The sequence below is a fragment of the Solanum lycopersicum genome, chromosome 8, assembly GCF_036512215.1.
Source record: "Solanum lycopersicum chromosome 8, SLM_r2.1".
Taxonomy (NCBI): Eukaryota; Viridiplantae; Streptophyta; class Magnoliopsida; order Solanales; family Solanaceae; genus Solanum; species Solanum lycopersicum.
Genome location: NC_090807.1, coordinates 55,108,469 through 55,180,557, shown reverse-complemented (window position 1 = coordinate 55,180,557; position 72,089 = coordinate 55,108,469). Strand labels below are relative to the sequence as shown.

At 33.4% G+C, this 72,089-nt stretch overlaps 5 protein-coding genes and 1 pseudogene across 5 annotated transcripts in view; 2 read left to right on the top strand and 4 right to left on the bottom strand.

Annotated features, from left to right (window-relative positions):
- The first annotated feature begins 9,297 nt into the window (after positions 1–9,297).
- LOC109120904 (uncharacterized mitochondrial protein AtMg00810-like) lies at positions 9,298–10,433 on the top strand. Its single transcript, XM_019215159.1, has 3 exons — positions 9,298–9,395; positions 9,444–9,570; positions 10,347–10,433. Exons 1-3 carry the CDS (start codon positions 9,298–9,300, stop codon positions 10,431–10,433), a joined length of 312 nt encoding a protein of 103 aa, XP_019070704.1.
- An 11,733-nt stretch (positions 10,434–22,166) lies between these two features.
- Positions 22,167–27,743, top strand: VPE3 (vacuolar processing enzyme VPE3). Its single transcript, NM_001353769.1, has 9 exons — positions 22,167–22,418; positions 23,886–24,050; positions 24,201–24,357; positions 25,140–25,225; positions 25,324–25,523; positions 26,078–26,126; positions 26,415–26,621; positions 26,925–27,131; positions 27,311–27,743. The coding sequence occupies exons 1-9, from the start codon at positions 22,224–22,226 to the stop codon at positions 27,491–27,493; spliced, it is 1,449 nt and encodes a 482-aa protein (NP_001340698.1). The 5' UTR covers positions 22,167–22,223; the 3' UTR covers positions 27,494–27,743.
- A 161-nt stretch (positions 27,744–27,904) lies between these two features.
- Positions 27,905–33,866, bottom strand: LOC101265849 (vacuolar-processing enzyme-like; annotated as a pseudogene).
- Positions 33,867–39,508: 5,642 nt separating this feature from the next.
- VPE8 (vacuolar processing enzyme VPE8) lies at positions 39,509–43,216 on the bottom strand. The gene is made up of 9 exons (XM_069287885.1): positions 43,034–43,216; positions 41,924–42,088; positions 41,671–41,827; positions 41,046–41,131; positions 40,722–40,945; positions 40,531–40,579; positions 40,187–40,405; positions 39,902–40,108; positions 39,509–39,793 (listed from the first exon to the last, which is right to left on the bottom strand). Exons 1-9 carry the CDS (start codon positions 43,196–43,198, stop codon positions 39,656–39,658), a joined length of 1,410 nt encoding a protein of 469 aa, XP_069143986.1. The 5' UTR covers positions 43,199–43,216; the 3' UTR covers positions 39,509–39,655.
- Positions 43,217–60,263: 17,047 nt separating this feature from the next.
- LOC101265263 (vacuolar-processing enzyme-like) lies at positions 60,264–63,711 on the bottom strand. The gene is made up of 7 exons (XM_069288513.1): positions 63,530–63,711; positions 62,858–62,915; positions 61,635–61,799; positions 61,384–61,540; positions 60,755–60,840; positions 60,600–60,658; positions 60,264–60,282 (listed from the first exon to the last, which is right to left on the bottom strand). The coding sequence occupies exons 1-7, from the start codon at positions 63,709–63,711 to the stop codon at positions 60,264–60,266; spliced, it is 726 nt and encodes a 241-aa protein (XP_069144614.1).
- A 6,200-nt stretch (positions 63,712–69,911) lies between these two features.
- The window catches only part of VPE7 (vacuolar processing enzyme VPE7), a 3,463-nt gene continuing 1,285 nt past the window's right edge, over positions 69,912–72,089 (bottom strand). The window contains exons 3-9 of the mRNA XM_010326743.4: positions 71,901–72,057; positions 71,511–71,596; positions 71,186–71,409; positions 70,987–71,035; positions 70,622–70,840; positions 70,338–70,544; positions 69,912–70,228 (exon numbers count right to left, since the gene is read on the bottom strand). Of these exons, the coding sequence (XP_010325045.1) occupies positions 70,091–70,228; positions 70,338–70,544; positions 70,622–70,840; positions 70,987–71,035; positions 71,186–71,409; positions 71,511–71,596; positions 71,901–72,057 (1,080 nt within the window). The 3' untranslated portion in view covers positions 69,912–70,090. The remainder of the gene's footprint in view (positions 70,229–70,337; positions 70,545–70,621; positions 70,841–70,986; positions 71,036–71,185; positions 71,410–71,510; positions 71,597–71,900; positions 72,058–72,089) is intronic.

Sequence of the window (72,089 nt, the reverse complement as noted above, 5' to 3'; positions counted from 1 at the left end):
CCACAACATTAGCTTTTCCCGGATGATACAATATAGTGATATCGTAGTCCTTCAGTAGTTTCATCCATTACCTCTGTCTCAAATTCAAATCTTTCTGAGTGAAGACATACTGTAGGCTACGATGATCCGTATAGACTTCACACTTAACCCCATACAAATAGTGCCTCCATTGCTTTAAGGCAAATACTACCGCGGCCAATTCCAAATCATGGGTCGGATAGTTACGTTCATGCACCTTTAATTGCCTTGAAGCATAAGCAATCACATTCTTCTCTTGCGTTAGCACTGCACCCAAACCAGAATAGGATGCATCACAATAAACAATGAATTTCTTACCTTCTACTGGCAAGGTAAGAATTGGTGCAGTAGTCAACAAGGTCTTGAGCTTCTGAAAGCTTTCTTCGCACTCATCCGACCAAACAAATGGGACATTCTGCTTAGTCAAGCTTTTCAATTGGGAAGCAATAGAAGAGAACCCCTTGACAAATCGGCGGTAGTAGCTAGCTAAACCAACAAAGCTCCTTATTTCTGACACATTAGTAGGTCTTACCCAATTCTTCACTGCTTCAATCTTAGATGGATCCACCATCACTCCATCCTTAGAAACCACGTGCACCAAGAAGGACACTGCATCTAGCCAAAACTCACACTTAGAGAACTTGGCATAAAGCTTTTTCTCCCTCAACATTTCCAATACAATTCTCAAGTGCTCCTCATGTTCTTCCTTACTCTTTGAGTATACCAATATGTCATCAATGAATACGATGACAAAGAGATCCAAATATGGCTTAAAAATCCCATTCATCAAGCTCATGAAAGCAACAGGGGCATTCGTAAGCCCAAAAGACATTACTAAAAACTCATAATGCCCATATCTGGTCCGAAAAGCAGTCTTTGGCACATCCGTTGCCCGTATTTTCAATTGATGATAACCGGATATCAAGTCAATCTTAGAGAAGACACAAGCACCTTGTAACTGATCGAACAAATCATCAATGCGAGGAAGAGGATACTTGTTCTTAATAGTTACCTTATTCAGTTGTCTATAGTCTATGCACATCTGTAGACCCCCATCCTTCTTCTTTACAAATAACACCGGAGCACCCCAAGGAGATGCACTTGGTCTAATGAAGCCTTTGCTCAACAACTCTTGAAGTTGGGCCTTTAACTCTCTTAACTCCGCGGGAGCCATTCTATAAGGGGGTATAGAAATGGGGCGAGTACCCGGTTTCAAATCAATGCCAAAGTCAATATCCCTATCCGGTGGCATACCAGGAAGATCTGCGGGGAACACATCCAGAAACTCACGGACTACCGGAACCTACTCAATTGAAGGTACTTGGGTAGTGTCATCCCTGAGATGTGCCAAGAAAGTTAAACACCCTTTACTAACCATTCTCTTAGCACAAAGAAAGGAGATGATACGAACCGGAGTGGAAGTGTAGTCGCCCTCCCACACTAACGGATCTGTCCCAGGCTTGGCTAACGTCACAATTTTAGCATTACAATCCAAAATTGCAAAATTCGGAGAAAGCCAAGTCATACCCAGAATTACATCAAAGTCAACCATTTCTAAGATAACCAAATCTACATAAGTGTTGCTCCCCACAAAATTCACCAAACAAGACCTATATACCTTTTCAACTATCACAGACTCACCCACCGGAGTAGAAACACGAATAGGCATGTCAAGTAATTCACAAGGTAAATTAAGACCAGTAGCAAATGAAGAAGATACATAAGAAAATGTGGATCCAGGATCAAACAATACAGAAGTCATGCAATCACAAACCGAAAGATTACCTGTGATGACAGCATCGGATGTCTCCGCTTCAGATATCCCTGGGAAAGCATAACAATGGACCCTATCATCTGTCTGTCCGTTGACCCTACCATGTTGTGATGTAGTGGCTCCAGTTTGCCCATCACCCCGGCCGTTTTGGTGACCACCATTACCTCGACTACCGCGTCCTCCAGAGTGACGGCCTCTTCCATAACCACCTCTACCTCTAACCATTAAAGGTCTGTAACTCTGTTTTGGACAATACCTCTTAATGTGCCCAGTCTCCCCACATCCATAACACTTTCGGGATTCAAGCATAGGTCTCTCAGAGAAGTGTTGGTCGGTCTGAGGTGGACCCCCAACTACAGTTTGTAGTGAAGACTGAATTGGTCGGACTGAGTAACCTCCGGAACCCTGTCCTCAAGAATAAGAACCATTAAACTCACCTCCTTTTCGAAACCTTTTTGATGTCGACGCCATGGTGAGGTCATCTGGCTTTACTCCTTCCACCTCTATCACGAAGTCTACCACTTCTTGAAAGGATTTTGCCGTAGCCGCTACCTGTAAGGCTGAAATCTGCAATTCTGACCTCAACCCCTTCACAAAACGGCGAATCCGCTCTTGTGGACTGAAACAAAGCTGGGTGGCGTATCTGGATAGTGCACGAAACCTAGCCTCATAAGCAGTAACCGACATCCTACCTTGCTCTAGGCTCAAGAACTCATCTCTTTTCCTATCCCTCAAAGTCCGGGGAATATACTTTTCCATAAACAAGTTAGAGAATGATACCCAAGTCATAGGTGGTGCCTCTGTTGGTTGACACTCAACATGTGACCGCCACCACATTTTGGCGTGCCCTTGAAACTGATAAGTCACGAACTCAACACCAAACCGTTCTACTATACCCATCTTGTGTAGTAGCTCATGACAGTCAACTAGAAAATCGTAGGCATCCTCCGATTTAGCACCCTTGAAGACTGGAGGTTTCAATTTCAAAAACTTACTGAAAAGTTCATGCTGATCATTTGTCATTATAGGCCTTGTAGTCAGACGAGGAAACGTGCTTATTTCCAATGAGGCATCTATACGGGGAGCCATAGTGGCTGCATGTTGTACCTCTGAAACCGGAGGTATTGGTGCAGAAAACACTGGAGGTGCCTGACCCTGATCAGATAACCCGCTAAGATAAGCAAGAACCTGATTGATCATCTCTGGGGTAGGTTAGGGGTTGCAATTCCTCATTTTGCACTTGTTCATTCTCCTCTTCCTCACCCTCTCTTACTACTTCCTTAGTCGGTGGAGGAGTCACCGCCCTAGTACCAGATGGGCTAGGTACTTGTCCTCTTCCTCTAGAGGACATCCTCCCACGACCTCTACCACGGCCTCTTGCCGCTACTCCTCTTCGAGCTACAGCCCTAGTGGCTGGCTCAGATGCTTCTTGTCTTGCCAGTGTTGGTGTTGGTGCAGTCGTTACTCTAGTTCTAACCATCTGCAAAATAGAGTGAAGATGGTCAGATACCAACTTGTATCACCTAGATACCAATTTGATTCAAGTAGTAGCACGAAAGAAAGAAAGAAAGAATGGAATTTTCCTAAAGTCTTATAGCCTCTCAAAGAAAAGTAAAGGCGTCCCCCTACCGTTCCTTAAGACTCTACTAGACTAGTTCTTGTGTGATGAGACCAACGAACCTAATGCTCTGATACCAAGTTTGTCACGACCCAAAACCGAGCCGCGACTGGCACCCACACTTACCCTCCTATGTGAGAGAACCAACCAATCTAAACCCTAACATTTCAATATAATATCAACAGAAAGTAATGCGGAAGACTTAAACTCATTGATAAAAACCAATTCAATAACTTCTAAAATTCAACATCTATTATTCCCCAAAATCTGGAAGTCATCATCACAAGAACATCTATGATCAAATTACTAAACTAAGAGTATTCTAAGAAGCTAAAACAAGTAAAAGCTAGTCCATGCCGGAACTTCAAGGCATCAAGACATGAGGAAGAAGATCCAGTCCAAGCTAGAAATATTAGCTCACCCTGAAGATCCGGTGTGACGAAAACTGGCTAGAATTGCGGTTGAGTTGAAGACGACGGTGCGTTTGCTGCACTCCACAAATAACAAAGAAAGAAACATACAAGTAGGGGTCAGTACAAAACACAAGTACTAAGTAGGTATCATCGGTCAACTCAAAATAGAGAACAGTATATATCAAGTAATATTGTAAATCTACTACAATACTCAACATGTAGCAACAACAAGTACCATAATCATGAATAAGTACCGTCAAGTTCACACATGAGGACTCAAGCCTCAATACCATACTCATTTGGGAATTAGGTTCATTAGATTGAGTATATTAACATATTTCAAGATTCATTATCTTTATTCCCCTCGTGTCGGTACGTGACACTCCGCTCCATATACTATCCTGGTGTCGGAACATGACACTCCGATCCTCATATACTATCTTGGTACCGGAACGTGGCACCCGATCCATATACTATCTTAGTGTTGGAACGTGACACTCCGATCCTTATTCTATCCTGGTACTGGAACGTGGCACCCGATCCATATACTATCCTGGTGTCGGAACGTGACACTCCGATCCTCATTCTATCCTGGTACCGGAAAGTGGCACCCGATCCTCTATTTCTATCCTGGTACCGGAACGTGGCACCCGATACCCTAATCTCACTACTTTCGTTCATCAAGCCTTCTTTCATACCAAGACATCATCATTAACAAAGTAGATTAGGGTTATCTTTCAAGATTTAGGATTCAATAGCTTCATCATGCTTATTTTATCACAATTATATAATCACATTCATGCAAACATACAATTAAGCATATAGAAGGGTTTACAATACTACCAATACATATCATTCGCTATTAAGAGTTTACTACGAATAGCATAAAAACCATAACCTACCTCCACTGAAGATTCGTGATCAAGCAAGCAATTTCCCAAAGCTTTGTGTTTTTCCTCTTCGTTTCTCCTCTCTCGATCGTTTCTCTCTCCCTCTCTTTGTTCTTTCTATTTTTTCTTATTCAAACCCTCTTTCTTTTACCCTAATTAACATATAATTAAGTATAAAAGATGGCAATAATACCCCACTAGTTAAATCAAGGTTACCTCTTTTAACCCCCAAGTAATTAGAATTATTAACATTAACCCACTAACTTTATAATTAAAGCAGGAATGGTCCAAAACGCCCCTTAAATTACTTAACAGAAATCCGACCCAACCTGGGATTACGCAGCCTGTGACGGCCCGTCGTGCCTGCGACGGTCCGTCCTGCAGGTCCGTCACAAAGTTCAGAAACTCAATTTCCTTGAAGAGTCTGTGACGGTCCGTCGTGCCCACGACGGTCCGTCCTGCCATTTCGTTACGAATTTCAGAGAGTCGATTTCAGTACCCAAATTTCAGAATTCTAAGTGTTTTGGAACGAGACCCCCTCGACGGTCCGTCGTGCCCATGACGGTCCGTCGCGGGGTCCGTCGTCTCAGCCAGTTTTTCCAGAAATAAAATCTGCTGCTCAAAACGACTAAACAGGTCGTTACATAAATACCTACCAATTCAGTGCAATGAGGATCACTAATGATTGATGCAAATCATCCTCTGTATCTTCAAGTATGTGATACTCCAGGTAGGACGCTAGTTTCTATTCAACTTACTGGTTCTGAAAATTATTCAATGTGGAGTAGATCTATGAAAATAGGTTTATTAGGAAAAGGAAAATTAAAATTTGTTGATGGAAGATATCCTAAAAGTTTGTTTCCAACTCCACTGCATGATCTCTGGGAGAATTGTAATGCCATAGTTCTCTCTTGGATTATGATCTTTATTATTAGTAGGGAGTTACTTAGTGGTATAGTTTATGCCAGTAGTGCTCATCAAGTGTGGAATGATCTTAAAGAGAGATTTGATAAGTTGATGGATCTAGAATTTTTTTTTCTTCATAAGGAAATTGCCAGATTCACTCAAGGAGTTTCATCAGTAGCTCACTATTTTTTTAAGCTGAAGGAACCATGCACGGAATTTGATTCTCTTATGTCATGTCCTAGTTGTGCTTGTGAAGTTTCTGAAACTTATTCTATCATTTTGAGTATCAAAGGTTAATGTCGTTTCTGCTTGGGTTAAATGAAACCTATAATCAATGTAGAAGTCAGTTAATGATGATGGATCCTTGTCCAAGTGTGAATAAGGCGTATTCCTTGGTAATGGCTGAAGAGTGTTAAAAAGCTCTTGGAAAGGCCAATATTGTTAGTACTGAGACTGCAAATTCTGGACAACTATCAGATTCGATGGCATTTTTTTTAGCTCTGTGAGAAAATCCTGCTTATTCTGGTTTAAGTTCTTCTTCTAATTCAGGATCTAACTTCAGAACTCAGAGAAAATCTAATAGCAATTTGTTTTGTGATTATTACAATTGGAAATGTCATACGAGAGCTAATTGTTTTCGACTACATGGTTATCCAGCTAATTGGAAATGTAAGAGAAGAACTAGTCCAGGACCTGTCACTGCTGCTAATTTTGTGACAGGATCTTCTCCTCATAATATAAATGGTCATTTAGATGGTTCACAGGGATCAATGGATGACGGTTCAAGTTCTTCATCTCGATCAATGTTTGAGGGTTAGAGAGTTTCTTCAAGCTATCCAATAGGAAGATCTCAACTAGTCTAGTTCTCTATTATCAGGTGGTGGTAACTCTTATCCTAATCATGCACTTATGTCTAATGTGCAGCCATATTACTATCCATCTTCACAGTGGTTTCCTCATTCTCATTATATGCAATAGTATCAATTCTCTGATCAGGAGCATGGCAGTTCTAAAAATGTCAATATGCATGTCACACGTATTCCCTAAATGGATTATAGATTTCGGAGCTTTTAGGCATTTGGTTAATGATTCCAAATTGCTTACCACATACAAGTCACTACCTAGTGGTCAAGTAGGGAATGCTTATTTTCCAACTGGAAAACTAGCTATTTGTTACCAATATTGGCTCGTCTCAGGTTCTTAAGGGGACTGACATTCATAATGTTCTACATATCCCAGAGTTTAAGTACAATTTTTTATCTGTCCCTAAGCTCATTAGGGAGTTGAATTGTGGTGTCTTCTTTTATCATGATTTTTACTTATTCCAGGACCTCTCCAGTGGGAAGGTGAGAGGGATTGGCAAGTTGGAGAATAACATGTATGTTCTTCTAGTTGATCATCAGTTGAAGTCACAAGGAACCTTACTATACTCTTCTATTGCAAATGTAGTGTGTTTCTAAGTCTGCTTCTTTCATAAATACAGATAGTGTGTTTCTAAGTCTGCTTTTTTCATAAATACAGATAGTAACAACCTATCTCTATGGCATAGAAGGCTTGGCCATGTATCGTTTCATACTCTTAGAAAACTTGGTTGTTTCAACAATGCATCTACTACTTTTGCAGTTCCTTGTATTATGTGTCCATTGGCTAAACAATCAAGACTTCCTTTTCCATTAAGTACTACTACACTTCTACTTGTTTTCATACTCTGCATGCTGATGTATGGGGTCCCTATAGAGTTCCTACTCATGATGGGAAGAGATATTTTTTAAGCATTGTTGATGATTTCTCTGAATATACCTGGCTGATATTAATTACTTCCAAGTCTGATGTTATTGTGGCTCTTAGAAATTTCTTTACTATGATAAAGAATGTGTTCTCTGCAACTGTGAAGATATTGCGAACAGGCAATGGTTGTGAGTTTTTTAATTCACAAATGACTAAACTGCTTCAATCCTTAGGGATTCTTCAGCAGAGTTCCTGTGTTTATAGTCCACAGCAAAATGGAGTAGTTGAAAGAAAGCACAGACATATATTGGATAGAGTTAGAGCATTAAGGTTTCAAGACAACCTTCCACTTAAGTTCAGGGGTGAATGTGTGCTTACTAGTGTGTATCTTATTAACAAACTTCCATCTACTATACTCAAGGGCAAAACTCCTTTTGGTATCTTATTTCATACTAGTCCATCTCTTGATCATTTGAAGGTATTTGGTTGTTTGGCTTTTGCAAAGGAAGATAAAAAAAAGTGGATAAATTTGCTGTCAGAGTTATTCCATCTATCTTTATTGGTTATGCTTCTCTTCAGAAGGGGTACAAGTTGTTTTCTATGCACACTAAGGAGTTTATGATTAGTAGGGACGTTGCGTTTCATGATCATATTTTTCCTTTTCAGCATATGGATCATAATGTGTCATCTATTTTTTCAGTTCTTCATTTATTAGAGGTGTGTGATACTTCTCCCCCTCTTGTAGTGTCTGTGGATTCATTTGCTAGTGATTTTGATCATGTTTTGCCTCACATGCCCATTATGGAGTCTGCTTCTTCTAATACTACTTCTCAGACTCCAACTCTTAGGAGATCCTCCAGGACCAGCAGACCATCCATATGGTTGCAAGATTTCCATACTACCAGTCTAAGTTTGGTTGTTTGTATCCTATGTCTAATCATGTCTCTTATGACAAGCTTTCCAAGTCTTATGGTCAAGCATTTGCTACTTATTCCAGCATTGTTGAGCCTGTTTCTTTTGATGAGGCTGCTAGTAATCCACTATGGGTGGAGGCCATGAAGTTTGAAATATCAGCACTTAGAGTATAATTAGACTTGGAGCATTGTTGATCTTCCTCAGGGTAAACATCCCATTGGCTGCAAATGGGTGTTTAAAGTCAACTATTTAGCTTCTCGAGCTGTTGAGAGATATAAATCTAGGCTAGTGGTCAAGGGTTTCAGTCAAAAAGAAGGTTTAGATTACTCTGAGACATTCTCTCCTGTGGCTAAAATGGTTATAGTAAGATCAGTTGTGGCAATTGATGTTGGTATGGATTGGCCTACTTTTTTCAAATGGATGTTCATAATGCATTTTTGCAGTGGGGATTTGCCTGAGGAAGTGTATATGGTTATTCCTCCTGGTTTTGGCAGGCAGGAGGGGTCTAGTAAAGTCTGCAAGCTTCATAAATCATTATATGGATTGAAGCAAGCACCTAGACAGTGGAATCGTAAATTGATAGCAGCTTTGGTTCAGTTAGGCTTTGTTCAATGTCATTATGATCACTCCATTTTCATCAGGTATATAGATAAGGAATTGATAGTGGTTCTACTATATGTTAATGATCTTTTGATAACTAGTAATTGCAAGAATTTAATAGATCAGACCAGAAATGTTTTGAAACTCAAATTCAAGATGAAGGATTTGGGAGAATTAAAGTTCTTTCTTGGGATTGAATTTGCTAGGTCTGAGGAGGGGTATGGAATGAGTCAATGCAAGTATGCCTTAGAACTAATTTATGAAATGGGGTTAAGTGGAGCCAAGCCACTCAACACACCACTGGATCCTAATGTGAAACTAATATCTATTGAGTTTGACTCACATATGCAGAAATCAAAAACTACAATATAAGACAAACCTTTAGAAAATGTGGGGAGATATCAAAGATTAGTGGGGAGACTGTTATATTTAACTATGACTAGAGTGAATATTTCGGTTGCTGTACAAACATTTAGTCAGTTTATGCATGCTCCTAAGCAATCTCACATGGAGGCTGCTCTAAGAGTAGTCAGGTACATCAAGTCAGCTCTAGGCTTATGATTGTTTATGCCTGCTCAAAGCACGGGAACTTTAACTACTTACTGTGATTCTGATTGGGGAACTTGTGTACAAACAAGAAGGTCTATCACAGGCTATTTGGAGAAGTTTGAGAGGAACTCATCACCTAGAAATAGGGGTGGGCGTTCGGTTCTTCGGTTTGGTTTAATCAAATTTCGGTTCGATTCTTCGATATTCGGTTTTAGAAAAGTGTGCACCATAGTTTATACCAAAGTAGATCATTTGGTTCGATTTTTTCTAATTCGATTCGATTTAGTTCGATGTTTTTAGATCATTTTTTTGGTGTGTAAAAATAAAAAGGGAATATGATAAAGTGTTAAGAAGTTCATCATGTATTTAATAAATATAAAGAGGGGATAGATGATGTTTTAGCAAATATACCAAAGGATTTGTTTCTATTTCTTAGCATATATAGTTGTCATTTTGCTAAAGCTAGGCTTTCTCCCATACCGACATGCTGAATGAATAAAGAAGAGAGCAAGCTGCCTACAAGCACGATGCCACGATGAACTTTCAAACAACCAAGCTATAAGGACTCAAAATGTACAATTGTACATAAACAAGAATAGTTCAACACTTTATTGACATTATTATTTGTGTCATTTAAAAATTGAAAATTTAAATGGGTCATATAAATATTTTGATTCAAAATTCAAAAGTGTATAAGTATTATTAATTAAACAATATAATTTAAATATTTTTAAATTTAGTAAATAAAACTTCGGTTTTTTGGTGCACCGTAATTTCGGGACCCTTGCACCGAACTCCGAACCGAAGAATCGAAGTTTCGAAAAAAGAAAACCGACACCGAACCAAAACACCGAAGAACCGAAATTGAAGAGCTGAAATTTTTCGGTTCGGTTCAATTTTTTGATATTTCGGTATTTATACTCACCCCTACCTAGAAATCTGAAAAACAAGACACAGTTGCTAGAAGTTCAGCTCAAGCTGAGTTCAAGAGTATGGCTTCTACTGTGGCAGGAATAACTTGACTTATTGGCATTTACAAGAAGTTGGGAATCAATATTAAGCAACCAGTGGATTTGTTCTGTGATAGCAAGGCTGCTATACACATTGCAGCCAATTCTATTTTTCATGAAAGAACTAAGAACTTTGATATTAACTGCTATTTTGATCAAGACTCATCATGTGTCTACCAAAGATCAACTAGCAGACTTATTTACAAAAGGCTTATGGAAAGCTTCGCATGAATATTTAATGTCCAAGCTAGGCTTAAAAAACATATTTCAGCCTTTAGCTTGAGGAGGGGTGTTGAATATAGTAGCGGTTATTAAAAATTAGTTACAAGATAAATAATAATGTCACAAAGTTAGTTAGAAAGTTGTTATGAATCAACTATAGTTAAGTTAGAATTAACTAGAGTAGTTAGTGAGAGTCACACTATAAATATGTTTGTATGTACAATCTGTAAAGCTAATCATTCATTTTAGTATACTGAAATTTCTTCTTCTTCTCTCCATTGAATAGCTTTCAGTTTACTCTTCACTTTCGTCTTCTAAAAATTTAAGCCCAATATTGATAAAAAAAAATATCACCGATTAGCTCAAAGTTTCTTCAGAAGTTTCCAAATGTTGCCAACAAATTCCAAATGAAACTCCAACAATTAATTTATCCAAAAAAAAAATAATCAATAAATCACAAAATTCACTTGTGACTTTTCAAGCTTTTGGAAAACCCCAATAATAGAGCTTTTAGATTTTTCACTTTCACCTAATAATGTTTAAATTTTTTATGATGAATACGATGAGCATCACTCTGAATTAGATTTCAAGCATTAAAAAAAAGGAAATCATAAACACATATTAAGATGTAGTCTTTTTCCCAAGTGTTTCTAATTATATATAAAATAGATTAAGTAGGATAAGATCCAAGAATATGATCAACTAATTTTAGTTACAAGCTTGCATTAAATGATATCTTACGTTAGAGCCTTAGAGGTGATCAACTTATGACTTATAAATGTCGTAAATAAGTTTAAATTTGCTTATAATATAGTTTGATTAGTTTACAAGTTTACTCAAACACACAATCAACCCTCCCATCACCCCATGGCATGTACTCAAGAGTGACAATTAAAATAAGATAATTTTTACTCTTAATCAAGTTATGACCCACATCTGGCCACAAATAATGTGGTTTAATAAATGAATGAATAATATAAAGTATTAAAACAAGTTCCTTCGTATTCCTAAATCATCCAGCTATGCTTCTTATAAAATCAAAATTTGATCTTACATATAAAATATAATTTTTTGATAAAAAAGATTTAAGTGAATTATCTGATCCGCACGTAGCTTTGTCCCTTACACGTATCAGAGTAATTGATTAATAAAATTTCATGTTAGATTATTTATGCATATATACAATCTATTATTGTAAAATAAATGCTGATATTTATAGTTACACATATTATAATATATATGTTTATAAATACAAATTATATAATTCTTTTTAATATTTTTACCTGATTAACCTAAATTACTTAAATTAAAAGGGAGTAGCTCTTTTGCTTGATTAGTAAAGCAACCACACTTGATTCCTTGTGTTTGAGTGTAACTTTTGAAAAAGATGGTTTGAGATTGGCTAAACGTATGGGATTTTACTTTATAATTACATTTTTTGTTCATATATATACATACAGACAATTATTCTAAGCACAGATAAAAACATGTCATACTCTCTTTGGACCATCTCTAGTCCATCTCTATTTTATTTTCTAATTCTCTGTATTTGAATAGTAAAATAGAGAATGCCCTCTTCAATTCTTTTTCATATTGCTCTCTATGCTCTATTTATATAGAGGTGAATAGTAGTGGAGAACTACTATTCAAACTTTCTATTTTACTTTTTTAATATTTTTTATTATTATTTTTGTTACTTTTCAATTAACATATTATTTTACATATAATTTTATTAATTAAATATATAATATATATTCATGGTTCTTTTTAAATGTAATATACTATTTGAAAAAATATATTATCTAATATATATTAATTTAATTTCAGTTAATATATTTTTAATAATTTTCAGTAATAATAAAATTTTATTTTATTAGTAATTTTCCTTATAAAGAATACACAAAATTAAAATGGTAAGATGAAAATTTTAATTTAAATTCAAATGACAATATAATACATAACATAATAATTTAAATACAAGATAAAATACAATACATAACATAATAATTAATACGGGATGAAACAAGAATCATGTCGAAAAGATGTGGAACGTGTATTCGGAGTTTTGCAATTATTGCAAGACCTCGCATTTTTGGAGAAAAATGTGCAACATGTATTATACTACACAACGTGATAATTGAGGACGTGATCTTAATGCACCGATTCAAGATGTCGTAGAGGCTCCAACTGCAACGACAAAAATGGTGATAGATGAAAATATCCGATTTGAACAATTTTTAGCTATACATAATAAAATCAAGGACAAAAATGCTCATTTTGAACTCCGTAATGCATTAATAGAGCATTTATAGGAGCAACGTAATAATTTCAAAAATTGAGTGTTTATGTAATGTTTATGTAATCATATTCTACATTTATTCGAATTTGTTCATTAATTGATGTATTTTATAATATTTTTGTGCAACTTATGATATTTAAAAATTTAGAATAAAATATAATTCATATTAAATAAAGTTTGAAAAATAAATTTTTTATCACATATGAGAATTATATAAAGTAATCACTGGGGAAAAGAAATAAATGATCTATATGAAATAAGAAAATAAGAATGAAATAGAAATAATAATATAATATTAAAGAGAGAAAAATTCTTTTTAGAGAGTAGAATAGAGAATTGGGTGTTAGGTATTATCTTTTGTAAAAATTTAAGGAATCCCATAGTGTAATTTAATAATTACACTCTGTACCGACAAATTTAGTATTTACTAAAAATCCCTTAAAATTTTTGTGCCGTGATACTTTAGACTCTAGTGATACATGGTAAATGATACATGGTAAATTTAAACTGTTAAGAAAAAAATGGGGGGAAAACAGTACATTTAAACTTGTTAACTAAAATAGCTTAATTTACGGTAACGGATCATTAATCAACATTAAATTAGCACGTAATTGAATATTAATTTCAAATTTTGAAAATCAAAGATTATATCATCTATTTTGAATACAATTTTCAAAACCGCATGATACATAGAAAACATTATGATACACAACAAATTCATGTATCAATGCATCGTCTAAAACACTATACACACTGATTCAAAACGTATCAGCAAGCACACTTGATGGATTCAAAATGTATCAATGCATCATCTAAAACACTATACACACTTGATGGATTCAAAATATATCAGCAAGCACACTGATTCAAAATGTATCAGCAAACACTTCATGTATCAATGCATCGTCTAAAACACTATACACACGATTCAAAATGTATCAACAAGCACACTTGATGGCGCAATTATTGAAATTAATCACTGATACATGATAAAAAAAATTCAAAAACCCTTGATACACATCTAATTCATGTATCAAATCATAGACTAAACATTATAATCCACTTAGTACTTATGTATTAAACCTATTATCTGATACATGATAATAATTTTCATAATTTTTTGATACATATTGGATTCCTTAATTTTTTTTTTCTTATTTCAACAACAATTTTAAAATAAGTATAAAAATACAAACCCAAAACAATGTAAGCCTGACAACAATGTTTGCTGCTTCTTTTTTCTTTTTTTTTTTGTTGTATTTTGACAACCTTTGATTTTGATGTTTCGCCAGAGTCTTTGTTTGAATCCTTCTGAAGATTCATATGATCATGCAAAGACTTTTTTCTATTTTCTTTCCAATTTTCATCGTCGGAATCATATATCCTTCTATTAATTAACGGATCCATTACTATGATGTAATAGAACAATTAACCAAAACAAAAAAAGGAAGAAAAGAAGAACTGATGATGGAATAATAAGAAAAAAAAGAAATCAATAACAGATGCTGGGTTAAGAAGAAGAAAGACGATGATGCAGTAAGAAGAATTGAAGACGTGATGGAGTAAGAAGAACAATAAGAACGGGAGAGAAACCAAACTTTTATGATTTTTATTTTAAAAAATAAAAATAATATATATGGAATACTATAGAAAGAGAAAAATATAATATCCGTATATTGAGAAACCAAACTTTTATGATTTTTATTTTAAAAAATAAAAATAATATATATGGAATACTATAGAAAGAGAAAAATATAGTAGAATCATCTTAATTTCATAAGATGGACAAGTAAATTGAAGCAACTACTTTAGTTGAGCAACTCTCATATATAACAAACACAAAAATTTTATTTGTATTATATAACTATAATTTGAATAATTGTACTTAATCAAACATAAATACGTATATTTCGATATACATATACAAAAAAAATAGTTGTATATATATTATTTTTGTTTCGATATACATATAAAAAAGATCAATCGTATAATTTGTGTTTGTTTAAAACAAGAAAGAGAGAAAACACAAAAGAAAATTGAGTAGGAGAATATTTATATTGTATAATTATAAATGTATATGACAAAGATATATGTATTTGCATGTGTTTCTATAATTTTCTCCCTTTTTATACAAACAGAAATGCGATTCTACATTTCTTTTATGTTTCTATAAGCGAGAGAGACGAGCAAAATCTGGGAGAGTGGCGAGTTAAATCTGGGAGAGAAGAACGAAAATATTGTATATATACAGTTTTCTCTCGTTTTATACAAATACAAACACATTTTATACATTTGCATTGTATAAAAGTTGAGAGAGATGAGGGAAAAATAAAAGTGGCGAGCTAGGAGAGAGGTGAAACAGTAACAGTAACAGTTTGTTATGGGGTACAATTAAATCAAATTATGGTTATAACTTATAACATTTAATTTGAATTAATAGTTTGCTATTATATACAATTTTCTCATTTTAGTATGAATCAGCCCAAGAAATATGAAATAAAGAGAGTGAAATTTTTTGATGTAAATTTAAATTTAATCAAAAAATTAATAAGATATTATTATTAAGGGAAAGATAGAAATGAAAGATAAAAATAATAAAGTGACTTTACTTTAAATAACTCTTGTAAATAGTTGTCCCTCAAAATTACAGCTTAAGCCCCACGATATTTTTAATTTTTACACCAATCTTTTTCTCTATCTCCATAAATAAAATAAAAGTGGAGAATTACAAAATTTAATTTGCATAAATTGAAACAAGCTTTTGCAAAACACCATACGTATATGAGAGGTGTTTTAATGATGAATAGTTGAATATAAATACAGACAGAGAGCCACATATTCTCTGTGTAACCTTATCCCATGGGATCATTTAATATATTATTTTTAGTAAAAAAACTGAAGTCCATCTAAGCAATAATTCCTTGGCAAACTAATACCCGTGTAACGTATAAGATATAATAATTTTAAGATAAAATATAGAATTATTTTATTTTATATTTGATTGAAATAAATTAATTTTACATATCTAATAGAATAATTTTTAAAATAAAATAATTTATTTATAATCAAACGAACTATCAGGATGGTATTTGTCATCACTTGAAGATTCCAATGGACATACTATATAATAATGCTCACGAAGTTGATTCTAACACGAAAACACATAGTGTAGACATGACATTTTTAGATTCTTTTCATTTGGTATCAATGGAGCAGTTTTCAGTCATTATCTTACCAAAGGAAAATCAAGTTGCAACCCAATAACCTTCTTCAAATATATGACAAGTACAACAATATTATATTTAATATCTTGTTGCAATTATATGCCACTTAATTTTGACAATCTTATCTCCTCTTGAATATTTATCCACTTGTAAGTATGTTACAAGACTAGTCTTTTTCTCAAAAACAAGCTAAGCAACCATCAACCGTTACATGAATTTAGGTCATCAATTAAGAAAATATATATGTTATATAGTGAACTAAAATTATTTATAATGAGAGAAATTAAAATTTATTTACTATTATTGACCTCAAAATATTGATTTGAAATGGAAAATTTATATTGAGAAAAATTAAAATTGTGTGTACCGATGCTGTATAATTTATTTTGTGTCAATATGAAATTCTATCTTGTAGTGCTAGTATACTAACTAGTTTATCAAATTTATAATAAATTTAATTGTTTTTCAACCAAACAAGATATATATGTGTTACGTTTATTTTTTCAAATTAAACATGTCAACTTTAAACCAATAATATTTACTCTGAGCTAGTTAATCTTGCTACAACATTAATCATCGAGTTAGTTTTACATAACAAAGTCATATAAAAAGAAACTGCAAATGAAATATTATTTTTATCCAAATCACTATGTTTCAAATTTAATTTGAAATCAAAAAACGAGAAACAAGAAAAAATCAAACTAACTTTTTTTTTAATTCATACCACTTAGTAATGTTGTTGTCAGTAATGTTTTAGCATTAAAACATATTTCTAACTATTAAAACATATTTCTAACTATTTGAATCAATATCACGTACTTAACAGTAACATTTTAAGTATGTGTTTATGCCATAGATTTTCTTTGAATAAAAAAATAGATAATTTACTAGTCTCAAATATGTTTACTCTAAAACTATTACTTTAGTAAATTAATTTAAATAATGACTGATATTGATAAATTTTCTTACATAAATAACATTCAAAGTTTATTCTCTCTTTCCCATTGTCCAACACTCCAACCCCAGTCCATAATATTTTGCTAGATTAGGAATAAATACTTTTGAATTAACTATTTTTGCTTTGCTTGATTATCAAAAACTAAAAAAAAAAAAAAAAACTCATTATTTTCTATGAAAAATATTTTTTATAACCGAATACATCTTTAATGAATATGAGTAACTCAGAACATGTATTTTCACTCAAAAATAGTCTAATTACTTTTATAGTTATAATTTGATAATTACAATTCGTCGCTACATGTTATAGGGAGGAGAGAGGCGAACGATATTGGAGGAGAGAGAGGGAGCAAAAAGTGGGAGAAAAGTGAATTGTATATGTATATCGGTTAGATAATTGTATGTTCTACATATGTATCTGTATATATGACAAGTGAGATTGGGAGAAGGAGGAGAGAGGCGGGCGAGAGAGAGCAGAGTGTGACAGAGATGTGAATTTTATATGTATATCGGATAGATAAATTATATATAATACATATGCATTTGTATATATGGAAAGCGAGATTGGGAGAGAGAGGAGACAGACGTCGAGATTGGGAGAGGGAGGAGAGGCGAGCGAGAGAGGGCAAAGAGTGGGAGAGAGGCGAATTGTATATGCATATCGATTAGATAATTGTATATTATACATATGTATTTGTATATTTTGGCGAATTATACTATATAAATGTGACTAATTATACAAATTCGAAGTGAGCTCATGTAATTAATGTATAATGTTAATCGTGAATGATAATTATAGCAAATTATAACTATGATGAATAATTAAATAGTATAAATTTGCTTAACCGCTTAATTTGCTGTTTTAAAACTCCCATTTGCTTTGAAACGCTATTTACGCCGTGAAATGGTATCTTTACCCTCAAACATCTTACGCTATGTGATAATTGTTTCACGTGAATAAGGTAAAAGAAATGAAGAAAATGACATAAATTCATAATAAAGGCGAAATCAAATTTTGTATTATATGCTTTTCGAATTTAAAAATGTCATTAAACTTAATATTTATACCTATTTAATGAATTTTTTAATATAAATACACTGTTTAAATTAACTGAATTCATATATGTATTTCTAGTTTCGCTCTTATTCACGACAAAGTGAATATATTAGCTTGTCTTTGCTTTGATCCTTCACTTTAATTGTTTTTATCTTTCTACTATTATACCTACTTATTATATTTATTTTCAATTTATAATCATCTTAGGTATCTTTTTCTTTGGGGTAGAAAAAGGGAAAGAATAAAAACTTGGTTTGGAAGGAAGGTATGAAAGAGGTAAAAAGGAAAAAATGAATATTTATTCAGTTACAGTATAATATCACCTTTTTTTTAATTCCTCTTTTTGACTTGTTACATAACTTTAAAATTTATGATATCAACAGAAATGAAGCATATATAATAAATATAATATAAACATAATTTTATTGGTTATTGTTGCTTAATCCTTGATGACTTTGTTTTTCACTAGAATAAAGAAGATACTTAACTAAAACGTTAAAGGAAAAAATGCATAAATTAATGTTTTTTTAAAAAATAATTATTGATTTTAGCGATATCTTTTATTTATTATCATTTATATTAATGTTTTATTAAATCTGTAATATGTATTTAAAGTGAATTATATATGCAATATATATGAATTATAATTGTTTTTGAAATATATTATGTTTGTTTGATAAAAAAATTGTCACATTGTATTATAAGTATATTAAAATATGTGATAAATGTATTATTTATCATTAAAATTTGTATTATATGTAAATAATAAATTATTCTTTAATAATATGTATTAAACTTGTATTATAAATGAATTAAAAGTGATTAAATAAAAAAATATTATTATTATTATAAATAGTAAATATTTTTTTATTATAGTATATTTATGTAACTTTTCCAGGTTAAATTTAGGCATCTGGCCCAAGAGTACACTAACTGCTAAATATAAAAAGGAGAATATGTTAATTTTATAATAATTACTTTTAACGTTTTTTAAAAAAGTCCTTGTTTCATTGTGTTTCAAGAAAATGACTCTTATCTTTTTTTTTTTTTTTGTAATACTTCAATTTTTTAATTTTTATTTGATATACGGTAAAATTTTTATAAATTAATATAGATGGGATTATGAAATTTTATTATTTTATTGAGATATTATTTAATTTATAAATTAATATTTATTAATTTAAAGAATAGTTTGAGATTTGATGAAGGTTAATTTTGATTATCTCAAAATTATTATATCTTACTAATTTATATATCATATTTGTAGATTTCACATAAAAGTATATCATACATAAAGTACAAGAATACACAAATCATTGTATCATATTAACTTCAACTAAATTGCGATTTTGTGATAATAAAGATCTTTTAATATGTATTATCGAACATAATTTATCGTAGGATATTAGAAGACTATGGAGTGAGACAAAATGATCCAACAAAGATCAATGTTTTGGATGCTACCAACGATGTAATTCCTGTTTGAACAACAAATGATCAGCAAGAGACAATAGCAAATTGTTTTTAATACTAAAAATCGTTCGGGAGATGTAATCTCAGAAAATTTGAATGAACCTATTTGTGAAAACGTCATTCATGAACTTGAGTCATGATTAATGATCTCGGTTATTATAGTAAAATGGATATCAATAACCTGTTCAGAGGTCTAAAGTTTAGAAGAAATTGTGAATACTATAGAAAAAAGCAATGTTGATAATGAATTTGAAGATGATAATGTACCTTTTGAATCAAATACTCGTACGAAAACATCTAGAACTCTTCACAATTTTATGGTGCGGTTCAAAAAGACAACAAAACTCTTGGATGCAATAAGAAAAGTTAGAGACGAGCTTCAACTATATTTAAATTTTAAGAAGAACCAAAACACAATATAATCATATTTCACTAAATTGTCTTAGATATATTTGTTACTTTAAAGAATTGTTAATTTATGATATTAATGGGACCATATATTTATATATGGGTCTTATGAAAATATATTATCTTATTATCTTATCGAAATTGGTGATTTTTTCCATTGGCCCAAGTTGGGATCGGAGGAAAATATTATTTTAGAGAAATTATTAATTTATTGAGTATTAACTTATAGAGATTTTCATGTTCCAGACCACAAAATTAAAAGACATTTTGACATATTTAACATAATTTTAATTTAAAATCACAAAATTTAAAAATTTTTTAAGCGGAAGAAGTATTGCTTTATACTATTGTAGATCTTACATACCGACAAAATTGATTGTACACGTCACTTTTTTACTATCATTAATTTTTTAAAAAAATATTTCTAGGAATAGAAAAAGGAAAATTGTATGAGAGAATTAAAAAAAAAAAAACGAATCTTACCAACAAAATAAAAATGATAGACCACACAATCAATTAATTAAGTTGCTAAGGATTTTTTTTTATACTCTGTTTTTATGACATATCAGTTTTATTTTAACTAAACATAAAAAGTTTTCTTTTTTTGTTTTAGATTCTTTTCCAAATTATTATTGTTATTTTTTGCAATTTTAGCTCAATCTGTTATTAGCTTGTAAAGTAATGTTTTAGATTAATTTATGTGACGAAAGATATCAGAATATATAAGATTAAAATAAAAGTGCGATTAGGCAAATTTCTCTTTTTCATACAAAAGCAAAAATATAACCAAAATAACATAGATATTCTTTTAAAATTTCTTAATTTTTAATCTAACAATTTCGTATTGGAAACCAATGCAATATTAAATATTAAGTCTCTTCCTTTTCTCCATCGAGGAAGGAGGTAAGATTGGATGATGATTGCACAAAAGACAAATTTATACTATTTGTAAAGATTCTTGATATTTTTATTATGATTATTATTATTGATACCCTACTGCAATAATAATGATGAAATGTATGAAAATGATGTATACGTCTCTTTGCAGAAGTTTCTTATATTTTATCAGCTTCTACGAGTTGGGTGACTATATTTAACCGCAACATAAATAATAAATAAATAAAGGAAGCTAAAATCCAGGAATTTCATCTCGTAAAAATTATGAGATAAAATTTATTTTTTCTTTTTCGAAAATAAACTTAATTTGTAGATTTCATATGACGATTTATAGATTTTAAATATACTACTTCACTAATAAATTTATATTTTATAAAATAACTCATTATTTATATCTAAATATTTTTGTGATACTTCAAAAAAATGACGAAATATTCACGAAATATAAATAAATAGTATAGTTATTAATAATATTAACTATGTTCAATATTTAAAAGTACAGTAGTATGCTACTATCCATGTTCAATTTTATTTTTTTTATTGAACTTAAGTTGGATCAACAATTATAGTATTTTTTTTTTTAAGAATAACTTTGTGATAATATATTATGTTTTGCTATTAACTTTTGCATCTCTATTAAGACTGTTAAAAAAATATTGAGACACTTTTAGTAACTTTCAATAATTTTTCAACTTTATCCAATACGGCTTAACTGCTATTGTGCAAAAAAGGGGAACCAATTATAATCAGATATACTAAATAATTTTAATCTCATGATTGTAAATTCAAATCACCAAAAAAGAAAAATTTATATCCCCCGAAACCGTCCAGATTCTATCAATGAAAAAGACTTTAGGTAATTAAGGACTATTCCATTTTATAGGAGTTAATTTAATTTGATATAAAAAATTTTTAAATAAAAATTTATATAATTATAAATTATTTAATTAAAAATAAAATAATTATTATAAAATTTAATATATATAAAAATAAGCCACACAAATTAAGACGGAATATTAATGAAAAGAGAAATAGCAAAGGAGAGGCTATATCAGCAGCTACGTAAGAAGCTTCAAAAATTAAAAAAATCATGTATTGGTCCACTTAGTGGGAATCATCATCTCAGTTAACTATTGAATCTTAGCCGTCCACGTATATCACATGAATATTCTTTCATCTCTATAAATGTTTACATATTCATTACAGAACCTTTTCTATAATAACAACACTCTTGTTTTTTTAATTGTATTATCGGAGCTCGGATAATGAATCGTTCCGTCGCCGGAGTTTTGTTCCTGATTGCGCTCTCGTTAAACGTCTCCGTTTCCGAGAGCCGTAATTTTTTGAAACTTCCGTCTGAAGGTTCTAGATTCTTCGATGCCGATGAGATCGACTCCGTCGGTACTAGATGGGCTATTTTGCTTGCCGGATCAAACGGTTATTGGAATTACCGTCACCAGGTGATTATACGATTTATTTGCTATTGTTTTTTTTTTACTTTAAATATTTTACTTTTGAAGCGTTTTTTTTGTTTGTTTGTGATGGTTGATGGAGGTTAATATAAGTTGATTGAATATATGTTTAATGTTTTTTCACCCTTATGATGAGTGGTTCAAGTGTCAAATTAGTGGGAACGGAGCTACTGTATAGTTTATTACAGCTTCCATTGACTTTAGTATATGCTTTTGTGAGCTAATAAGAAACTATATAATATATACTTAAATATGTCACCATTTCTTGTCATTTGATATGGATTTTTTTTTTGAAATAAAATTGAAATTTGACTAGTCTGAATTTCCACCAACCTCTGTTTAAGGAAGAACAACACTTTTGATATGGATTTGTCAAACCTATGGAGAAAAATTTATCACTTACTCCGTTTCACGAAGAATAGTAGTTTAACTGATTTGGAATTTAAAAAATAAAAAATGACTTTTGATCCTGTAGTGTTAAATTAAAATTATGTCAAATGTACAAAATTATTTTTTAATCTTGTGGCCTTAAACATAGTACATAGAAAGTTGTTACAAAAAAAAAAAAGCCTTCAACATGACATATGAAAAGTTATTACAAAAAAAAAGGTCATTCTTTTAGAACCGGACTAAAAAAAGAGCTCATTCTTTTTGAAACCGAAGAAGTATAAAGCTAGAGGGACTTAACTATCTTTTGTGAAGGATTTTAATGAATCCCTTTTGAAAAATTACGCTAGAGTAAACATTTGTTGTTTCTGGACTTTGGAGGGTATAAAGATTGTGACTTAACTGTACGGTGCTTGATAGAGCTTAAACGTGTGTCATCCAAATATTAGTTTGGATATGGTAAGAGCTAGGTTACTATTGATGACAGGCATAAGAGTCAAACTTGCTAATTCTTAATTTATAATCAATGAATCACTTTGCTGTTGTGTAACCTTTTCCTTATTTGGGTTAATTATAACATGTTAGTGGGGGATGTTAATTGTGGGGCTAACCACGACAGTGCATATTATCCATTAGTATATTTGTCTCGATATGATATACTCATTTTAGTAAGGACCAGTTTCAAGAAAGCTGGTGTGGGGTATCCTGCCACTGGTGTTAGTTGATGTAATACTATTCTGTGGTGTAACTTAGGGGTTCTTTTCTTGTTTCTGAGTTGCAAGGTCTTTTACTTGTGTGACCTTGCCAATATATATGTTAGATGTGCGCGGACATAATAATATCTAACCGTATTAAAGTACTACTGCAAATACTGGACATAATGTTTAACATATCAAGAAAGGCTAGGTGTTGATTCTAACTAGTTGGTTACATATGTATGGATCATTCCTTTTCGTTGTTTTAATAAATTGAATTCGAGATTGGCTAGAAAAAAAAAACTTCTCTTGATTATGGGAATCCACATGGTTATTTATAGATTGTTAATATGTCCTGCTATCCTTGACTCAGGCTGATATATGTCATGCATATCAACTGTTGAAGAAGGGTGGTCTCAAAGATGAGAACATTGTTGTGTTCATGTATGATGACATTGCAAACAATGAAGAGAACCCAAGGCAAGGAGTTATCATTAATAGCCCTCATGGTGAGGATGTTTACAACGGAGTACCTAAGGTAAGTTTGTTTCCGTAAATTTTACATTTACCTAGTAATAAGTAAAACTGTTTCTGATATTGTCTCTTGAGGCAGGATTACATGGGGGATGATGTTACTGTTTTACATTTACCTAGTAATAACAGTTTCTGATATTGTCTCTTGAGGCAGGATTACACGGGGGATGATGTTACTGTTGACAACTTTCTTGCTGCTCTCCTTGGGAACAAAACTGCACTTACCGGAGGCAGTGGAAAGGTTGTAGATAGTGGTCCAAATGATCATATCTTCATCTTTTATAGTGATCATGGAGGTGCTGGAGTGCTTGGTGAGTAGCTTCATTATACTTGATCCTTTTCTGTTCATGTATCCTCTATGCCCATATTTAGTAATGATGTTTTTATAGTGCTAGAAAATGATGTTTACTGGTTCTTGTTCTTTTAGACAAACAGGACGTAAATTGGTTATGCATCTAACTGTTATCTGTTGAATATCAACAGTTCTTCAAAATTCTGTTTGCACGGAAAAAGTTTGGGAAAATCCTATTGGTATTGAAAAAAAGGGCACTCGACTTACTAATTGTGTCAATAGGGCAATTAGTAGTTTCTTGATTTTATCATAGACATTATTTTTCTAGGATTCACAATTACTATCTACAAGCATATACCTTCCTCGAGCGGAACCTATTCATTTTAATTGTTAAACAGTATTCCCAAGGTTAATATGCCATCCTAATTAACAATAACATGTTTGAATTTTTTGATTATGATATAGGCTGCTATACTCCACAAGAAATCACTAGCTAAGTTAATTCAGAATCTGTCTCATTTTAATGGTTTTATTATGTCTCTTATGAACAATCTTCTCTTTTGATCTTTCAAGTTTTGAGCAATCACTGTTGTATGTGAAGTTCTATCATTTGTTTGGATCATGGGTGAGTTGGTTATTCTGGGGATGAATATAATGAGACAGGACATGTTTTGTTGGATCAAAGTGTTGAAGGCTTGCTGTGTCAATTATATTTTGCATTTGATGGGCTTTTTAAATTGCATGAAGAATAATTTATAGTTCCTTCACTTCATATACTAATAATAGTGTCATGTCTTCTAGGAATGCCTACCAATCCTTACCTCTATGCAAATGATCTGATTGATGCTCTGAAAATGAAGCATGCTTCGGGAACATACAAAAGCTTGGTGAGCTGAGCTTTAATATTTCCTGCAGACTTGTGCTGCTATAGGTTGTTTGAGTCCCTTTTCCATTCTATGAGTTATTTATTGTTCTCTATTTACAGGTATTTTACCTTGAAGCTTGTGAGTCTGGAAGTATGTTTGAGGGTCTTCTTCCTGAAGGTTTAAACATCTATGCCACAACAGCATCAAATGCTGATGAGAGCAGCTGGGGAACCTATTGCCCAGGGGAGTACCCTAGTCCTCCTATCGAATATGACACCTGCCTGGGTGACTTGTATAGTATTTCCTGGATGGAGGACAGGTACATGCGGTTTTTCTGCGTTATATAAATTCCATGTGAAAAACTGTAGGAAATATGAGTTCACGATGAATTTTGACTATGATGTTTGTCTAATGTGTTGGCTTCTTGGTTGTCTATGTTTGGAATCATAAGTTTGCCAGTCTTATAAATATCATGGCAATCGAAATTAAAGATATTCTCAATGTTTAAACAACGTCTGTATCAGCAGACAACTATGAAAAACATTAGTTTATTGAGTCCTATAAGTATTTTTTGCCATAGAAATTGAATACATTCTGTGATTCTACACCAGAGATCATATAACTCACAAGTTAATACTTGAGAGTTTGTGAGTTGCCAATGCGAGCTTGGGCTTGTTATATGAGGATTTCCTTCCATTTGTTATTCCTTTACGTTCAACTTTTTTCATAATGCAATTATTAAATATGCCACTTAGCTACCTTTACCAGTTGAGATTCAGGCATAGTTATCATTACTGTAAATCTGCTTGTGAAATTATTTAATGGATTTCAACAGCTTAATTTTTGTTGACTCTGTTATTTGTATCTGAGCAGTGAAAGACACAACCTGCGGACTGAAAGTTTGAAGCAGCAATATCACCTGGTAAGAGCTTATGGACATGAAGAATTGGGATAATCTATAATAGAATTGATGACTCGTTAGAAAAGTAAAATGTAATAGTAATAAAAAGAACTTAGAAAGCGACGCCAATATCTTTCAGTTGTGCATAGTGGGAGAAGGGGTAAAGGGAGGAAGTAAAAATGCCATTTTATATTTATGTAGCTATTACTGCAAATAGTCGATGTGCATTATTTCTGCAATGCACTTCTTTTTTATGATGCCGTTTGAGAATTGTGTACAAGGCATCAGCTCTAATTCCTGGTTATGCAGGTCAAAGAGAGAACTGCCAGTGGGAATCCTGCCTATGGTTCGCATGTCATGCAATATGGTGATGTACATCTCAGCAAGGATGCTGTATTCCTATATATGGGTACCGATCCTGCAAATGATAATTCTACTTTTATGGATGACAATTCCTTGCGAGTATCAAAGGCTGTAAACCAGCGTGATGCAGATCTTGTGCATTTCTGGTACAAGGTATGCTCCAAGTTTATATGTGTTTTTATGATACAAGTTAGTATCCAAGGATGAAAGAAGTAGTTTACCTAAACATATGAAACGGCAGGAAATAAAAGTTTTGATTTATGAAGCACATTTGGGATACAAGTTAGTAAGTATCCCAAGGACGAAAGAAGTAATATACGTTTGCACCATTAGGTGCCAATGAGTAATTTAGTTGATACCTGAATTTGAGGGATGTGTATTGAGTGATATTTTGTATCTGATGTTCTTCACCATGTGATATCTTCTGATTTATGTTCTGTTTGTCTAAACTGGCAGTTCCACAAGGCTCCTGAAGGCTCTGTTAGCAAAACTGAGGCTCAGAAACGCTTAAATGAAGCAATATCACATAGAATGCACTTAGATAACAGCATAGCCCTTGTCGGTAAGCTTTTGTTTGGAATTAAAAAAGGTCCAGAGGTGCTGACTAGTGTCCGCCCTGCTGGTCAGCCGCTTGTTGACAATTGGGACTGTCTTAAATCTTATGTAAGTACACCAATCCCATTTTCATCAAAATCTTTTGAATTTTCTGGTGGGTAGGAAAAAAGTTTATTCTCGTATAAGCTTGTATGGGGTATTAGGCACAGAACATTGGTATTGGATCTATTGTTAGTTTGAATGATTTCATGGCATTTATATTCATCGGCAATTCCTGTGTTGTACAGGTAAGAACATTTGAAACACATTGTGGATCGTTATCTCAGTATGGAATGAAACATATGCGCTCTGTTGCTAACATATGCAACGCTGGAATTAAAATGGAGCAGATGGTGGAGGCATCGGCACAAGCTTGTCCCAGTGTTCCATCCTATACCTGGAGTTCCCTCCACAGGGGTTTTAGTGCATGATTGGCATGTAATGCGAAATATGCACGCCTAGATGCTACCAAAATTATCCGTAATTATCAGTATGAAGATTGATATGGTTGTTTGCTAGTGTAATTGCTTCCTTGTAAATACAGTTTAGAAGCACATCAATATTGAGTGGAAATGTACTAGATGAACATTTCTTATTGTAAATATTGTTATAGTTGGTGATCATTGTAAATAACTCATTACTATGCAAAAAGTTCTACCTGAACAAACTTTCTTTCATCTATATGTTTGTCCAATTCTCCCCACACTTCTTTTTGCATCTATATGTTCTACATGCTTAATGAGTTGGTGGGATCTACTTATGCATGTGGTAAATGCTAAAAGCTTCATCATTTTCCAATTGTCAGACAAAATCGAGCTTGGAAGAAACTGAACAAGACTTGGTAAATGCATAAAAAAGTTAAGAAGACATTATTATTGAGAAATTAAAGCTTTAGTACATGAATACTGGGGAAAGATCTACTTCTAAACAGAATGTAGCTGTCAACTAAAAGAGGAAACATTGCAGCTATAACACAAACTGGCAAATAATGCCAACTGACAACTGCCAAGAGTATTCTCTACTAAGTTGAAAATGCTTGTGCAGACATAGCAGCCATCTTCTCACTCGTAATCCCAGCATTGCAGATGCTGGCGATGCCACGTACGTGTTTCCTTCCATAAGCTGTTAATCTTCCACAATGTGCCTCAAATATCTTCACCTATTATAGTAGTCATATTCTCATCAAAAGAACAAAAACACCAAAAAAAGATGAACTGAAATACCACAAAAAATACCCTTTTTGCCAAGTTAAATACTTACATAAGACTTGAGGCAGTCCCAGTTGTCAACAAGTGGTTGTTCAGCAGATCGAACGGTATGTAGTACCTCATTACCTTTTTCAACACCTAAAAGAAGCTCCCCTAGATGTTTTACATTGCTGTCCACTTGACTTTTCTGTTACATAACTTCATTTAGTTTCACAAGAGCGTCATATTTCTCATCGGAGCCTTCAGGAGCATTTTTGTACTGCAAACATTAAGGAAGAATAATACTGAAATCATGTGTAGGAAAATGAAATCTCCATCAAAAAGTGGCAGGAACTTACTTTGGTGAACAAATAGAAAAGTTCAGTACTGCACTGATCCACATTCCTTGATGATGATGTCGAGAATGGCTTTGCATCCAGAGAGTTATGACTGTGATTTTTGGAAGTTTCACCCATATACGCGGCAAGAGGATCAAAAACCACCACTTTATCACCATATTTATGGACATGGGAGCCATAGTTACGATATGTTAAGTTGGCTGCTGTTCTTTTTGCAACCTAAGTGACAAAATGAAATCATAACTCTTCCATTAAAATTGAAGAAAAGAAAGCATAGTATTGCCCAAACAAATTGCTTAAAGCTTAACAATATAAACTCTAACTCGACTATACTGCCCATGCAAGGTGTTAGTTTTTCGATCTTGTACATCACTGTTCATAGGTGCAGACAATAATTATTAGTTTGACGTAATACGTCATTTCCAAGTGTAAATTATAGAAACAAAATACAAGAATCTATACTCCTTTCTAACAATGTGGACTACGAGAATGGAGGTTATAAAAATTGTTTATATCTATCTTCCATCCAGGCAACACTGTACAAGTCTCCCAAGCAAATACCCTTAAACTCGGGAGGTGAACACTGACCAAAGCACGGATTATGAGGAGTACCATTGCCACACTATGTGCCAAAACTGTCTTCATCAGGTTTAGATGCAGTCATGGCATAGATATTAAGTCCTTTGGGGGGAATACCATCAAACATGCTTCCAGACTCACAGACTTCTAGGTCAATCACCTGAATATCATCCAACATAAAATACAGACTTTAAATTTCACTGATCAAACATTCGCGCAAAGGGAAAGAAAGCAAGCAAGTTACTAGTCTGTCATACGTCCCTGAAGCATGCTTCTTTTTCAACACGTCAAATAGTTCATCTGCGTAAATCAGTTCTCCACTTGGCATTGTTGATAATAATAAAAACAAGAAAATAGTTATGCATATCCTAATCAGTTTTAGAGTATCACAAATTGCAAGCTTCAATTTAAGTGTCACGAAATTTAAAACTTTTTGATCTTGTGGTGTTAAAATTGCGTATGGAATATCAAAATTGAAAAACTTATTAAATATAAAAAGAAACTCGATAGACCAAAAAGTAAAGTAAGATACTTAAATTGGGATAGAAGGTTTGTATTGGTTGAGTAAACAAAATTAATGCAAGGAAGATACTTACAAATAAATCTAGGGGCACCATGATCAGCATAGTATATGAAGATATGGTCATTTGACCACTCTTCAAAACTTTACCACTTCTCCCAACAACACCACTTCTGTTGGCAAGGATGACACTGAATAAGTTTTTAGCGTTAACATCATCACCTACATAGTCCTGCCTCAACAAAAACAAAACCCCTCATAAGCTAACAAAAACTCGAATAATCTTGAAAAATTTCCAAGAAAATGAACAAAAAAGAACAAACCTTAGGGACACCTTTGTAAACATCATGGCCATGTGGGTTATTGATGATGACACCAGGTCTATGAATACAATGATGTTCTCATCCTTAAGACCATCAATCTTCGGTATTTGATAAGTGTGACACACATTAGCCTGAAATAATATATTACACTCAATTTTTTTTATATGCCGCCTGCAATTTATATTAACACAAAGTTTAAAACAGAAAACAACATTATTAAAATTTGTAGAATATGGCTATAAATCATTATTAACAATAAATTCAAAGAGTATTTTTTTAAATTAAATTATTTTCGTTTGTAGAAAGGTAACTTTTTTTCAACGGATTAAAAAAAATTGTTAAATTGAAAGGTACATAGTTCTTATTTCTCCATTTTTACTTTGATTAACGCATTTCTTGTTTTTTTTTGTTTGGGGGTGGGGGGATGAGAATTTCTAGGTACTTAGCACATGCTTGGACTTTATTAGTTTCTCTGACTTCCTTCAATATATATCTAGTAAATACAAAATGTTGGAAAATAACAGAATTTACGACTTTAAGTTGGTAGTAGTTTGATACTCCCTCTGTCCTTATTTAATTATCCACTTTAGATGTGACACACATATTAAGACACCAATTATTATCATAGGTTAGCTACAATTTCACCTTTAACTTAAAAAATTATGCAACTTCCCAAGTATAATAAATGTATTTTCTGATTTCAAAAAGCATACATTACAACTTAGTGGTATTGGAAATTTTCTAGAATTAAATAAGGGCATTTTAGGAAAAGAATTGTTGTTCTTTCTTGATTTGTTAAAATGGACAAGTAAACAGGGACAAATATAAAAGAAAATATGGACAAGTAAATAGGGATAGAGGGAATATCTTTCTAATGCCAAAAAGATTTAAAATTTCAAGTCAAATCAAAATGTCAGATTTTTATATTTATAAATCAAATCAAATCACTTATAGTCGGATTTTTGAACTTCAAATTTTTGTGGAATTCTTGATTTTGTTTTTTTTTTTCTGTTTCAATGTGACTCATCTTTAAGCAGTAGTTGTAGGACAATCTAATTCAATCATCTCAAGACCTGTCTAACCCTTAAACAATCAATAATAGCTACATGATCCACAAAATACAACAAGTTGACAGATGTTGATGAAGATATTATTAAACCACTCCAGTCACCACAAATAAATCGTCAAACATTCACATTGTCGTATGACAATCAAACCAATAATGTCATTTATCCATCGTCAAGACTATGAATTAACGTTTACAAGGAATTGAATCATAATTTTTTTACGCGATATAAATTATATAAAAAAGGAACAATTTAGGATAATAACCTGATGCCTATAATTAGTCCAGCCAGCGGAGCCAACAATTATGACAGCCCATTCGGTTACTTTTGTTTTTTGGGTTAAGAATTTAGAGATACTACGACCTTCAATATTAACAAATATTGAGATCAAAACAAGGAAAAATACACCAACAATATTATACCTAGATATCATTGTTTTTTAAATTAACAAAGGAGCCAATCAACTAGAATGGAGAATATTGAGTTTGGTGTATGACAAATTTCTAGCTAATATGTCAAGAGCTCAATTATTTATTGCACTAGCTTTTGCTTAAAGATTATGAGAATAACAATTTTTCTATAAATGTTTATTTGACCATATCTTATAAGAAATTATATTTAAACTTTTATTTGACCAATTTTATGATAATTTTTCTATAAATGTTTGTTTGATAATATCTTATTATGAATTATATTTAAACTTGTATTTGACCAATTAGGGATGTCAATATGGGCTGACCCACTCCATCTGTCCATCCAGGCTTTGATATTTTATGGGTCAGGCCGAGCTAGCCCATTTTTTATGTGAACCAGAAAATGATCGACCCAACTCATAAGTACGTGAGCTATAGGCTTGCCGGGTAAGCTCACTTGTTTGGTAAGAAGTTGACACATTGTATTATAAGTGTATTAAGTTGTGTGTTAAATGTATTATCCATCAATAAAACTTGTATTATATGTGAATAATAAATTATTTTTTGTAATATAAATTAATAGTGTATTAATGTACTAAAAGTGATAAAGTGAAAAAATTGTTATTGCTATAAATATTAAATATTTTTTATTTGTAGTATATTTATGTAAGTTCCACTTATTGTTACTACTCATTAATCAAATTCACAAATAAAATTATCTTTATAATATGTATTAAAAATTTTTTTCCAAGTAAAAGTATAAATATCTAAATATAAATATTAACCTGATTGTTTTGAGTTTGGACGATTTAATATTAAATTTAGTATTATATTATATTTTTTTATTAATTTTAATTGGTCCACGTGCCGGTCTTGCCGATATTTCTCAGCCCCCACAAATCAGCAGGTTTATTCAACATCATATGAGACCAACATCATATAGAATCAACATTTATGCATTTCATTCATAACATATATGTATAAAGAAAACCATCCTAAGAATCCCTTCAAGGTCCACATGTGCAATATATAGGTAAAGTCCCATCCCTTTACTTACACTAGTGCGCCTCTCAAGTCATCCTAGTCGTTAGGTATCTTTTTACTTTATTCATTCATTTTACTTTCGGAAAAGTTTGTCATAACCAACAATAGACCATGTGAGCTAAACATGGAATTCGGTTTCAACCCTCACACTGAAAAGAGGGCATCCTACTTGCCAAGGTAGGACATATACGTCATAATAGCGTCTAGTGGATCCACTAGCTAGTTTTCCTATGGGGGCACATAGTTAAGAAACTAGGAAATTGTTTGTAGAAACTCTCTTTATGCTAATTTGCATTGTAGTTTCCATCTCATGAGACACTTGGTGAACCTACCTTCCTCATTGGAAGGAACACCTCTCACTGTCAAGTTCACTCGGTGCTAAGCTACATATTCCCTTTTTAAAATATCTTAGAGTCTTTCTTAACATCAGTTTATATCATAGGTCTTAGGAGACTAACCTCTTGTATAACATGATCATAGCTCCTAGGTTATAAGATGAGAAATTGCTTTCATCACAACCTAACATTAAGTGAGTATATTACATCATAATCATGGTAATAAATGCATATAGGAATCACCTTCAATCCCTCATCATAACATACCTATAATCTTCTCACAATTCATCACATTCATAACATGCTATCATATTCATAATCTCATCATATTCCTATCATACTCACATATTCATACTTCAATTGAACAACAACATCAAGAATAGACCAACATGATTGAAGTAAAGTATTCATAATCTTGAAAGTCTTACCATTGGTTTTCAAGAATCTCATCCAAGATCTTACCCTTTAACCAACAATTCACTCATCATCACCATATAATAGTAAGCTATCCAAGAATACTTCAATTATATCTCCGTCGATCATAAACCAACTTATATCACAAGTCAGAGTTAGGAGAAGAAGAGGATTCTGGGTATTTGCAAAGATTTAGATAAATGCTTTAGGGGATACATAAATCCACATATAAACACACATAAATCATCAATAATAATCTAATTAAGACTACATAATTCTACCTAGAAAGTAGACCCACGAAATTGAATGAAAACAAGTTTTTTGATGAATATTAAAATCAAAAATTTGAAGAACCTCGTGAGAAAAGGGGTCCCAAGAGTGAATAGCCTCCATACCTTGAGAATACTTCAAGAGTGGTCAATGAAAGTCTTGATTTTGAAGCCCTAGAGAAAGCTTGGTCTTGTTCTTCAATGGGGATCTATGGAGTAGTGAGAGAAACTAGAGAAGTAAATGATTTTAATTTCATTTAGGGATTTGATTTGGGTGGGTAGTAATGAATTAAAAATGACCTAAAATCAATATATATATATCCATCCCCTAAATTACCCGAAGTACCCCTCACTTTATTGGGTCTTTTTGTGAAGTCAACTTGACTTAAAAATGACGCAATCAAATCTGGGACATGGCTGCGCATCGCGGGGGCACCTCCAAATCTTTTTTCTGGAATCTGATTTGAGGCAGAGAGGTTTGTGACAACCCTGCATCGCGAGGGATTTTTTTTCCATTTAATTCTGTCCTTGCGACGCGCAGACAGCCTCAAATCGGGGCTATTTTAGTAGGCTGTTTTGGCAGCCTCCTTGCCAATGCTTGGGCCCTCTTCAAGGACCCCTAGGGTGGTCCTTAGGGGGTTGTTACTGGAAGCTTTGCCCATGTAAAAATTATTTTACCTATTTAAAGTATTTTTACAAGTTTTAGACTTCATACGACACTCCTAAACCTTCACAAGACATGAGGACGTCTACTAGTTCAATTTCGCTAGTTTTCGGATGTCATGGTCGTCCCTTGACGTTTAGGCTCTAATACATCTAAATCAAGTTTATTACCTTCATTTAGGTCTGAGAAAACTGTTTTAAAGCCTTAGACACTAGGTGAGCGTGTAGCCTAGGTCCTTGGATTTACGAGGTGTAATAACTTTACTTGCTCTTAGCTTCTAGACTTGACTCTTAACTTCTCTTGACTTTGATCTTAACTTTATTTGAATTTAATTATGGATTCACGGTTCGTGATCTAATGTTTATGGATGATTTTATGATGTTCAACTTAGAGGGTTCATGAGGCATCATGAGCATGAACTACTCAACTCAAGGACTCAAAGAAGACACTTCTTGTCTAAAGATTGTTCAACTTATAGGGTTCATGCAAAATTATGAGCATGAAATACTGAACTCCAGGACTTCATGGGTAACATGTAATAGTCCCATTATAAGGAATATAATCTCAATAGTAATAAGAACTCAATACTTAGAACTTAGAGATACTACTCGTTTCAATGATACTCAATTTATAAAATTCATGCGAAAGTTATGGACATGAACAATTAGACTCAAGGGTCAAAATATTAATAAAGGAACTCATGTATACGACTCTTCTCATTCTCATACTTACTAACTTAAACCTTAGTTCAAATCGATAGTTTACCTCAAACGATTCACTATTGATGAACTCAAAAGCTTTCTTGAACTCTACTCTTAACTCTCTCTTGAATGTGAATTATCAATTCAAGAGTTATGGTTCATGATATGAAAGATCTATTTGATAGTGTAAAATCATGAATACATTATCCTCACTCTCATGCTCACTTGCTCGAGTTTTGAAACAAGTTATTAAAAGTTGTAGAATACTCCATAAAATGATCCAAATTTTTTTTAGAATGTTCAAAAGAATTCTCCAAAGTTAATTCTCAACTCTACCTTGAATTTGAATTATTAATTCAAGGTTATGATCATGTTAGGAATGATGTTAGGTGCTTAGAAATAGCTTAGAGTAGTTAGAATCGAAAGGGAGTTAAGGTGCACTTTAAACGAACTCAAACAGAGCAACGAAAGAAAAACTTGATAGGGCAGGCGACCTTGGCACTATGGGTGGCGTGGGGCGCCAACTCTTAAAGTTTAGAGGAGGGTTTGGGGTGCTCTGGCAGGCGCATCGCGCCATGCCCCAACCCAGAAAATCCAGCAATTTTGTAACTTGTTTTCTCACCCTATTTTGCCTAGAATCGAACTGTTTCTTCCCCAATCACTTGAATACGATTACTTAACTTAATAACAGTCCAATCTACCGAAAACAACACTCAAATTAATCAATTTCATCTCAAGAAATCATCAAAACCCCAACACAACAAGATTTAGAATGAACTACAAGAACACCTATCAAGAACTCAAATCTTTCAACTTCAAGAATGAAATTTTGCTGAAAATAATATAATTGGTGTGTGGGTGAACTAAATCAACACTATGGAAGCTTACATACCTTTTAGGTATTAAACCAATAGCGAAAATCCGCTACTAAACTCATGAACGTTGACGCACGCCTTCATCCTTTCCTCTTTTCTCTTTTTTTTTTCTCTTATTGAACTCTCAAGTAAAACTCTAGGCGTATATTAGGATTATAAAACTGAACCAAATAGGATTAGCCCCTAAAAATATTATTAAAAACGAATTAAATCTGATTGGATAAGAAAAAGACTAAAATGCCTCTCACTATTTCCGGCTAACTTTCCCTAACTAGACAACCTAATTTCAAAAGGCCATATCTTGCTCATCCGAACTCGAAACTTAACAAACTTGGTGTCGTTGGAAAGATAAGTCAAACTTGGTAGCACACCTAACTCATCATGTAGTAGGAGTTATGGTCGTTTGAAGTTGACCTAAAAATCATATTTAATTTTACTCTCCAAATTTCAGATTTTCCTATTTCCAATTTAGCTCTTTTTGGAACTCAAGGTGCTACATCTATTGATCTTAATACTTAAGAAATTTTAAATTCCTTGGCAAAGGCTTACTCACTACGAAGTATGGTTCAAGTCTTAGCTCAATTTTTTTTTGGGGTGTTACATACTCCTTACATCCCAACTGAACTTCCACAACTACAACCTACATACGACCAACCCAATTTAACAATTCACAATTTACACAACACACAATTCAACAACAGTAATTTAACAATTATATATTCCTCTACAACAAACTCAATATTCATCAATCACATCTTCCACAGAAAGACACTCACAAGATCAACAAAACGCAATATCAAGTTCACTAATGATAAAGATGTTCAGTGCAATTGAATGCAATTTCAAGTATAATGATGCATATCTGACCTAGTGATACACACCCGGTGTCTCTCAATCATGGACTCATGAGAGACATATCTGTCCATGCATCCGTCGCGGCGCACGGCACGTTCCTCGATAATAGTATCCATCACGGCGAGCGATACGTCCATCAATATACGGTATCAATCACGGCGTACGATATATCCCTCGAAATATAGTATCCGTCGCAGCGCGCGATACGTCCCTAGAAATGGTACATCCTTTTTAATTTCTTACTCTTTCTCAATTCACATTATACTCGTCACAATCATGTCTTAGAACAATGCAAATGACACGTTCACACAAATAATTTGGAGATGATCATTTTCATATTAATGCACAATTCACAACAACACAATCGTGACAAAACATCAACAATGAGTCAATAAGCCTTTCAAACCATTCTTAACACCATCACACGCCAACAATTAATTACATTGCCTTTTATCACCCATTTTTCATCATTATAATTAATCGATATGGACAAGTCAACCCATCACCAAATCTCATTACCCCCAAACACATATTATAAGGAAGCACAAGAATTCCATATACTTAACAAGGGTTTAGAAATCCACCTGCCTCAAATAGTCGAACAATCACTCAGGGTCTTGAGTCTTATCCTTTCATTGGACTTTCAGATAAATGAAATCTATTCCAATAAGTAACCACACTAATATTTTAAAACTGACAACATACGTATTATATGTGTCTAATGTAGACCCAAAAAGTTACCCAAATCTATAATAAAGTTCCCAAGTTTCAAGCCTAAATTTAAATCTTAATTCCTCTGAATAACATAATTCCAATGACATCAAAAAGAAATATCAAGAAAATTATAAGTAACTTCCCAGCAAACTGGCGTTGTAGCAACAAGAGGAATCCAATTTGATTCCTTTGTTTTTATTTTCAAACCAAAGTCCCTTAATATTAATCATTGGATAATCATTATCCAAAATAGTAGCTAAACAATCATTGGCAACACCCTATTGCTTCAACCTTGCACCCGTCAACCGTCCCACAATTTACACTGAAATTACCCGATATAACTTTATAATAATTTCTCCAATATCTTACACATGTGACCTTCTACAAGAAAAAGTGATTTGGATAATCAAGAATAAAGAATTTTTAATGGATACCTGCTCATTCTTAAAGTGGTGATACCACATCACTGCTTTTTGCCGCATTGGTGAGCTTCTACCTCTCTTTTTCCTTTTTCACAAATTGTGGATTAAAATGTTAAGCTCCGCTAACTTATTTTAATATAGGTCAAATAGTATAGGATATCGAATAAATTATGACACTGACCCATTAACACCAACTTAAATTAACTATTTAAAATCATCCGTCAACTAAACAATCATACTAATAAATAATTCAAAAATTTTCAAATCAACTTCTTGAATTGATCTAAAGTGACCGGAATAACTATTAAGATGAGTAAAGCGGTAATTTTATAAAAAATTCAAAACTTATTTTCTGGGTCATTACAAATCCACTTGTTTTTCAAGAAAACATTTTCCTCCGTACGAAACACGCCCATAATGAAATTGTATATAATATTTATATGAAGAACAAAAGAACACACTGTAGATCTTTTTCTTCATCTGGACATGATATGTTTTTCCAGTTCTTTTGGCAAATATTCTTCGTCAAACCTAGGAGTTGCAAACGAGCCAGTTGAGTCGACTATGAGTCGATCAAAAAACGAGTTAAACAAAAATGAATAAGTTACTCGATTCGACTCATATATATATATATATTTTAAATGGGTAGAGTTACCCAATGAATAATATGGGTAACTATTTTCCCATGTTATATTAGAGATCCTGTTAAAACTTTAAAAAAAGAAAAGAAAATTAGCACTTCACTCCACCCCTATCAGCCCCTCCCCCTCCAAAAAAGAAAAAGAAAATGTAAAAAAAAATAATAATTCCACCCAACCCCCTATCAGCCTCCCCCCCCATCCCAAAAAATATTTACAAAATTTTAAATTTTTTTATTAATTTTTTTTTAAAAAAATTACCACCCTCGTACCAACCCTCCCCCCCCCCCCACTCCACACCCCCGTCCAAAAAAAAATCTTAATTTTTAAAAAAAATTTAGAAAATATTACCACACCCCAGCCCCCAACCACTAGCCCCCCCCTCCCCCTCAACAACCCATCCCTAAAAACAATTAACCAAATTATTAATTTTTTCATTACTATTTTTAATTTTTTTTTGAAAAAAAATTACTACCCGCTCCCTAGACCCCCTCCACCCCCACTGCCTACTAGCCCCTAGCCCTTACCACCTACCAGCCCCCCACCCCACCCTACCCCACCCCTATCCCCTACCATCCCCTTTTTCAAATCAAATGTAAAAAAAGTTTCATTTTTTTTATAGATTTTTTTAAAAACTTTCTAACTACCCAATCCTATATCGTGTTTTTTTTGTTTTACCTATTTTATCCATTTAACTATCCACTTTTTAATGAATAATATGGATATTACTCGTTTTTTATTCATTTTTTAATGAGTTGGATACCCAATTCATTTAAAATGGATAATATGAATGGATACCCATATTATTTATCCATTATGCCATCCCTAGTCATACCAAATACATGGACAAAATTATGATTGTATACAACTCTCTTCACTTATTGTTTTTTTTTTTAAAATTCAAGTAAGAAAGACTAGAGTCGTGTACAATAACTTAGGTTAATGAGTTGATGAGATCTATATATACATTTAGTAGCGGCTAAATGCTTCATCATTTTCTTTCAAATAAACAAACAAAATTGAGCTTGAATGGAACTGAACAAGACTTTTTAAATGCATAAAAATTTCGAAGGGCATTATTATTTAGAAAACAAAGCTTTAGTACATGGTTACAAGGCAAAGATCTGCTTCTAAGAAGCCTTTTCTGAATGTAGCTATTTGTTAATACAAACTGGCAAAACATAATATTTGCCTACTACCAAGAGTACCCTCTACTAACTTGAACACGCTTGAGCAGACATAGCATCCATTTTCTCACTTGTAATCCCAGCATTGCAGATGTTGGCGATACCACGTACATGTTTCCTTCCGTAAACTGTTAATCTTCCACAATGTGTTTCAAATATCTTGACCTATTATAAAGAGTTGAGTAGTCATATTTTCATCAAAAGAACAAAACACGAAAATTGAACTGAAATAACAAAGAAAACATTGCTTTTATCACCATGTTAAATACTTACATAAGACTTAAGGCAATCCCAGTTATCAACAAGTGGTTGTCCAGCAGGTCGAACGCTGTGTAGTATCTCATTACCTTTTTCAACACCAAAAAGAAGATCCGCTAGATGTTTTACATTGTTGTCAACTTGACTTCTCTGTGACATAACTTCATTTAGTTTCACACGAGCTTCATATTTCTCATCAGAGCCTTCAGGAGCATTTTGGTGCTGCAAACATTAAGAAAGAACATTACTGAATCATGTATAGGAAGATGAATCTCCATCAAAAAGAGGTAGAGAACATACTTTTATGACCAAATAGAAAAGTTCAGTACTTCTCTGATCCACATTCCTTGATGATGATGTTGAGAATGACTTTGCATCCACAGAGTCATGGCTGTGATTTTTGGAAGTTTCACCCATATATACAACAAGAGGATCAAAACTCACCACTTTATCACCATATTCTTTGACATGGGAGCCATACTTATCATATGTTAAGTTGGCAGCAGTTCTTTTTGCAACCTGAGCGACAAAATGAAATCATAAATCTTTCATGAAAATGGAATAAAGAAAACATAGGCATTGCCCAAACAAATTGCTTAAAATATATGCAATATTTGTCCATATATAACTGTATAAACTCTTACTCGAATATACTGCCCATGCAAGGTGTTAGTTTTTCTATCTTGTACATCACTGTTCATAGGTGCAAACAATAATTAGTTTGACATAATTCAACATTTCAAAGTATAAATGATCAGAAAAAAATTTACTAGAATTTATTCTTTTTTCTAACAATGTGAACTACGAGAACAGAGGTTATAAAAATTCTTTATACCTATCTTCCATCCAGGCAACACTGAACAAGTCTCCTAAGCAAAGACCCTTAAACTCCGGAGGGGGGCACTGACCCCAACAGGAATCAATAGGAGTACTCTCACCACAGTATGTGCCAAAACTATCTTCATTGGGTTTAGATGCAGTCATGGCATAGATATTAAGTCCTTTGGGGAGAATACCGTCAAATATGCTTCCAGATTCACAGGCTTCTAGGTAAAACACCTGAACATCATCCAACATAAAATACAAATTTTAAATTTCATTGATCAAACATTTGAGAAAAGGGAAAGAAAGCTTGAAAAATCTAAAGCAAGCAAGTTACCAGTTTGTCATACGTCTTTGATGCATGCTTCTTTTTCAACACGTTAAATAGTTCATCTGCATAAATCGGCTCTCCACTTGGCATTACTGATAAACAAGAAAACAATTATGCATATATCAGTTCCAAAGTATCACAAATTGCATGCTTTGATTTGTAACGAGCATTAGCTTAATTATCCAATTGCCTAACTATGTCATTAGACGGAAATTTTCCCATTATCCATATATTCGATAACCAAGTGTATAACATTCAATCGTGATTTTGGAATTTCTTATTAGAATTTTACATTTTCACAACTTCAAAATAGGGTCTCATTTCTCACATAATCACTCAAGTAATAAATTTATTATGTCAGAAAGTCACATTTCTTCTTGATTCCAATTCTTTTCAACAAACAAACTAACTTTTTGAGATAATAACTACTTCCATTGTCCCAATTTAAGAGTCACGAAGTTTAAGACTTTTTGATCTTGTGGTGTTAAACTTGCATATGGAATATCAAAATTGAAAAACTTACTAAATGTAAAAAGAAACTTGACAGACCAAAAAGGAAAGTAAGACGCATAAATTTGGACAAAAGGTGTATTAGTTGAGTAAACAAAATTAATGCAAATAAGATACTTACTAATCATTCCAGGGCTACCATGATCAGTATAGTATATGAAGATATGGTCATTTGGACCACTCTTCAAAACTTTACCACTTCCCCCAACAACACCACTTTTGTTGGCAAGGATGACATTGAAAAAGTTTTTAGCATTAACATCATCACCTACATAATCCTGCCTCAACAAAAAGAGAAGAGAAAACCTTCTTTAGCTAACAAACACTCTAATAATCTTGAAACTTCCCAAAAATTGAACACAAAAAGAACAAACCTTTGGGACACCTTTATAAACATTATGACCATGTGGGTTATTGATTATGACACCAGGTCTAGGGTTTGCTGTATTGTTAGCAATATCATCGTACATGAATACAATGATGTTCTCATCCTTAAGACCACCAACCTTCAATATTTGGTAAGCGTGGCACACATCAGCCTAAAATTATACAATCAAGTTATATTCACATTTTTGTAGCTATGATGAATTGTTTGACTTGACACAAAATTTAAAACAGAAATAAATATTCTTAAAATTTGTTAATTTGTATTACTCCTGATCAACTATAAATCATTTATCAACTATGAAATAATATTTTAAAGTTACATTGTTTTCATTTGTTGAAAGGTAATTTAGTTTTTGAACGGCTAAAAAGTGTGTTAAATTTGATTAGAGTAATTTTCTTTAGTACATATTAAGTGAATTGAGAGAAATTTTTTATAGAATATATAAGTGATTTTTTTTAGAGTTCAAGATAAAATAAGAGTGTGGGTATATAGTTCTTATTTCTTCTTTTTATTTTGATTAAAATGTATTTCTTCTTTTTTTGGGTGAGAATTTCTAGGTAGTTAACACTTGCTTGAACTTTATTATTCTATGTGACTTCATTCAATATATGCCTATTAAACACAAACTCTGGTAAAATAATGCGTTTTGGGACTATAAGTTGGCAGTAATTTGATATTATCAAATACAAAAAGAGTTTAAAGTTTTAAGTCAAATAAAAGTATTAGATTTTTCAACTTTACATTTTGTGAATTTCTTGATTTTTTTGTGGTTCGGTGTGAATCATCTTCAGGCACTAATTGTAGGACAATCAAATTCAATTATATCAAGACCTATAGGAAACATAAACAATCAATAATAGTCACATGATTCACAAAACACAAGAAAAAATTGATAGATGTTGATGAAGATATAATCGGATCACTTAAGTTACCACAAATAATTAAATAATCAAACATTCACATCGTAGTAAAACATTCACATCAATAATGTCATGTATCCATCATCAAGACTAGTAGTTAATGTTTACAAGGAATTGAATCATAAAAAAATTGTTAGGCTATATATATATATAAAAGAATAATTTCGGATGATAACCTGATGCCTATAATTAATCCAGCCACGAGACCCAGCAACTAGGACAGCCCATTTGGTTCCTTTTGTTTTTCGGGTTAAGAATTGAGAGATACTATGACCTTCAGTATTAACAGATATTGAGACCAAAACAAGGAAAAATACACCAATATTATACCTAGATATCATTTTTTTTAAAAATTAACAAACAAACCAATCAGCTAGGATGGAGAATATTGAGCTTGGTGTATGACAAATTTATAGAAAATATGTCAAGAACTTGACAATTATTTATTGCACTAGCATTAATTTGGTTATAGATTATTAGGATATCAATTTTTGTGTAAATGTTTGTTTGACAATATCTTTTGAGAATTATGTTTAAATAGTTAATTGACAATATCTTTAAATAATTATTTTGACCAATTTGACAGGATTTTGTCTGATATTTATTTTTATTCAACTTCTCTAGCTTTTAGGACATTTCATTCACAGAACTTTAAAAAAATTCAAGTAAAATGAATGTACAAACACAACTTCAAAAACTCGAAAAGGGATAAGGGTCTGATATACCCCTCAACTTTGTCATTTAGAGCTGATATATCCCTCGTTATAAAAGTTACTCATATATGTCCTTACTGTTATACAAACGGCTTACATATACCCCTGGCGTTACAAAATGAGTCACATATACCCTTCATTTAACGGAAGTTAAAAAATTAGTTTTAAATTTATATTTATTCCTTCAAATTTTTTTTTAAAAATTATTTAGGGGTATATATGATTCTTCTATCAAAGTTCAAGGTATATTTTAATTTTTTTCATACATAAATTATTTTTTGACTTCTTTTATTATAATTATTTGAGTTTCTTATTCTTATTTGGTTTTTTCTTATATTCCTTAGTTTAAAGAGAAAAAAATAAAACTATTTCTTTTGTATGTATTGTAATTTAATTTCGTATTCGAATAAAAAATTTGGTCATCTACAATAAGTTTTACAAGAATATTAGTGAAACCTAAATATATTTGATTATCAAAATAATAATTATAAATTAGTCATTGAAACAAAAAAAATCAAAAAAATGTTTGACGAGGATTAAATTTACTCATATAGGATTATATTTTTTAGAAAAAATTAATAAAAACTTAGATTAAAATTATTATTTTTTTCATTTCCGTTAGAGGAAAAGGATATATGTGAGCCATTTGTTTACAAGTAGGGGTATATATGAGCCACTTTCATAACAAGGGTATATCAGCTCTAAATGACAAAGTTGAGGGGTATATCAGACCCTTTTCCCACTCGAAAATTTTAACTGTTAACTTTAAAATTTATGATTGTATACACTCTCCTGAATTACCACTTTTCAAAAAATTGTAAATTAGAAGGGCTAGAATGGTGTACAATAACTCAGGTTAATGAGTTCATGGGATTTACATATGCTAAAAGATTCATTATTTCCCCCAAATAAACAAACAAAATTGAGCTTGGATAGAACTGAGCAAAACATAGTATTTGCCAACTGCCAAGAGTATCCTCTACTAACTTGAACATGCTTGAGCAGACATTTTCTCACTTTTAATCCCAGCATTGCATTGAAGATATTGGCAATACCACATACATGTTTCCTTGCATGCGCTGCTAATCTTCCACAATGTGCCTCAAATATACCTATTTTCAGGAATAGGCTAGTCATATTCTCATCAAAAGAAAAAAACAAAAACAAAAAAAGAACTGAAATTCCACAAAAAAAAACATTTGCTTTTTTTGGCAAAGTTAAATAATTACATAGGACTTAATTGACTCTCCCGCTCATGATGATAATAGATTCTTTGTAACTGTTGTTAATGATTGTAGTAGAATGTTGTGGTTTTTTCATATCAAATTGAAGAGTGATATTCGTGTTGTGTTGATAAACTTCTCCGTTCTGGTGAAAACTCAGTTTAATTCCTCTGTTCAAACTATCAAAAATGATAATAGTTCTGAATTTATTAATGTTGAATGTTACAAATTGTTCACCTGCCTAGGTATTATTCATCAAAGAACTTGTATTCACACTTTACAACAAAATGGGATTGCTGAGAGAAAAGATAAACTGGAAATAGCAAGGGCAATCAAATTTCAGGGCACATACCTATAAGATTTTGGGGTCATTGTATTCATGGTGCTGCCTACATTATTAAAAGGCTTTCTGCACCTGTATTATATTGTAAGTCTCCCTATGAAGCCTTTCACAAAGTAAAGCCTTCTATGCAATATATGAGGGTCCTAAGTTGTTTATGTTTTGCAAAAAATATGCATATTCAGGATGAATTTCAGCATAGAGGTGTAGTTTTCATACACATGAGATATAATGAACACACCAAAGACCTCCATAGGGATGTTATGTTCAGAGAGTCTGTGTTTCCCTTTTATTGTTCCAGCTTCTACTACATGGAGGCTACTTCCCTCCACTTTTTCCTCATACATTGATCCTGCTATCATTACTCTTATCACTGCTCTTGTTGATCCAGCTGTTCACGTTGAGCCGATCCCACTATTTCCCCAATTATGCCTGATCGAGGTGCATCAAAGCACCTTCATGGATTAAGGACTATGTAGCTTCTGTTAAGCTCAACCATAACTCCAAGACAATCTATTCCATTGACCATTATCTTGAGTATGAATATTTGACCCCTTCCTATCAAGCATTTCTTTCGCACTTTGGTACTGATGTGGAACCTTCTCTTTGAGGAGGTTAGTACAGATCCTAGATGGGTGGAAGCAATGTCTGCTGAAATAACAGACCAAGATGCCAACAAAACCTGGACAATTGTTCCATTACCTAGACGCAAGAGACCTATTGGTTCCAAGTGGTTCTTTAAAATCAAATACCAAGATTCTGGTGAGGTTGATAGATTTAAAGCTAGATTAGTTTGTAAAGGTTAAATCAAAGGGAGGGACTATACTACCAGGAAACCTTCTCACCAGTGGTTAAAATGGTTACCAACAGAAGTATCTTTGCCCTTGCTTCAACTGATAAATGGCATATCCATCAAATAGATGTTTTAATGCATTTTTTTTCAGGGGTGACTTACTTGAAGAAGTCTATATCACACTTCCTCGGGGATTTCAAGTTCTTAAGGGATTTAATGTGCTGGGGAGAAACCAACATGTTGGTCCATTAAATCACTATACGAGTTGAAACAAGCTCCTAGGCAGTGAAATGTAAAACTCTAGGAGGCTCTCATCAAACTTTACTTTGCTCAAAGTCATTTAGACTATTCATTGTTTAAAAAAAGGACTGGTGCATCCTTGGTGATAATTTTATTCTATTTAGATGACATGATGAGCACTGGAAACAATCTCAGCCTTATTCAGGCAACAAAAGGAATTCTAGAAGACACCTTTAAAAGGAAAGACCTAGGAGATCTATGATTGTCAGGCGCCGAGCTATCCCCAAGACGCGGACACGAGATCTATGATCATAAGTGACCCAAGCTAACCTTTTTGGCATGACACGAGCATACTGAAGATAAAATGAGCAATAAATATGTGCGGAATTTAAAGATGATGAAAATGAAAGTGATGGGGAATAGCCATATACTAAACTAAATATATGATAAATTGAGAGTTTAATACAAAGAGAAATATCAAACTCATATACTAAGTTGAATCTAACTATGTATGAAATAAGCCTCTAAACTGATAAAAATGTCAGGACATGCCCCAACTAGATCTATCAAAAACATAAACTAAAGACTAAAAATGATAAAGTTAAACATGTCACTAGTCTCCGAAGAATGAGGACTCACAGTTGATGCTGCTGAAATGAAGATCAGGAACCGATCTATGCATGGTCTGACTGCTGGAGACCCCAACCTACATCACGAGAAGATGTAGCATAATATATGCGTTAGTGCTTGGAAGGTATTGAGCATAAGGAGTAGAATAAAGCTGAAATAAACATATAACTAAAACAAGAAAAGGAAGAGCATAAATAGAACATGATATACATACTGAAATGCTAAACATGATTAAGATGAATGCAACGACCATGTTCTAACATGCTAAGGCTGAATACTGAAACATGGTTAATATAATGGAGTCTAACTGGACTGTAGGAGCTACTAATAACTGATGATAAAATCACATGAGCTAAATGTGGAATTACATGTATACGGCCCATCGAAAAGATTCAATATACTAAGCCAAAGGTATAGAGGCATGCTAGCATGATCACTAAAATGATGCCCACGAAGGAGAGTTACAACCTACATGACTCGTAGTTCTGGGACTATATGGGTACGCTGAATCCTAGTCCAACTCGGTATTATCCTACTCCGAATATATTAAGCGATTAACATATTATGACTGAATTTCTATAATACTGGATAGCTCAAAATGACATGCAAACTGGAATGTGCATAAATAATTGATAATGACACATTCAAAATGAGGCATGTACATCTGAAATACTGAACTATCTAACTTAGCATGTGTAATTCAAGAACTAAAGAAATACATGGCTAGGGTTCTTAAATTCATACAAGAAACAAAGTAATAACATGATAATCTGATTTGCAACATGTAAACAACTAGCTCATGATGATCCGCTAAATTTTTAAAAAACCTAGGTTTAATCATGATAAAGGAATAAAAAATCTGACTGAAATCTTGGGAACTAATGGATGAAAGGAACCCCTTAGTGAAATCCCACATACCCGGTGATGAATTCGACAGAGAAATCTTTTGATTTCGGGGATGAAACCGATGAAAACTTAACACATTCTTGGAGCTAGTGTTAGGTCGACTCTTTCTTCTCTTTCGCTTATAATTTCTAAGTTTTGATTAATTATTTGACTTAGGTAAGTTATAGTTATGTTTCTAGGATTAAACTGACTAAATGTAACACCCTAGAAAAAAATTTGAATTAAGACTCAAACCGTTCATCGTAATGAGTGAGATTTTACCGAAGAATTAAAATTTCTTAAGTATTAAGGTCAATTTACTAGATTTAGCACCAAGGGTTCCAAAAAAGAACTAAATTAGTAATAGCAAAATTTGAAATTTTGAGAGTTAAGTTAAGTATGAGTTTTGGGTCAACTTCAAATGACCATAACTTCTAGTACATGATGAGTAAGGCTTTTTAAAAGATATCATAGGAAAAATCTTGGAATTATCTTTCAAACTCCACCAAGTTTGCTAAGTTTCGAGTTCGGATGAGTGAGATATGACCTTTTGAAGTTAGGTTGTCCAGTTAAGGAAAGTTAGTCAAAAATATAAGGGGTATTTCGGTCCTTTCCTTATCCAATCGGATTTAATTTGTTTTTAGTAATACTTTAGGGGTATAATACTTTCAGGTTCAGTTTTATAATCCTAATATATGCCTAGGATTTTAGTTGAGAGTTCAAGAAGAGACAAGAAGAGAAAAGAAGTTAAAAGAGGAAATGATTAAGGCGTACATTGACGTTCTTGAGTTAGTTGCCGATTTTCATCATGGGTTTAATATCTAAGGGGTATTTAAGCTTCCATAATGTTGGTTTAGTTCACCCACATGTCAATCATCTTATTTTTAGTGAAGTTTCATTCTTAAAATTGAAAGATTAGAGTTCTTGATGAGTTCTTGATAGGTGTTCTTGAAGTTCATTCTAAATCTTGTGGTGTTAGGGGTTTGATGATTTATTGATATTAAATTGAGTAATTTGACTATTTTTCAGTATATTATATTGTAATTAAGTTAAGTAATCGAATCCAAGTGATTAGGGAAGAAACCGTTCGATTTTAGGCGATTTAGGTTGAGAAACGAGCAAAGAAGTTCAGGGGCTTACCCCCCATGCAACCCATAGCTCCAGGGTCTCCTGCCATATCCAGTTTACCTCCGGTTGCTCCGTTTGAGTTATTCAAAGTGCATATTCACTAATTTTTCATTATAAATAATCTAAGCTACTTCTAAACACCTAAAATCAGTCCTATAATGATAATAACCTTGAATTCATAATTCAAATTCAATGTATAGTTGAGATTTATGTTTTGAGAATTCTTTCGAGCATACTAAGAATGTTCCTTTGAGTCCTTTTGAGGAGTCTTCTACAAGTTCTAGTAACTTGTTTCAAGAGTTGAGCAAGTGAGTATGAGAACTATTCATGAGTCTAGCTTTTCACCATGAGAGTTTCTATGTTATGAACCAAAACTCTTCAATTCATAATTTACATTCAAGAGAGGGAGTTAAGAGTAAAGTTCAAGAAAGCTTTTGAGTTCAATTTTTAATACTTTGATGTATACCATTGATTTGAACTTAGTTTTGAGGAAGTAAGTAAGAGAATGAAAAGATTTTAATGCATGAGTTCCATCTAGATACTTAGACACTCAAGTTGAGTCGTTCATGCCCTTAACTTCTGCATGAGTTCCATAAATTGAGTATCATTGAGAGGAGTAGTATCTCCAAGTTCTAAGTCTTGAGTTATTTTTAACACCTTTGAAATTATATTTCTAATCATGGGACTATTTCATGTGACCCATGAAATCCTTGAGTTGAATTGTTCATGCCCATAATTTCACATAAACCCTATAAGTCGAATAATCTTGAGATGATAAGTACCTTTGGGTTCTCGAGTTGAGTAGTTCATGCTCATAATTTCGCATGAATCCTCCAAGTTGAAAATCATGAAATCATCCATAAACATGAGATCATGAACCTTGAATATATACTTCAATTCAAGGAAAGTTAAGAGTTACGTTTAGACGTTAAAAAGTAAGTCAAAGAAAAGTTCTTAAAGTTTCAAGAGTCTTTATTAAACATTTTGATTTCATTTTAAGGCCCAAGTTTCAGGTTAAGTAAAGATTAAAGAGTTGAAGATATTCCTCCAAAGTAATATAAGGAAACTAGTATTCCCTAAGAGTTGAGTTCATTTTTCAAAAGCAATAAGGGAACTAACACTACAACATAAACATCTTTTAGAGGCAATAAATATTGACATTAATGAAGAGCGTTTAAGTCTTTATCGATATTAGTTAAGTGCCATGAAAATCAATGTCGTTAAAGGCTTTAGGGACATATACAAAGAGTGCTGATTTCCGCTGAAAATATATATTTAGCGGCAACTAAGAATTAATTGCTGCTAATGATCATTTTTGATGTACTGCAAGCATTCCCTAAGAGTTTATAAATGTTTTCAGATTTAAGTTAAGAGGAAAATAAGCTTTACAAAAGAGTTTTGAGCAAGAAAATGGATACATTTAGGTTAGTTCAACCAAAATATATGTTTTCATCCACTATTGTTACACATAGTCTACCTTGATATATCAATACACCATCTCCCTCTTGTTCAAAAGCTAATACCTTTTGCTTATGAATATTTGTTTTCAACTCAAGAAAAATAGGATCTTGGACTTTCGTCTCTTTCACTTTTTACAATAATGATGATTCAGCCTCAATCATCACCACCATTCCTCATTCTGTGGAATCCATGAGTCGAACTCCTAAGCTTGCAAGTGTATGCACATCTTTTGCTAGTTATTTCTTCTATTCTTCAAGATGGGTGTTAGTACACATATACAACATGTTCAAGGCATCAACAACCACATTAGCCTTAACTTGGTGGTAAATAATACTCATAGAGATTATGTTCTAAGAGTGAACACATATTGTAAGCTCTTGTGATCAGTGAATACATCAACATGAACCCCATACAAATAGTGACACCATATCTTCAACAAAAATACTACAACAACCAACTCTAAGTCATGAGTTTGGTAGTTCTTCTCACGAAATTTCTATTGCCTAGAGGCATATTCTATAACCTTGTCATTCTGCACTAGGACACAACTCAAACCAACCCTACCACAAAACCTTGATTACCCTCCGGTAAAGTAAAAACTGAGGTAGTCGTCGACCTTTTCTTCAATTCATGAAATTTTTTTGACAAGCTTCAAACCATTGAAACTTGATTATTTTCTAAATCAACCTTGTCAAAGGAGACGAAATAGACAATAAACCTTCTACAAATCTTTTGTAGTAGCAGTCAAACCCAAGAAACTCCTAATATTAGTTGGAAATGTGGGTCTAGGCAAATTTTGCACTGCCTAAATATTTTGAGTATAAACTCTAATACCATCATCAGAAACTATGTGACCTAAGAATGCCACAGACTCAAGACAAAACTCACACTTAGAGAACTTGGATACAACTTTCTATCCTTTAAATTCTGATGAACTATTCTTAGATGGCTAGCATGATTTTCTTCATTCCTTTAATAGACTAGTATGTCATCAATGAAAACGATATCCAACATATCTAAATAATGTTTGGAGTCTCTATTGATAAGGTCCATGAATGTTGAAGGCGCAATGGTCAACCCAAAGGATATGACCAAAAACTCATAATGCCCATTTCTAGTTCTGAAATCAGTCTTTGGAATATCACATTCCCTTACTCATAACTAATGGTAGCCAGATCTGAGATCTATCTTAGAAAATAGGTGGCACCTTGAATTTGATTGAATAAATTATCTATCCTTAGAAGAGGATACTTGTTTGTAATGGTAACCTTGTTCAACTGACGGTAATCTATACACATCCTAAGGGAACAATCCTTTTTCTTCATAAATAAGACCAGAGCGCCCCAAGGTGAGACACTTGGTCAAATAAAATCTTTCTCTAGGAGGTACTTTAACTGCTCCTTAAGCTCTTTTAGCTATGTTAGTTTCATTATGTATGGAGGAATAGATATAGGACGAGTATCTGGAAGAATATATATACCTAAGTCTATCTCTCCTAGGAGGGACTCCGGCTAAATCATCTGGAAAAACTTCTGAAAACTCTTTTACTATTGAAACTGACTGAATAGAGGTATCTCAAAACTAGATTCATTAACTCGGACTAAGTGAAAGACATATCCCTTAGAAACTAACTTTATTTCCTTAAGGTACGAAATGAAATGACCCTTAGGCACTGTTAAACTTCTTTTGAAATCGATAACTGATTCATTGGAAATTGGAACTTGAATACTAGAATTTTTTACAATCTAGTGATACATAACATGAGTGAAGCTAGTACATACATGTTATCCATGGTATTCATGTGATTGACACAAAATGTACAATCATAATTGACTTTCTCTACTAGAATAGACTAACCAACAAGTGTAGAAACACTGTAGGGCTCAAGGAGTTGCTCACGAAGAACATCAAAACTGAAGACTTGGATTATACTAGTGACAAAATCTGGCGAATCCTCTGATCTCGACGACTAGTGATAGCATAAAGAAGGTCCAACTTCCCCTAAAGTAGCTCATTTAGATGCAGCTCTATCTGCTAAAGCAACTGAAGAATATTAGATTTTATTGCCATGTTTACCATTTTTCTGTCTTTCCTTAGGATACTCTCTTATAAAATTATCATTCTGGCAACATTTGAAGCAACCTGTGGAACCACCATAATAGACCTTTGAGTGGTTCTAAACACACTTAGCACATGCATGATTCTTAGTAACCTTTTTTGCCTTACTACATTGCGAATGTGCAAGTCTAGCTCTGAAGTTATGAGTATTCTGACTATTGCACACACATTGCTTCTTTCAGCAGGTGCTGGAGCATGTCCTTTCTGCTTCTGTTAAAAAGAAAACAAGTTTACATTACTCTATTGCTGCCCAAACTCATTTCTTATGTCTTAACCCTCTTATTCTTAACTCTTCTCTCTCCTAGTTTTTTAATTCTCAATTTGTTTCACACGGATCATCAACCTTTCTATGTCCATGACACCTACTAGTATGGCTGCCTTAATTTCCTTACCTGATAATGATGAATAAACTCATCATGCTCCTCATGTCGGCAAGCATCTCTTTGCTCACGGGGTTAAGAAACGCCCCAAAAAGGTGTCTTCAAACAAACCTAGCTCATATTTTGTTACGCGTAAGCACGAGTTAAAAAGAAACTTTTTAGAAGTAAACTCAAATTCACAAAGTAAGTACGAAAGAAGTGAGGAATTTCCTAAATGTTGCAGGCTCCTAATCATAGATGTCTCACGCTTCACACCATTAACTAGGATTCTACAGACACGAATTCATAGACTCCCTAGAACTTTTGAACTCTGTGCTCTGATAACAAGTTTGTCACGCCTTAGTCTACACCCTCGCCGTGACTGACGCTCGATGACCATTGCTAGGCTCAAGTGAACCCTTGGCCCAACTTACTTAACTTAGTGAAAGACAATAATCATTAAACTTAACTCAATTGAAAGCATGTAATAATTGAGAGTGTTTTTAAAACTGAACACTAAAACTTGGCCAAAATTTGGCAACCCAAGTCTTAACAATAAGATATAATACTAAAAATACTCAAAGGACTAACATCTATTGTCTATCTATGAAGCCTCTAAAACTGAGATGGATGTTGGGATAAACCCCACAAATGATGAATAGTAAATCATTATGCATTTTTGTTGCAAAGTACATCACACTTGAAAATCACTATCAAGTGAAGTTGAAATTTTACCTTTAATTTGAAGAGAGATACAAAAATTTCTTTAGAAATGTGTTCTATTACTTCGGTCGCTAACACTATAGACGGCAGTTGTACATAGTCAACAAATATATAATGTTTTCTTATACAATTTTTTTATCATTGCATACATATCAAATAGTTATTGTAGTATGAATTAGTATTTTATTGAAGTTGTATCAATTTAACTTAACCTATGTCTTCATTAGGATAACTAGTAATCACTGTCAATTCCATGGTATACACCTGCAAAGATAAAACAAAACAATTACTTGTTATAATGAAAACGTAATAACAATCGGCATATGAAATTTTTATATATGTATAAATCATAGTTGCACATGTAGATTGTTTGAAAATGAGATATTTCGACGTACTCTTTTGTCTAATGGTTTCTTTTAAATATTATGTTTAATTAATTTAAAAAGGAAGGGATAATGTACAAGTACCCCCTCAACCTATGCCCGAAATCTCAGAGACACACTTATACTATACTAAGGTCTTATTACACCCCTTAACTTATTTTACAAGTAATTTTCTACCCCTTTTTAGCCTACGTGGAACTAGTTTGAAAAAAAAGTCAACCATCGTTGGGCCCACAAGATAATGCCACGTAGGTCGAAAAGGGGTAAAAAATTATTAATAAAATAAGTTCAGGGGGGGTAATAGGACCTTAGTGTAGTATAAGTGTGTCTCTGAGATTTCGGGCATAGGTTAAGAGGGTACTTGGGCATTATCCCAAAAAGGAAAGGTAATTCTTGTTTTTATGAAATAAGTTCTGTAAGAAAGTCAAAAGTGCTTGGATAGGTATGGTTTCTACTAACTTTTGAAAAGCTTCTATTACTTTAAGTGTCTAAAACCTATGTAATATGCAAAGATGAATGACAAAAAAAATTATTGCTGAACCTTATATTTTCTCTAAAGTTTCAAATACTAACCGTGATATCAAAAGGACTTTTTCTTAAGGGATCTGTGAAGGTAAAGAAATAAGGTTTTCTTCAATTCTTCTAAAGTGAGTGAGCTAGCAACAGTAACATGTTATCTACCAACTTTTTGGGTGCAGGCCCTCCCATGTTTACAGGAGAAATTTACCACATATGGATGCTAAAGATGAAGGCTTATCTCAAAGCTCTTAGTTTATGGGAAACAGTTTAAAGTTACGATGAGCCTCCTCCCCTTGGGCCAAATCCAATAGTTGCACAAATGAAGATTTACCAAGATGCAAAGTCAAGGAAATCAAAGAATCTCACATGTCACCATTCAACACTTTCAGATGTGATTTCCATAAAAATAATATCTTGTGAAACAGTTAAAGAAGCATAGGAGAAGATAAAAGAAGATTCCCACAGAAGTGAGAGAGTGAAGATTGTCAAACTTTTAACTCTCAAAAGAGAATTTGAGATGATAAGGATGGAATAAGGACATACTGTAAAAGAGTATTCTGAAAAACTTGTGGATATTGTTAGCAAAATAAGGTTGTTAGGTAAAACCTTTCTCGATTTAAAGGTGATGGAGAAGATGATGATAAGATTACCAACAAAGTTTGAGTCAAAGATTTGACCTATAGAAAAATCTTGTGATTTTAAGACTTGATCTATTGCGGAACCGATCAACAAGTTGCAAGCCCAAGAACAAAGATTAAGTATAAGAGATAAGAAATAATAGAGTGGAATTTTAGGCACAACATAAATGCAAGCAACTTATGAAAAACAATAGAAGGATGGAAGGAGATAAAGTAGCAAATAAAAATGTCACGCCCCAAATTAGTTCTGTGATCGGTGCTAAGGGGAATGAATCCCAAAGCAAGCCTTAACATAAATCTATAGAAAATCTGGCATAGTTTTCTTTGTTTTAGGCCTATCCTGAATTTTCCTTGCCTCACTATCAACCACAACATAGTATACATCAATGATCTAATTATCACACAATAAAACCAATTCATCTCCAAATTATGAAAAAGAAGTTCCAAACTAGTCACTTGACTACAATACGAAGGACTATAATGATGACTCAAATCAAAGGAATGACAAATGGAATTACTCTATGGGTTATTAAAGAAACTAAATAAACCATATTGAATCAATAGTTCTCTTTGTGGGGTCCATACCCATTGTAGATAAACACAATGAGAACTAAAATGCAGAAAATGTTGGATTAATGTTTGTTGCTCATTGTTAAGAGTCAACAAATGCTACAACAAGCCAAAGCTCACTATTTCTTTTTCAACGAAAATCTTACCAAGAAATCTTCATAGGTGCAAAGGTTGAAATCTTGTGTTTTTGTGATGTCACTGGTGACATCATTATGAGTAGATTTCTCCTATAAATACAGAGCCCTTGCTCGTTTCAAAAATACACCAAATTAGATAGAAAAACCATTTTGAGAGCAAACTGAGGTATTCATAGACTATACAAGAAAAATAGTATGTGAAGAAAAATAGAGTGCGAACGATATTTTAGTAAGGTGGAAACCAAAAGAGTGTTTTCCTTTTCAGTGTGTAGTAGTCACTTTGAGTATTGTATTCTTGACTACACAGTGTAAAATTCCTTATTATAGTGATACCAGTTGCTCCTCTTGGCCTATGGTTTTTTTCCCTTTATTTAGAAGGGTTTCCACGTAAAATTCTTGGTGTCATTATTTTCTCATTTTATTTCCATTACTTTTACTTTATATATTTTTGTGTTTGTCCGCATTTTCCCAACAAACTGGTATTAGAGCCAAGGTTTATTTGAGTATGATAGGTGGTTGCAGCACAACCTGAACTTCCACATCAGAAAAAATTTACTTTGATTTGCGATAATAATATTTATTCGAGAAAAATAATGAAAGCCAAAACAAACAGAATTGTTACTTTGAATGATGTTAATTATGCCATTTTGAAGGGGAAAATGGAAGTTCTTCTTTATGTCAAGAACTTTTACAAACCAGTATTTACCACTGTAAAGTCTGATAATAAAACAGATGAAGGGTGGAATCTGTTACACAAACAGGTTTGTGGATTCATTAGGCAATGGGTCGACGATAATGTGTTGAACCATATTTCTGGGGAAACATATGCTCGAATCCTATGAGAGCATCTTGAAAGTTCGTATGCTTAGAAAACTGTCAATAACAAAATGTTCTTAATAAAGCTAATGTTGAGTTTAAAATATTATGATGGTTCTCCGATGATAGACCATCTGAATAATTTTCAGGGGATCATGAATCAATTATCTGCTATAGGCATCAAATTTGATGAAGAAATTCAAGGCTTACTTTTACTTGGTTCCCTACCAGACTCTTGGGAAACATTTAGAACTTCATTGTCAAATTTTGCTCCGGATGGTGTGATCTCTATGGATTCCGCCAAGAGTAGTGTCTTGAACGAAGATATAAGAAGAAAACTCAAGGTTCTTCTTCGTAGGATGCCGTGATAACTGGCCCTAGGGGGAGAACAAAAATCATGGTTCTCAATATAGAGAACAAAATAGGAGCAAATTTAGAGGAAGACTTAAGGATATTGAGTGCTATCATTGTGTCATGAAAAAGCACACAAAGAGTTCTGCAGGAATTTGAAGAGGGAGAACAAAAACAAAGAGTAAACTAAGGAAGATGGAAATGAAAATTGCCTGGCCACCGTTACCACCAAAGATCTTGTTACTGTCCTTGATGGGGATATGATACATATTGCTTGTGATGAGTCAATCTGGGTTGTGGACACTGGTGCCATATCTCATGTGACATCACGAAAGGATTTTTTCTCTTTCTATACTCTTGGTGATTTTTGAACCTTGAGTATGGGTAATGAGACTTTTTCTAGGGTGGTTGATATTGGTACAATTTGTTTGGAAACTAGTGTTGGAACTAAACTAGTTTTGAACAATATGAAACATGCTCCTAATGTTCGTCTGTACCTAATTTTTATTGGGGTTTTAGATGATGAAAGATATGTTAGTACCAACGATGATGGAAAATGAAAGCTCATTAAGGGTTCCTTAGTTTTGGCTCGTGGTAACAAACGTCGTGGTCTATAATTGACTATGGTATCTACTTGTGTTGATATGGTGAATGCAGTTGAGAGCGATAACTTCTCAACGTTATGACACAAGAGACTCAGCCACATCAGTGAGAAAGGACTTAATGTTCTAGCCAATAAGAAATTTTTGTCAAATTTCAAAAGTGCTAAATTAGAAAAGTGTGAGCACTGCTTGGCTGGTAAACAAAATAAATATCTTTTACGTCCTACCCTTCTTCTAGAAAGATAGAGTTGCTTGAGTTGGTGTATTCTGATTTATGTGGTCCAATGAAGACAAAGACATTGGGTGGTGCACTCTACTTTATCACTTTCATTGATGATTGCTCGAGAAAACTTTAGGTCTATATCTCGAAGACTAAAAACCAAGTGTTACGTGTCTTCAAGAAGTTTTAGGCTTTAACTGAAAGAGAAATTGGAAGGAAACTTAAATGTATTTGTTCTGATAACGGTGGTGAATATTGTTGATCATTTGACAAATACTGCAAGCATCAAGGTATTAGACACCAGAAGACTCCTCCCAATACTCCTCAGCTTAATGGTTTGGCTGAGAGGATGAACAGGACCTTGATGGAAAGAGTTAGATGTTTGCTAACTGAAGCAAAGTTGCCGAACTCATTTTGGGGTGAAGCTTTATTGACCGTTGCACATGTTATTAATCAATCTCATGTTGTTGCTTTGCAAAGTGATGTACCAAATAGTGTTTGGTATGGAAAGGATGTTTCCTATGACCATCTGAGAGTATTTAGTTTCAAAGCTTTTGTACATGTGCCGAAAGATGAGAGGTTAAAGTTAGATGCCAATACAAGGCAATGCATCTTCATTGGATATGGCCTAGATGAATTTGGTTACGGGCTATATGATCCAATTGAAAAGAAACTTAGCCGTGATATTATTTTCATGGAGAATCAAATCTTTTGGTGAACAAATAGAAAAGTTTAGTACTTGCACTGATCCATATTCCTTAATGATGATGTCGGGAATGACTTTGCATCCAGAGAGTCATGACTGTTATTTTTGGAAGTTTCACCCATATACGCGCCAAAAGGATCAAATCTCACCACTTTATCACCATACCCTTGGACATTGGAGCAATAGTTTGGATATGTTAAGTTGACATTAACTCTTTTTGCAACCTAAGCGACAAAATGGAATCATAAATCTTCCATTAAAATGGAATAAAAAGCATAGGTATTGTCCAAATAAATTGCTTAAAGCATAACAGTATAAACTCTTACTCGACTATACTGCCCATGCAAGGTGTTAGTTTTTCGATCTTGTACATCACTGTACATAAATGCAAACAATAATTAGTTTGACATAATACGTGATACGCTCAAACTTACTTCTCAAATGAGAAGTAAAGTGGTCGCGTCAAGTAAATAACCCAACTAGTGAGGTTGGGATCGTTCCCACGAGGAAAATAGTCTAGACTTAACTTCAACTTGTTATTACTATTGTTCGGTTGATGACTTCCTTAGAAAGTAAAAACATAAAAAGGGGGGTTTTTATTTCCTAATAAGTGAAAATAACTAACGAACTTGACAGAGACACTTAACAGCTTTTAATTTTGGGTTTTAATCAATTAATCAAAGTAACTAGGGTTTACGTGTTCCCACAGGTTCATAACTTGGTAATTCTAACTATAACAGTTCTTTCCTAGTATCTTGCATGCAAAGTGATAAGTTATGTATTTCTAAATCCTTGGTCCGGCATCTAGAAAATCTCACTCCGCACCTTGGTCCGGCTGCGTGTGTTGCTTTCCTAACCCTTATCTTTACCTCATATTAAGCATCGTATTCGATATTTGACTAAGTTATTACCTCGTACCAATCAATACTAGCCTATTAGATAGTATACACTAAATCTATGTTAATAATTCTTTTCCTATTATCTACCTCCTTGGTCCGGCAAGTAGCATTAAGGCGAGTTCTAACATTGATCATCCGTTAAAAAGACTTCTAAGCGAAAGAATTATTAATACATGCAAGACACTATTCTAGAATTGTTATTTTAGCTAGGGTTTATCTCATTATTTGCCTAGGTTCCCACAACCCTAGTTATGGAGTTTAGTTCCTCATAGCCATAAACAAAATATTCAAATATATTAAATAAGAATTTATGTACTTACTTCAATGAGAAAGAGTAAAGTTCGAAAAATTGCTTGATTAATCACCAAAAATCACTTGTAAGAATCTCTAAAAATCAAACACTCAAACACAAAGTCTAATAATATGATGTTTTATCTCCCAGAGTCTAACCTCAAAAATGAGGTTTTTCGAACTATTTATAAAAAAATAAAAACCTAATTAAACAAGGATTCTAATTACTGGAAATCTGCCAAAACGCGGCTGAGTCAACGGACCACGCGACAGACCGTCGTGGTCATAACGGACCGTCGTGGACTCCGTCGTCCCATGCTTGGTGCAATTTCTTCTGCTGCTTTCTTCCTTCCCCTCGACGGCAAGTGTGACGGACCGTCATAGGCACAACGGTCCGTCGAGGGTCTCGTTTCAAAATACTTCAACTCTTGGAATCTGGTTACTGGAATCACTTCTCTGATCTTCACGATGAACCTGCAGGAAAGACCGTCATAGCCATGACGGACCGTCACAAGCTTCGTAATACCACACTTGGTCAGACTTCCCCATCTTCCTTTAGCAGCTTCTCTGCGCTGCCACCTACGGACCGTCACATGCACGACGGACCGTCATAAGATCCGTAGGTGGTTTCTTCTGCATTTTTCGCTCAAAATCTCCGCAATCAGCTTTGGACAGATTTCCTGCAAAACAAAGAGAAACTTATATCAAAATTAGCACAAAAAAGGCTTTCGGACATACTAAACTTAAGAAAAAAGTATTAATTATATCGTGAAACCATGGTATATCAATACGTCATTTCCAAGTGTAAATTATAGAAACAAAATACAAGAAACTATACTTGGCATACTTCTTCCTAACAATGTGGACTACAAGAACAGAGGATGTAGAAGTTATTTATACCTATCTTCCATCTAGGAAACACTGAACAAGTCTCCCAAGCAAACACCCTTAAACTCGGTAGGGGGACACTGACCAAAGCAGGGATCATCAAGAGTACCATCGCCACAGTATGTGCCAAAACATGCTTCCAGACTCATAGGCTTCTAGGTAAAACACCTGAACATCATCCAACATAAAACACAGACTTTATACATCCCTAAAGCATTCACGCAAAGGGAAAGGAACCCTAAAAAACTAAAGCAAGCAAGTTACTAGACTGTCATACGTCCCTGAAGCATGCTTCTTTTTCAACACTTTAAATAGATCATCTGTGTAAATCGATTCTCCACTTGGCATTGCTGATAATAATAAAAACAATAAAAAAATTATGCATATCCTAATCAGTTTCAAAGTATCACAAATTGCAAACTTTGATTTGTAACGAGTATTAGCTTAATTTTCCAATTGCCTAATTATGTCATTAGACGGTAAGTTCCTAACATGAATTGCTTATACACATTCACAACAACTGCGACAAAATATGGATTAAGAATTTCTTATTAGAATGTTACATTTTCACAACTTCAAAATAGGGTCTCATTTTTTACATAGTGACTCAACTAATAAGTTTATTATGTCAGAAAGTCACATTTCTAGTTGATTCCAATTCTTTTCAATGAACAAACAAACTAACTTTCTGAGATAATAATTACTCCAACTGTCCCAGTTTAAGTGTCATGAAGCTAAAGAGTTTCTAATCTTGTGGCGTTAAACTTGCATATGGAATATCAAAATTGAAAAACTTGCTAAATATAAAAAGAAACTCGGCAAACCAAAAAGAAAAGTAAGACCCTTAAATTAGGACAGAAGAAAAAACAAATTAATGCAATGAAGATACTTACTAATAAATCCAGCGGTACCATGATCAGTATAGTATATGAAGATATGGTCATATGGGCCACTCTTCAAAACATTCCCACTTCCTCCAACAACACCACTTTTGTTTGCAAGGATGACATTGTAAACGTTGTTAGCATTAGCATCTTCACCTACATAATCCTGCCTCAACAAAAGAGAAAGAAAACCCCTCATAAGCTAACAAAAACTCTAATCTTGAAAAATTTCTAAAAAATTAAACACAAAAATAACAAACCTTTGGGACACCTTTGTAAACATCATGGCCATGTAGGTTATTGATGATGACACCAGGTCTAGGGTTTTCTGTATTGTTAGCAATATCATTGTACATGAATACAGTGATGTTCTCATCCTGAAGACCACCAGCCTTCATTATTTGGTAAGCGTAACACACATCAGCCTGAAATCATACAATCAAGTTACATTCACAACTTTGTAGCTATGATGAATTGCAACAAAATTCAAAACAAAAAGAAAAATTCTTAAAATTTGTTAATTTTTATCACTCTTGACTATAAATAATTTATCAACTATAAAAGAGTATTTTAAAGTTATATTGTTTTCATTTGTATATAGTTCTTATTTCTCCTATTTATTTTGATTAAAATGTATTTCTTGTTTGTTTGTTTTTTGGGGCGAGAATTGCTAGGTACTTAACACGTGCTTGGACTTTACTAATCTGTCAACTTCATTCAATGTATATCTATACTACTCTCTTTGACTTCATTCAATGTATGTCTATTAAATAAAAACTATTGTATAATAACGTGATTTTAGACAATAAGTTGGTGGTAATTTTATATTATCTAATAAATAAGAATTAAAATTTTAAGTAAAACCATAGTATCAGATTTTTTAACTTTAGATTTTTGTGAATTTCTTGATTTTGTTTTGTGGTTCGATATGCATATTCATGACAAATTTCAGCCTACAGGTATAGTTGCCCATATACCTGGGATATAGTGAACACATTGATCAATATATTTTATATAATTTCAAAGACAAACAAATGGTCCTCCGTAGGTATGGTATGTCTAAGAGAATCTGTGTTTCTCTTTGTTTTTCCAGCTTCCACCAATTTTTACTCAGACAATGATCCTGCGCATTACTCCTAACTTTTGCTCTTATTGATCTAGTAGTTCATGTTGAGCCTGATCCCACTACTTCCCCAAGTATTCTTGATCAAAGAAGGTCTTATAGGTGCATCTAAGAACTTTTATGGATGAAGAACTATGGAGCTTCTGGTAAGCTCAACCATGACTCCAAGACAGTCTATTTCGTTGACCATTCTCTTGCGTATGATCACTTGAGACCTTCCTATCAAGCATCTGTTTCACTCTTTGGTACTGATGTGGAACCTTCTACATTTGAGGAGGCTTGTATATATTCTAGATGGGTGGAAGCACTGTCTCCTAAAATGGCAACCCAGGATGCCAACGACTCTCTTTGAGAACGTACCAGGTCCCTTTCTGTAGGTTGAATGTGATTGTCTATATCTGTCCTGACCTCCCTTTTCCTTCAGCAAGTCTACCATGTGTGTATATCTATAAAAGGTATGACACTAAATTTGCTAAAACATACATAAATGAAAAACAATGATACTCCCTTTGCATAGTCATGAGATGGTTGATTTCTTCAGGCATGATCCATCCAGTTCAGTTTCAGCATCCTCACCTTCAATTTATTTATCTTGACCAGGTCCCTTATCAGAGATTTTGTTAAGATACCAACGATTAATTCTTTGATCTTACTGATATCTCCTTTCTGAAAATGATCCCTTAGAAAGTGATGTATCACATCAATATGCTTATCCTGTTATGGTGGATTGAGTTCTTAGCCATAGTGAGAGAACTCGTGATAGAACATAAGAGATGGGTAGCCAGAGAAACCACTCTAAGAACTTCACATTGTTGTTTGATCCACGGGAGTTGAGCACACCAGCCTGCATCTGTTACATACCTTGCCTTAGTTTTTGAAAGAACAATAAAATGTTGTCTTTTATATCTCATTAAGGAGATATGAGCCCAGAAAATGAGTCAATCCTTCTCTTTCTATCAGCGTGATACCCAACAGACTCTACATCACCATATTCCTCCAAGTCAAAACATCTCCTGATGGATAGAATAGAACCAAGTCCCTGTCTTCTTCAAATGTCTCATGATTCTTTGAGCAACAGTCAAATCTGATTCCATTGGACAACCATGGAATCTTGCATAAATCTTAACACTTGCATCAGTTATATCTGGAACATATCTATCAGAATCTAGCATCGAGTTGGTCTCTATGGGAATATCAGTTGACTTGGCTTCCATAATATGAAACCTCTTCAATAGCTTCTCTGAGTTGGAATTAGGTCCCTATTCTTGAAAAATTGTTCCTTGCTTAGAACTTAAATGAAAATGTCAGCAGTTTGATCTTCCATATAGCAAAGTTTAGAAGTTTGCTTGATTTACAACTCCGAGAAAAAAATCAATTCTTCCATAATGGTCACTTCACAACTCAATAATCATGAGTCCAAAAGACTCTTTACCCAACACACTTCAGAAGTTGCTTCAAAGATGATATCATCGATGTGTACTTGGATAATAAACAAGTCATTTCCTTGTGTTAAAAAGAAGAGGATTTTTTTTTATTTTTTTTCTTTTGAAACCATCATTGAAGAAGAACTCTAGCAATTTGTCAGCTTGTCGGGAACCGAGTAGCATACTTTGCTTCTTTCAAACTGAGCTTGATCAACTTGTGCATTCTCACCTTCACAAATCACATTATCACTTTGAATTGCATCATCTTTGTTCAGCCTTGTCTGCAAGACTGGGTCCCTCATTAGGTTCATCATCTGTATCAACTTCCTTAAGATTGCTGGATTCATGAAAATGATGTTCTTCAACAAGCTCACTGTTTAGCCCATCTCTCTGAAAAGTAATTCTTCCATATCAGAAACTTCTTGTTTTGCACATTCTCAATTGGTTTTAACTCATCAGAAGATCACATGAACACCTTTTGTTAATAAACTATTCTTGTTTTTAGGAACATGATAAGCCTTGTTACACAAAATGTATCTCACAAATTCTTTCATCACCATTGAAATCAAACTTCCTAATATCACCCTATTGGTCACAGGACATATAGTTTTCACCACTTTAGCCAAAAGTTTTTTGGAAGATTAAAATATGCTTCTCTTAAACACAAGCATCACTAACTTTGTCGTTTGCAAATATTATTTTGAGTAGACAGTGGACTAGGTCCCTTGTCACAAGTTTGTTTGGAGAAAAGAGCTTAATTGGCCAAGAATCATGCCTCAAAAAATCGTATTCTCACCTTAAGCATCAAAGGAAGTGACAATCTTATAACTAGCTGTGTTGAGATCATCAATACATGTTCTTGGACCTCCTTTTTGTAAACATTATCATCTAAGAGATCAAGTTGTGAACACACATTTATCTGATAGGAACTTGACTTTGTTACGGTTATCACACAATTTCAAGTCCTTCCTTCACAAAAACAAGTACTATTTCTTGCCCCTACCAAATTAAAATAGACACCTCCACCTTGAAGTGACTTGAGAGAGAGAGAGAGACGAAGTTTCAGTTTATCAATCACGTGCTTTGAGCATCCGCCATTCATGAATCAACATTGACTAATGTTACTTCCTCTCACATATATACCTGATGTTACTTCATCTCACATATATACCATTTCAGTCTAAGTCCCCACTAAACAGATAAGGCATGATAAGTGAACTTTTTGACCAATGAGGAAGAAAATTCTTTCTTATTTTGGGAGTTCTGGCAGTAGGAGTAGGTCCCCTTTTTCTGTACAACTTTCTATCTAGTGTACGAAGAAAGGTTTTCTTGAGACCTTCTAAAGGTTGGACAATCCTTCTTCATATAACCATTGCGTCCACAATGAAGGCACAATAAATTGTTATATTCATACATATACTTACTGTGAGGATTATATGGAGGACTGATGTTTGAACTTCCTATACCCGTCCTATTGTGGTGACCCAGCCACATTTCTCACTCAACATCTTCAATTTCTCTTTGATTTCTAGATTTTTAGTCTCTAGAACAATTAATTGTTCCTCGATAATGGATGCATGATCAGTCAAGGCTAATTTCTCTTTATTGAAATTGTCTAGACTGTTGTTCATAGAGTCTTTTTCAATAGTTAACTCTATAAGAGAGTCAATCAGAACAACAACTAGATTTCAGAACTTCCTAATAGAGTAAGCATTCAAGTTTTGTTTAAGGTCAAAGAGAGTTACCTTTTCTTCATCTTCCTCGTCGTCATATTTTTCCATGAATGCGAACATGCCATCAAACACATTATTATCATCTTTGAAGGCTATCTGACTCACTTGGAGTCTCCCTAGACGGCAGAAGCTTTCTTCACAACATAGACAGCTACAAATTTTCTTGCTTTCTTATCGGGGACCGGGTACTCTTTTCTATCTATCTCTCCTCTAGGTATTTGATACTCTTTGGCTTCAATTTCATGCATGGAGAAATCTCTGATTAAATGCCCTAGCTTTCTACATTTATAGTGTAGGTAGTTTGCATTTGCAGATTGGTTTGAGTTTCATGCCTTTCATAAACCTCTTTGTTTCCTCATTTTTTTGAAACCTTCTCGTTAGGTATGTCATGTCCTCATCTTCATCAAAAGTTTCTTCAGATGTCACCTTGAGAACTAGAGATTTATGTTTCTTTAACTCCTTCGTTGACACTTCTTTATTTTTATTTAGTGGAGCAATCATCTTTCCAGGTTTCTCTCCTTGGTGTTAACCAACTAGAGAGCAACCGCTCTGATACCAGTTAATAGAATGTGTGCGTCCACTATCAGACAATGGACCTGGTCCCTTGACTCATCAAGAACAGTAAAGAAGAGTAAACAATAATGAGAACACAGCACAAATAGTTTACGTGATAAACTCCTTGCTCAATAGAGTAAAACCTCGACCAGCTGTTACACAAGATTTTGCTCAATAGAGTAAAACCATGACCTGTTACACAAGATTTTAAAATGTTTCCACTAATCTCTTCAAGCAAAAGTGAATCCCAGTTGCAATCACGTAAGAAGAATTTATTAATCTCACAACTAAGCAATAACTTTATTACTTAATAAGACTAAGAAGATAGCATACTACTTACTAAGTTATCACCACTAGACAACTTAAAATTCAACCAACCAGCTTTCACACTACCCTTTAAATCAACTAGCTCCAAGATGATTTAGAATTTGACTAAGCAGCAAACAATGGTGCCCATTAAATCAGTTAGACTCAACTGATTTAGACTTTTACTATGAACATTGAACCCTTTATAGTTTAGGAACAAATTTACAATGACACTGTAGAAGAAATAATCCTAATACAACTAAGCTTGCAGCTCTATCAGGCCCAGGTTGGTCTTGAGAATGACTTTTCACTTTGAGTGTTAGCCTTTGGAAAAGTTCTTGAGAAATTTTAAGTTGCAAAAACTTATAAAATAATAGATACAAAACTCAAACTCAAAAAAGATGCTTCAACGCTCTACTGGATCCTTCTGTTGAGTATGAGTAATGTTCTACCTTGAAGATGACTTTACCTTTTAGCTTGTGAGTTTTTGTTTGCCAAAATCTGGTGTTTGTGTTATTGGAGAAGAAGCTTTAATGAAATGAACACAAACCCTTGGAACGAGGCCATTGACTGAAAGCCTGCTATCATATAAGGTTGTGCACAAAGGCGGATCTAGGATTTGAAAGTCGGAGGTGCCACAACATTCAATTAAGATAAAAGGACTGGTTGCTTTAATTTTGGGTTACAATTCGGGTTATTAATTTTATTTTATTTTTATAAATAAATCGATCAAATGTTCCTATAGTAATATTTTCTTTTAGATTTTATGTGATCAGAGATTAATAAACAATTCAATTTTTATTCTCTTTTTGAAATTAGATGCCTTATTCGCTGAAACTTTGAGAAAAATAAAGTCACGTTAAAATTTGAGCTTATATAAACCATCTAATAATATTAACATAATACATTTATCTTCCATTGACTTTATGTGATGTTGGAGATATATAGTTGGGAAATAATAAAAATTGTAGTTTCAGCCTATTCATCTTACTTAGAAAAACGTCGGTGAAGATCGAAAGACCTTTAAATTAATAAAAAACATTTTTGAAACTTATGTTTTTTCTAAAAACTATTATTTAAATATATTCTTAATAATATTTAGTTGCCGCTGATAATTCAGTACTCACTAATTGATAAAACAAAATAAACATGTTACACTCAAATCAATAGATTAATAATTAGTGCAAGAGTAAGTAAAATATATAAAAATTAATTATAAAAGGGATTAATTTGAATTAATAAAGAATAGTAAATAAATAAGGATGAATGAAAAGGGGTTAATTTGAATTAATAAAGAACAGTAAATAAATAAGAATGAATGGAGAAAAAGAAAAGAAAAAGAAAAAGAAAAAAAGGAGCAAGCAAAAAAATCTAAATGTTGTTGTTGAGGTTCAAACCCGGGTTGATGAGGTGGCAGACACTCACCTTAGCCAATTGGGGTATTCCATTGTATAGTCACTAGATGACAAAAGTAATATATATTTAATTATTATACATATATACATGTGTATACAACGTTTTTGCCGAAAACACTGGGTGTCGTGGCACCCCCACCCGTACACCTAAATCTTTCCCTGGTTGTGCACCAACCACATCAGTTGGCTGTCTTTTGATAGTTGTATTTTCGTCCTCTTTTCATTTCATACTTTTGGGACCAGGTCCCTTGCTGCATTCTTTAAGAGTTTTTAAAGACTTGTTGGCTGACTTCCTCCTTTCAACAAATGATTTCAACACCCTGGTCAACCATAAAGAGTTATTACCCGTTAGATCAACACCCTGGTCAATTCTGATTAGTACAGTACGCAGGTGCCTCACCAACCACTGATTAACGAGACAACTTTACAGTTGTAACTCATTATGATCTAATGGTAAAAATGTCGGGGATTAGGTCCCTGTATTTGTGAGGATCATCCTATAATATAACTAAGAGAGCTATTGATTGGGTGCAAGTGGATCTTTAAAATCAAATACCAAGCTTCTGGTGAGGTTGATAGATTTAAAGCTAGATTAGTTGCCAAATGGTTCAATCAAAGGGAGGGCCTACACTACCAAGAGACCTTCTCACCAGTGGTTAAAATGGTTAGAATTAGAAGTGTCTTAGCCCTTGCTGCAACTTGTAAATGGAATATCCATCAAATAGACGTTTTTGATGCATTTTTTCAGCGGTAACTTTTTTGAAGAATATGACACTTGACTTCAGCATTAATAATATCAACCATAAAGAGTTATTACCCGTTAGATCAACACCCTGGTCAATTCTGATTAGTACAGTACGCTGGTGCCTCACCAACCACTGATTAACGAGACAACTTTACAGTTATAACTCATTATGCATCTAATGGTAAAAATGTTAGGGACTAGTTCCCTGAATTTGTGAGGATCATCCTATAATATAACAAAGAGAGCTATTTATTGGCTGCAAGTGGATCTTTAAAATCAAATACCAAGCTTCTGGTGAGGTTGATAGATTTAAAGCTAGATTAGTTGCCAAATGGTTTAATCAAAGGGAAGGCCTACACTACCAAGAGACCTTCTCACCAGTGGTTAAAATGGTTAGCATCAGAAGTGTCTTAGCCCTTTCTGCAACTTGTAAATGGAATATCCATCAAATAGACGTTTTTGATGCATTTTTTCAGCGGTGACTTATTTTAAGAATATGACACTTCCCCAGGAATTCAATGTTCCTAAGGGATTTAATGTTCAGGGGGAGAAACATGTAGGCTCATTAAATTACTATATGGGTTGAAACAAGCTCCTAGGCAATGGAATATAAAACTCACAGAGGCTCGTCAAACTTGGCTTTGCTTAGTGTCATTTAGACTATTCATTGTTTATAAAAAAAGACTAGTACATCCTTGGTGATAATTTTTCCAATATGCGTTCTCTAATGAATGATTAGGTATTATCTTGAAATGGCTAGACCTGACAATGATATATCAGAATATCCAGGGATGGTGGACAAGGATTCCATGCCAAGCAAAAGGGAAGATGAGTAGAGCAATCTTATGGACAATTTGTGTGTGTGTGTGTATATATATATATATATATATATATATATATTCTATTAATTGATAGTTTCTTATTTTAATGAAATACTACAGAATATTTATATTTAGGCCAGTGGCAGAGATAAGAATGCAAATCTTTTTCTTTATATGAAACATGATATGGTTTTTTCATTATTTTATGGAAGAATTTTCCTTCATACAAATACAACGAAAAATTATGATTGATTACGACTCTCTTCACTTACCACTCTTCAAAGTTTTTGATATAAAGAACGGCTAGAATAATGTACGTTAACTCAGCGAAGTTCTACATGCTGCCAGGCTAAAAGCTTCATAATTTCCAATTGTCAGACAAAATCGAACTTAGATAAAACTGAACAAGACTCGGTAAAAGCATAAAAGGTTAAGAAGCCATTATAATTGAGAAAACAAAGCTTTAGTACATGGAAAATATCTGCTTCTAAGCAATTTTTTTCTGAATGTAGCTATCAGCGAAAAGATAAAATTTTGCAGGATGACACATACTGGCAAAATATACTATTTGCCAACTACCAAGAGTACCCTCTACTAACTTGAACATGCTTGAGCAGACATAGCAGCCATTTTCTCACTTGTAATCCCAGCATTGCAGATGTTGGCGATACCACGAACATGTTTCCTTCCATAAACTGTTAACCTTCCACAATGTGTTTCAAATATCTTGACCTATTATAAAGAATTGAGTAGTCATATTTTTATCAAAAGAATAAAACACGAAAATTCAAATTAAATACCACAAAAATCATTGTTTTTTATCACCATGTTAAATACTTACATAGGACTTAAGGCAATCCCAGTTGTCAACAAGTGGTTTTCCAGCAGGTCGAACACTGTGTAGTACCTCATTACCTTTTTCAACACCAAAAAGAAGGTCCCCTAGATGTTTTACATTACTGTCAACTTGACTTCTCTGTGACATAAGTTCATTTAGTTTCACTTTAGCTTCATATTTCTCATCGGAGCCTTCAGGAGCATTTTGATGCTGCAAACATAAAGAAAGAAAATAACTGAAATGTGTAGAAAGATGAATTGTCCATCAAAAAAAGGTAGAGTACTTACTTTGGTGAACAAATAGAAAAGTTCAGTACTTCTCTGATCCACATTCCTTGATGATGATGTCGAGAATGACTTTGCATCCACAGAGTTATGACTGTGATTTTTGGAAGTTTCACCCAAATATGCGGCGAGAGGATCAAAACTCATCACTTTATCACCATATTCTTGGACGTGGGAGCCATAATTATGATATGTTAAGTTGGCAGCAGTTCTTTTTGCAACCTGAGCGACCAAGTGAAATCGTAAATCTTCCAATTGAATGGAATAAACGAAAGAATAGGTATTGCCCAAACAATTGATCTTGTATTTTTTTTAGCAAATAGTTTAAAGCATATACAATAATTGTCAATAACAATATAAACTCTTACTCGACTATACTGCTGATGCAAGCTGTTAGTTTTTCGATCTTGTACATCACTGTTCATAGGTGCAAACAATAATTAGTTTGACATAATATGTCATTTCCAAGTATAAATGATAGAAAATAAAATAAAAGAATCTATACTTGGCATACTCCTTCCTTACAGTGTGGACTACGAGAACAGAGGTTACGAAAATTGTTTATACCTATCTTCCATCCAGGAAACATTGAACAAGTCTCCCAAACAAACACCCTTAAACTCGGGAGGGGGACACTGACCCCAGCAGGAATCAACAGGAGTACTCTCGCCACAGTATGTGCCATAACTGTCTTCATCAGGTTTTGATGCAGTCATGGCATAGATGTTAAGTCCTTTGGGGAGAATACCATCAAACATGCTTCCAGACTCGCAGGCTTCTAGGTAAAACACCTGCACATCATCCAATATAAAATACAGACATTAAATTTTACTGATCAAACATTCTGAAATAGGGAAAGAAATCCTTAAAAAAAACAAAGCTAGCGAGTTACCAGTCTGTCATACGTCCCTGAAGCATGCTTCTTTTTCAACATGTTAACTAGCTCATGTGCATAAATCACTTCATTATATGGCATTGCTGATAATAATAAAACACGAAAACAATAATGCATATCCCAATCAGTTTTGAAGAATCACAAATCAAGCTTCGATTTAGAATGAGTATTAGGCAGCATGAATTATACACATTCACAACTTCAAAATGGGGTCTTATTTCTCACATAATTGCTCCACTAATACTACTTATTATGTCAGGAAGTCATATTTCTTCTTGATTCCAATTCTTTTCAACAAACAAGCTTTTTTTCTAAGATAATAACTACTCACTCTGTCCCAATTAAAGTGTCGCAGAGTTTAAGACTTAATGTGAGGAAGATACTTACAAATAACTCCAGGGGCACCATGATCAGTGAAGTAGATGAAGATATGGTCATTTGGACCACTCTTCAAAACTTTCCCACTTCCTCCAACAACACCACTTTTATTGGCAAGGATGACATTGAAAAAGTTGTTAGCATTAACATCATCACCTACATAATCCTAATTCAACAAAAAGGGAAGAGAAGAACCTT

Coding starts and splice junctions, on each gene's coding strand:
- LOC109120904 (XM_019215159.1), top strand. CDS start 9,298: ATGACTAGAGTGAATATTTCGGTTGCTGTACAAACATTTAGTCAGTTT. Junction 9,396..9,443: donor GCTGCTCTAAGAGTAGTCAG/GTACATCAAGTC, acceptor GCCTGCTCAAAG/CACGGGAACTTTAACTACTT. Junction 9,571..10,346: donor GAAATAGGGGTGGGCGTTCG/GTTCTTCGGTTT, acceptor ACCCCTACCTAG/AAATCTGAAAAACAAGACAC.
- VPE3 (NM_001353769.1), top strand. CDS start 22,224: ATGAATCGTTCCGTCGCCGGAGTTTTGTTCCTGATTGCGCTCTCGTTA. Junction 24,358..25,139: donor TGGAGGTGCTGGAGTGCTTG/GTGAGTAGCTTC, acceptor CATGTCTTCTAG/GAATGCCTACCAATCCTTAC. Junction 26,622..26,924: donor TTGTGCATTTCTGGTACAAG/GTATGCTCCAAG, acceptor CTAAACTGGCAG/TTCCACAAGGCTCCTGAAGG.
- LOC101265263 (XM_069288513.1), bottom strand. CDS start 63,711: ATGGAAGCCAAGTCAACTGATATTCCCATAGAGACCAACTCGATGCTA. Junction 62,916..63,529: donor TTGAAGAAGACAGGGACTTG/GTTCTATTCTAT, acceptor GACTTGCTGAAG/GAAAAGGGAGGTCAGGACAG. Junction 60,841..61,383: donor TGGTACCGCTGGATTTATTA/GTAAGTATCTTC, acceptor TATTATTATCAG/CAATGCCAAGTGGAGAATCG.
- VPE8 (XM_069287885.1), bottom strand. CDS start 43,198: ATGATATCTAGGTATAATATTGGTGTATTTTTCCTTGTTTTGGTCTCA. Junction 40,109..40,186: donor TTTTCTATTTGGTCATAAAA/GTATGTTCTCTA, acceptor TAATGTTTGCAG/CACCAAAATGCTCCTGAAGG. Junction 39,794..39,901: donor GGGATTGCCTTAAGTCTTAT/GTAAGTATTTAA, acceptor TCTTTATAATAG/GTCAAGATATTTGAAACACA.